Below are 72089 nucleotides of genomic sequence, written 5' to 3'. Positions count from 1 at the left end.
AAACAAATTCCTTATGATTATACAGTGGAAGTGAGAAATAGATTTATGGGACTAGATCTGATAGACAGAGTGCCTGATGAACTATGGACAGAGGTTCATGACATTGTACAGGATACAGGTATCAAGATCATCCCCATGAAAAGAAATGCAAAAAAGCAAAATGGCTGTCTGGGGTGGCCTTACAAATAGCTGTGAAAAGAAGAGAAGTGAAAAACAAAGGAGAAAAGGAAAGATATACTCATTGAATGCAGAGTTCCAAAGAAGAGCAAGGAGAGATAAGAAAGCCTTCCTCAGTGATCAGTGCAAAGAAATAGAAGAAAACAATAGAATGGGGAAAACTAGAAATCTCTTCAAGAAAATTAGGGATACCAAGGGGCCACTTCATGCAAAGATGGGCTTAATAAATGACAGAAATGGTATGGCCCTAACAGAAGCAGGAGCTATTAAGAAGAGGTGGAAAGAATACACGGAAGAACTGTACAAAAAAAATCTTTACAACCCAGATAATCATGATGGTGTGATCACTCACACTCACCTACAGCCAGACATCCTGGAATGTGAAGTCAAGTGGGCCTTAGGAAGCATCACTATGAACGAGTTAGTGGAGTTGATGGAATTCCAGGTGAGCTATTTCAAATCCTAAGAGATGATGCTGTGAAAGTGCTGCACTCAATATGTCAGCAAATTTGGAGCACTCAGCAGTGGCCACAGGACTGGAAAAGGTCAGTTTTCATTCCAATCCCAAAGAAAGGCAATGCCAAAGAATGCTCAAACTACCACACCATTGCACTTATCTCACATGCTAGTAAAGTAATGCTCAAAATTCTCCAAGCCAGGCTTTAGCAATACATGAACTGTGAACTTCCAGATGTTCAAGCTGGTTATAGAAAACGCAGAGGAACCAGAGATCAAATTGCCAACATCCACTGGATCATTGATAAAGCAAGAGAGTTCCAGAAAAACATCTCTTTCTGCTTTATTGACTATGCCAAAGCCTTGGACTGTGTGGATCACAATAAACTGTGGAAAATTCTGAAAGAGATAGGAATACCAGATCACCTGACCTGCCTCTTGAGAAACCTGTATGCAGGTTAAGAAGCAACATTTAGAACTGGACATGGAACAACAGACTGGTACCAAATAGGAAAAGGAGTATATCAAGGCTGTATATTGTCACCCTGCTTATTTAACTTATATACAGAGTATATCATGAGAAATGCTGGGCTGAAGGAAGCACAAACTGGAATCAAGATTGCTGGGAGAAATATCAATAACCTCAGAAATGCAGATGGCACCACCCTTATGGCAGAAAGTGAAGAGGAACTAAAGAGCCTCTTGATGAGAGTGAAAGAGGAGAGTGGAAAAGCTGGCTTAAAGCTCAACATTCAGAAAACGAAGATCATGGCATCTTGTCCCATCACTTCATGGCAAATAGATGGGGAAACAGTGGATGACTGTCTTTTTGGGCTCAAAAATCACTGCAGATGGTGATCGCAGCCATGAAATTAAAAGACGCTTACTCCTTGGAAGGAAAGTTATGACCAACCTAGACAGCATATGAAAAAGCAGAGACATTATTTTTCAACAAAGGTCCATCTAGTCAAGGCTATGGTTTTTCCAGTAGTCATGGATGGATGTGAGTTGGACTATAAAGAAAGCTGAGCACCGAAGAATTGATGCTTTTGAAGTGTGGTGTTGGAGAAGACTCTTGAGAGTCCCTTGTATTGCAAGGAGATCCAACCAGTCCATCCTAAAGCAGATCAGTCCTGGGTGTTCATTGGATGGACTGATGTTGAAGCTGAAACTCCAATACTTTGGCCACCTGATGTGAAGAGCTGACTCAATTGAAAAGACCCTGATGCTGGGAAAGATTGAAGGCAGGAGGAGACGGGGATGGCAGGATGAGATGGTTGGATGGCATCACCGATTCAGTGAACGTGAGTTTGGGCAGACTCCTGGAGTTGGTAATGGACAGGGAGGCCTGGCATGCTGCAGTTCATGGGGCCAGAAAGAGTTGGACACTACTGAGTGACTGAACTGAATTGAACTGAATCTACAACAAAGAAGGCAAGAATATACAGTAAAGACAGCTTCAGTAACTGGTGCTCGGAAAACTGGACAGCTACGTGTAACAGGATGAAATGAGAATATACTCTAACACTCCATACCAAAATGAACTCAAAATGAACTGAATATATAAACATAAGACCAGATATTATAAAACTCCTAGTTGAAAATATAGGAATGATACTCTTTGACATAAATTGTAGAAATGTTTTTTTTTTTTGGAGCTGTCTCCTAGAGTAATGGATATAAACACACAAAAAAGGAAATGTAAACTTAAAAGCCTTGTACAGCAAAGAGACTGTAGACAAAATAAAAAGACAACTGACAGATTGGGAGGAAACCAATGGTGTCCTCCTTCCCCCACCAAGTTATAGAAGCTAGATGATGGTGCTTAACTGCCAGAAGCAGGAAGCCACAATTATCATAATGACAAGGAAGGTCAAAGAGCAGCCAAAGGGGTGTTTTTGAGAATTGCATAGTTAGTTAACAGATGAGCAGTCAATGCTGCTTAACACCTAGTACAAAAGAAATAAGAATGGAGGAACAGGAGGCTGAGGGTACATAGCCCTGTTAAAAATTATTCTTTGCTTGGTTCCCTAACCTGAACCAAGGTTTTGGTCTAGAACCTGCCAGCTGAAAATACACAGGTCCCTAGGGGGAAGAACGCTTCAACAACCCCACTTCTAGGTTTCTCCTGAGGAAGAAACGTCCACAGGAAGCATGGAGAACCGGCTGCCTGAACTCCTATGGAGAACAGGCACATGTAGCATATGGACGGGACTGTTGTGGCCATGAAAATGCACCTTTCAGATCTCCAGCTTCAGGGAATATAACTGACTCAGTGTTGTCACGACCGTGTTTATGCTGAGGCCATGATTCCCAGGAGCTGCTCCTAGCCACTGACTGAACTTGGCAGGGATACTAAGGCAGATTTGTTCCTGGGAGTTGCAGAATTTGGTTGATGGGCAACTTTGGCCCAACTTTGCTGACTTTTTTCTTATAAATGTGTCACAGACTGACTTCTCCTGCTCAGCACACCTTTCTTCCTTCTCTTCTTCACAGAGGTTAGACCTGTAACAGCTAACCCAGTCCCCCCAACCCCCTCCCCAGTTCCCTCCCTATCTACCCTCACAAGTGTTTTCCTATACAAGTCTCTTGAATGTCTAATTCTATCTAGGCATCAGCTTCTCAGAGAACCCAAAGAAATTACAAAACTCTTTTCTAAAGTAGTTGTGTAATTTTATAGTCCCACTGGTAATGTATTAAAATTCTAATTGCTCCACATCCTCACCAACAGTTGGTATTGAAGTTTTGAGTCCATGGGGTCGCAAAGAGTTGGACATGACTGAGCACCTGAACAGCAACAGAAGCTGCAATGTGGTATCTCATTGTAGCTTTACTTTGCATTTCTCTACTACCCTGATTATGTTGGATATGTTTTCATGTGTTTATTCTCATCTATATGTAATATTTTTGCCCAACATATTTTGTCCATTTTTTCACTGGGTTGTTTGACTTATTATTACTGAATTCAGTTCTTTATAGATTTTTGAACACAAGTCCTTTATCAGTTATTCATTTGTAAGTATTATTTGCTGGTCTGTAGTCTATCTTTTCATTTTCTTAAGTGTTGAATGACAGAAGTTAATAATTTTTGATGTTCAATTTAGAATTTTTCCTTTATTTTTTGTGCTTTTTGTTTCTTTGTAAGAAACTGTGGCTAACTCAGGGTCACAAAGATTATCTGCTGTGCTTTCTTCTAGCTGTTTTATAGATGTAGGTTTACAATCAGACCTATCATTCAAGTTAATTTTTGCATATGGCGTGCATCTAGGCACTTTAAGAAACTTTTTAATACCTTTATGAAACCAGTTAACTCTCAACATAAGTTCATGAGACCTACTTTGCTGAAGGAAGAATATTTCATTTGTGTAATTATATTCAATATGAGTATGTGAATATCAAAGCTAACTTACATTTTATATTAATTTTATAATAATATTAACACTGTCACATTAGATAATGTTCAGTTCAAACTCCATGAGTCCAATTTATAAGTGTAATTTATATCACATAAACATATATAAAGGAACAAAACCTAAATTCAAATGTGTTCAAAGAATGTATTCAAAGAATACTGGTAATTACTGAAAAAATTAAATATGCATGTAAGTTGTTTCGTGGTATAATTCAGTAAATTAAAAATAAAAAAATTACCTTTTTTTTCTGCAAAAAAACCCAAATTAAATATATAAATATAAGACCAGATACTATAAAACTCCCAGATGAAAATATAGGAATAATACTCTTTGACACAAATCGTAGCAATGTTTTCTTGGATCTGTCTCATAGAGTAATGGATATAAAAACAAAAACAAGCAAATATAAACTTAAAAGCCTTTGTACAGCAAAGAAACTGTAGACAAAATAAAAAGACAACTGACAGACTGGGAGGAAACATTTGCAAATGAAGTGACCAACAACGGATTAATTTCCAAAATGTACAAACAGCTCATACAGCTTAAGTATCAGAAAACAAACAACTCAGTCTAAAGATTGCCAGAAGACCTCAAAGTATATTTCTCCAAAGATGACATATGGCCAACAGGCACATGAAAATATTCTCAATATTGCTAATTATTAGAGAAATGCAAATCAAAACTACAATGAGGTATCACTCACACCAGTCAGATTAGCCATCATTAAAAATTCTACCAGTAATAAATGCTTCAAAGGGTGTGGAGAATAAGGAACCCCCCCTACACTGTTGGTGCGACTGTAATTTGGTGCAACCAACATGGAAAACAGTACGGATGTTCCTTAAAAAAACTGAAAATACAATCCTACTTCTGGGCACATTAAAAAAATGTGTGCATCCCAATGTTCATAGAAGCACTATTTCCAATAGCCAAGACATGAAAGGAATCTAAATATCCATTGACAGATGAATGGATGAAGTTGTTGTACATATATACAATGGAATATTACTCAGCCATGAAAAGAATGGAATATTGCCCATTTGCAGCAGCATGGTTGGACCTAGAGAGTATCATTTTGAGTGAAGTAAGTCAGAGAAAGACAAATATCGTATATCACTTGTATGTGTAATCTAAAATATGAACGAAGTGAACTTATTTACAAAACAAATCTAAAGATATAGAAAACAATCTTAATGGTTACCAAAGGTAATAGTGGGAATGGGGGGCACAGAGTGAAAAATCAGGACTTTGGGGTTGACATACACTTCTATATCAAAAATAGGTGAACAATAAAGACTCCATAACCAATATAGGTAAATAACACCGACTGCATAAAATAACCTCATGTACACAGTTAAATATATGTACATAGTTATATACTAATATACATACAAAAGTTTCATGTATATATATAGTTGAGTTATATAATCTCCTTTAGAATGGACTGGTTGGATCTCCTTGCAGTCCAAGGGACTCTCAAGAGTCTTCTCCAACACCACAGTTCAAAAGCATCAATTCTTCGGTGCTCAGCCTTCTTCACAGTCCAACTCTCACATCCATACATGACTACTGGGAAAACCATAGCCTTGACTAGACGGACCTTAGTTGGCAAAGTAATATCTCTGCTTTTCAATATGCTAGTTAGGTTGGCTTTATATTAGTATATAAATATGAGTTGAGATGAGTTGAGGGTTGGGATGCCAGCCTTCTATGGAGTGGAAAATTCTCATATAACTTATAGTTATCCCTATTTATATGCAGTTGGTTTCCTCCATATCTGCTGTCCCACCTCTCTGTATCAACCAACTACAGATCACTTAGGACTGTAGAATTTCCTACTGAAAAAAATCCTCATGTAAGTGAACACACACAGTTCAAACCCTTATTGTTCAAGGTTCAACTGTAATTAAATTAAATAATCAAAATATGCATGGCCTAAATCAAATCCCTTATGATTATACAGTGGAAGTGACAGGTAGATTCAAGGGATTATATCTGATAGAGTGCCTGAAGTCCTGTGGACAGAGCTTCATAACATTGTACGGGAGGCAGTGACCAAAACCATCCCAAAGGAAAAGAAATGCAAGAAGGCAAAATGGTTGTCTGAGGAGGGCTTACAAATAGCTGAGAAAATAAGAGAAGCAAAAGGCAAAGGAGAAAAAGATATTACCTACTGAATGTAGAGTTCCAAAGAGTAGCAAGGAGAGCTAAGAAAGACTTCTTAAGGGAACAGTGCAGAGAAATAAAGGAAAACAACAGAATGGGAAAGACTAGAGATCTCTTCAAGAAAATTGTAGATACCAGGGGAACATTTCATGCAAAGATGGTCACAATAAAGAACAGAAACAGCAAGGACTTAACAGAAGCAGAAGAGATTAAGAAGAGGTGGAAGGAATACATAGGTGAACTGTCCAAAAAAGGTCTTAATGAGCTGGATAACCATGACATCCTGGCCCTAGGTGTGAAATCAAATGTGAAATCAAGTGGGCCTTAGGAAGCATTACTATGAACAAAGCCAGTGGAGGTGACGGAATTTCAGCTGAGCTATTTCAAATCCTAAGAGATGATGCTGTTAAAGTGCTGCACTCAGTATGCCAGCAAATTTGGAAAACTCAGTAGTGGCCACAGGAATGGAAAAGGGCAGGTTTCATCCTAATCCCAAAGAAAGGCAATAAGGAGATCAAACCAGTCAATTCTAAAGGAACTCAATCCTGAATATTCATTGGAAGGACTGATGCTACAGCCAAAGCTTCAGTGTTTTGGCCAACTGATGCAAAGAGCCAGCATTGGAAAAGACCCTGATGCTCGGAAAAGTTGAGGGCAGGAGGAGAAGGGGGCAGGAGGAGAAGGGGGCAACAGAGGATGAGGAGGTTGGATGGTGTCACTGACTCAATGGGCATGAGTTTGAGCAAAATGCATACTCTGGGAGACGGTGAAGGATGGGGAAGGCTGGCATTCTTTAGTGCGTGTGGTTGCAAAGAGTTAGACATGACTTAGCAGACAACAAAGCCATAGAATAGGAGGCAAAAAAACAAAAAAAGAAAGTTAAAAGGCTGTAGGGTCCTTGTGCTATTTAGACAATAGCAAAATACTACTTTACATTAGACTTTAATAAAACAAGAATATGTTATTTCTAAGGCCGCTCCTAAAAACAGTGAAAAAGTTATAACAAGTTAGTAAAGGGGAAAAATAGACTAATAAAAATTCTTAGTAAATTGAAAGGAAGGCAATAATAGTAAAAGGAATGTAGAACATATGGGACTTACAGAAAATAGTCTGATAGATTTAAACCAGAATGTATGAATAATTATATTAAGTGTAAATCAACTGAACAGTCCAATTAAGCGATAAAGATGATCGTATTAGATTAAAAAACAAACTCCAGTATATAATACTTATAAAGAACATGTTTTAAATATAAAGACACTTAGGATGATATTAAGAGGATGGAAAATGATATATCAAGCAACTCTTACTAAAGGAATTTGGTGAATCTATGTTAAAATCAAAGTAGTAGTTGTTGTTCAGTTGTCCAGTCGAGTCCAACACAGTGACCCCATAGACTGCAGCATGTCAGGCCTCCTTGTCCCTCACCATCTCATGGAGTTTGCCCAAGTTCATGTTCATTGCATCAGTGATGTCCAGCCATCTTATCCTCTGACACCCTCTTCTTCTGCCCTCAATCTTTCCTAATATCAGGGACTTCTCCCATGAGTCATCTGTTCACATCAGATGACCAAAATACTGGAGTTTCAGCTTCAGCATCAGTCCTTCCAGTGAATAGTCCGGGTTGATTTCCCTTTAGATTGACTGGCTTGATCTTCTTACTGTCCAAGGGACTTTCAGGAGTCTTCTCCAGCACCTCAGTTTGAAGGCATGAATTCTTTGGCCTTCTGCCTTCTTTTTGGTTCGTCCCTCACAAAGTAGAATTGAATCAAAGAAATTACTGGCAATAATAAGACATTTTAAAATGATAGAAGAGTCAATCCAACAAGATCATATAAATTATTTAATTGTAAGCATATATAGGTTAGCTCTATTAGATCAGCAAATATCTACTTAACCCTTCCCAACCACCTCCATAGAGAAATACATTTCTATATCCCACTAAAGATGCACTAGCCCATGGGGGTGAGTTGCCTGGCCAACAGAATGTAAACAGAAGTGCCAGACTGCCAGCTCTGAGCACACACTTTAAGAGGTAATCCATGTTTCCATTTGTATTTCGGAAAGTTTCTAACCTCCATGATGAAAATAATAGCCCCAGGTAGACACTGCCCCTTCAGACTAAGCCCCAGAATGAGACATTCAGAATAGACTATAGCTAGGAACCAAGTCCAGCCAATCTGCAGCTGTGCGACCTCAGCTGACCTGCAAACCCATGACTGAGAAGTTAGTAGAACTGACATTTCTATGTGCCACTAAAATTCTGTGAAAGCTTATTGTGCAACAAGATATGACTAATAGATCGCCTAATAACAAAACTTCAATATATATCTATAAAGTAAAAAATGTAACTAAAAGAAGAAATAGACCAATCCCACCCTTAATTGCCATCTGATAGAAAAGTAGCCAAAACCCAGTATGTGAAAGATTGGAAAGGAGAGTAGCATCCTGATCTCACCGACATACATAAATCATTGTGGCTCACAACTGCAGAATGCTCACTGTTTTCATTTTCCCAGGAAACATTTTGTAACGTTCACCGTATGCCAGGGCACAGCTATATTTAAAACAGATAACCAACAAGAGCCTACTGTATAGCACTGTCAACTCTGCTCAGCACTCTGTAATAACCTAAATGAGAAAAGACTTTGAAAAAGAACAGACACATGTAAATGTATAACTGACTCACTCTTCTGGACACCTGCAACTAATAGAACATTGTTAATCAACTATACTCCAATATAAAATTTAAAAATTAAAATACATTTCTAAAGGATTGAAATCATACAGAGCTTGATGTTCTCTAAGTAGAAATCAATAAAATATAGCTAGAAAACTCTTAAATGTTTTGGGGAAAAGCAACATAATTTCATTTAGCCCACAGATCAGAGATGAAGTAACAATGGAAGTTAATTTGATTTGTTAAGCAGTCTGGCAGCCGTTAGGTTTGCCTATTCAATGTAGAAAACCCTACAATTATCCTCTTCCTATTGTTTTATTCATGATTAATTATTTTCCTAATTACTAGTTAGAAACTGTTTCTCTGCTGCAGTGATAATTTACATTTAAAAGACTTTACCACAGTGAAGGGATAGTTAAATTGTTATAGACAAATGAGAGAAAATACTGGTGACTAATCATTTCTTGGGTAAAGTGAAGGGTGAAAGATATTAAAGTGCCGTGAAAAATAAAGGTAATTAGCAGTAAATGCATTATTAAATATGAATGAAAGACTTTTAATTAAACAATGTTGTTTTTCACTATTTCACTGAAATAACATTAAATTGACTATTTCATCAAAATAGCATATTGGAGACAAAAAAGTCACTTGTTAAAAAGAAAAATAAATAATGATAATTACAGTGACTCAAATGATAATCCATTATGCTCAGAACCAAATGAATAAAACTAGCCAAATAGAAAGCAAGCAAATATAGCAAATGATAGCATCCATCCCATTAATGTAGTTAATTGGAGTTTGAGTTTTATAATATTGTGCATGTTTAGTTTGGTTTCACAGTGTATTATATGTTACAAAGATAAAGGAGTTATATTTTCTGTTGTTTGAATATATTTTAAAATGTCATAATAAAATAATGTAGAAAATATTGATAATATTAAAAGTTTTAAATTTAAATGGATATGTACATTTTGAGTTAGAGAAGCAACACTGAAAATGGCTGTGTGTGTGTGATAAGTACTTTTGAAATAACAAATACATATGTATTGGTCTGACTCTGCCCTTTATACAAAGTTTTATCTTTGACACCCAATTACTGACATAAAGCTATTAAACTTTTATTCATGGGGAATAAATTCCAGTACTTCCAGTGGATGCCTGCAAACCCAGATAGTAGCAAATCCTAAACAGTAGCAAATCCTTGAACAATATGGGTCTGAACTGTGCTGGTCCACTTATACAAAAATTATTTTTAAATAAATACATACTATAGTACTACAAAATCTGCAGTTGGTTGGTTGAATTCATGGATGTGGTACTGCAGATATGGAAAGTTGTTGCAGACTTTTTGTTGTGTGGAGTCCATGTCCTGAGCTTCTGGACCATTCAAGGGTCAGCTGTACTATGATTTTTCCTATACTAGTGAGTCTGAGTGAATGGTGATGGACAGGGAGGCCTGGTGTGCTGCGATTCATGGGGTCGCAAAGAGTCGAACACGACTGAGCGACTAAACTGAACTGAATGGACTGGTAGCATATACAGCATGGACAAGCTTGACAAAGGCATGCTTCATGCCAGGACAGAGCAGAATGGCATGAGATTTCATAATGTTACTCAGAAAGGCATGCAGTTAAAAACTTTTGAGTCGTTTATTTCTAGAACTTTCCATGCAGTATTTTTGGACCACAATTTAACATGGGTCACTGAAACCGTGGATAAAGGAGGACTACTGTAATTTCTTTTTTTTTAAATTTAATTTATTTTTTAATAGCATTCTTTTTTTAAAAAATTTTTTATTTTTACTTTATTTTACTTTACAATACTGTATTGGTTTTGCCATACATTGACATGAATCCACCACGGGTGTACATGTGTTCCCAAACATGAACCCCCTTGAGCAATAAGAGTCTCTGGTACAGAGCTTCTAAATCCTTTAATATTTCCTGACTCATAGAAGCAAGAGGTGGGCTCCTGGATGAGGGTTGGTCATTAGACCAAACTATGATTAGAAGCTTTTAACTTTCAGCCTTACCTACCCCATCCTCTGGAGAAGATGGAGTATCTGGAAAATGAGTTAACTGGTCATGCTTACATGTTGCAACCTCCATAAAAATCCCTAAAGTATGGGGTTTAGAGAGTTTACAGCTAAGTAAACTTGTGCAGATGCCTGGAGGGTGGCAGGGAGCTCAGTGCCACTTCCCACATACTTTGCTCAATGCATCTATTTCGTCTGCTTGTTTCTGAGTTGTATTCTTTTATAAAAAAATGAATAATCTAGTAAACAAAATGTTTTCCTGACTGCTGTGAACTGCTCTAGCAAATTATCAGATCCAAACTGGGGGGGGGGGGGTCATACGAATCTCTAATTTATAGCTGGTTGGTCACAAGCACAGGCGAGGACCTGGATTGTGACTGACACCTGAAACTGGGGTGAAGGGCAGTCTTGTAGGACTGAGTTCTTAAACTTTGGGGTCTGTGCTAACCTCAGGTAGATAGTATCAGAACTGAAGTGAATTGTATGTAGGTCAGCCAGCTTGTGTCAGAGAATTGGTCAGTGGGGTGTCCTCTCCACTGGCAGGTGGGTTCTTACCACTAGCACCACCTAGGAAGCCCAAACACCACTGAGGTTTCTTGTAAGTGAAGGCAGGTCATAAGGGAGGGAATACATATCTAATAGTAGCCGATGAAGGCAAGCATTATTCTGCCAAATCCTTTCAAATAGTTATGTGACTCGATCTTTCATGCCCTGGTATGGCCAGGAGCAAATGGATGCCATGTTAAACAATTTGAACTAGTGATTCTACTTCTGGAACTCTTTTTAATGCAAAGAACCTGAAATACAGACCAGTATTTAGGCAGAAAGATGTCAAGAACAATATTAGCTGTAACAGAAAAACCTGACAAAAAGTCTAATTGTTCCATAATTGCAGAAGAGTTCATATTAAATCAAATTAAATCATGCCAGATGCTTGCTTTTCCCTCATTCATTAGATCTAATGTGTTACCATGTTGTCGTTATTCTACTTTCTAAATATTTCTCAGATTTTGACTTCTTAAAAATAAAATTCTAGAGAAATTAGATATTCTAAATGAGATATGAGGTGGGTTATATTCTTTACCAAGACACTGGATCTCTGAAGAAGTCCGTTTGTTACCTCTAAAATAAATAAGGACCTGACAACAAAGGATACTTTTCTGGTTTTGAAAAAAATTGGTATGAGTATCATAACTCAATATAATGCAGTTATTGACTCCTATGCTTTATTAAATTGTTTTATTGAAAACAAGGTTCTGATACCTATAAATAAAGTATAAAATACTAAAAGTGATGGTGACAAATTTGGAAGGCAGAAGACTCTTGTGCCAGAAACTGGGTTGGTAGGCATAGAAAGTATCAAGAATTCTTGACTGAGGAGATGACTTTCACTTCTGATAATGCAGTATGTTAACTGTCTCAAACAATGTTTTTACTTTCAATAACTAATCAGCTGAATTTTAAAAATTAATGGATTTCTGAGATGATCTTTTTAGCTCTTCAGAGCTCACAAATGAAGTGAAAGTAGAAATCTTGAAAATTAAGGAAATACTCAAACCAGCTAGATTCTGGTTTATGGAAATTGCATTACAGGGGGATGCAGGGCCAGGAGATAGAACCTAGGGATCATCTAGGCTAGTTGAGTCTAATAGGAGAATTCTAATAGAAATGATCCTAATAGAAGACCACCAACAGTGAGAATGATACATATTCACTGGAATGAATCCCAGAAGCGTTATAGCCTAGCATTTATGAGCATGTATAGTGGGTCCAAACTGCCTGGGATTAAATCTCATCTCTTCCAATGACCTTGGGAAAGAAACTATCAGCTTCTTCACCCACAAAATAAAGATAATAATATAACTATCTCATAGGGTTGTTCAGAGCATTACATTAGTTAATACATATAAAGATCTTAGAGACAGTAAGGTGGAGACAAGATGGTGCAGTAGAAGCACATATGAAAACACCAGTCACAACTAACTGCTGAACAACAATCAACAAAAGATACTGGAACTTCACAAAAAAGACATTCTGCATCCAAAGACAACAAAGAAACCACAATGAGATGGTAGGAGGGGCACGACTGCAAAAATATAAAACCCTATACCTGTTAGGTGGGCAGCCCACAAACTGGAAAATAATTCTATCACAGATGCTTTCCCATAGGAGTGAAAGTCTTAAGCCCCACATCAGGCTTCCCAGCCTGGGGATCTGGCATTGGAAGGAGGAGCCTCCAGAGCATTTGGTCAGTGGGATTTGATCACAGAAATTTCACAGGAATGGGGGAAATAAAACTCCACTCTTGGAGGGTGCATGTAAGGTCTCCTGAGAGCAGGACAAAGGGGAAAAAACTAGTGATCTCATAGGAGCATGGGCCAGACCTACCTGCTGGTACTGGACAGTCTTCTCAGAGGTTGGGGGAGCTTATGGTTCACTGCAAGACATACACACTGTGGCAGTAGTTCTAGGGAGTACTCGCTGGTGTCAGCCCTCTTGGAGGCTGCCGTTTTCTTACCAAGTTCTGGCTACTTTGAACAACTTGTAGGCTCCAGTTCTGGGACACCTCAGGCCAAACAACTAACAAGGTGAGAACATAGCACCAGCCATCAGCAGACAGGCTGCCTGAAGTCTTCCTAAGCCCACAGCTTCACACTAAATGCACTCCTTGACGTAGCTCTGCCCTGCCACGGGGATAAGATGCAGCTCCATCCAACAGTGGTCAGGAACCAGTCCCCTCTACCAGGAAGCCGGTATAAACTGACATCATCCATCAAGGGGGAGACAGCAGAAACAAGAAGAACTATAACCCTGTAGCCTGCAAAATAGAAACTACAATCACAGAAAGGTAGGCAAGAAAGGAAACCACAAACAAAATGAAAAGACAACCCACAGTATGGGAGAAAATATTGTCAAATGATGTGATTGATAAGCAATTAGTCTCCAAAATTTATAAACAGCTGATGAAGCTCAATATCCCCAAAATAGAAAACCTAATCAAAAATGAGCAGGAGACCTAAATAGACATTTCTCCAAAGAAGATATACAGTTACACAACAGGTACACAAAAAGATGCTCAACGTTGCTGATTACTACAGATGCAAGTCAAAAATATAATGTGATACCATCTAACATCAGTCAGGATGTCCATCATCAAACAATCTAAAAACAATATATGTTGGAGAGTATGTTGAGAAAAATGAACCCTCCTACATTATTGGTGGTAATGTAAATTGGTACAGCTTCTATGCAGAACAGTATGGAGGTTTCTTGAAAAATTAAAAATAGAATTACCATATGATCCAGTATATATGATCATATCTATGACCCAAGTCTTGGCATATATATGGAGAAAACCATGGTTAAAAAAATACCTGCAGCTCAATGTCATTGCCATGCTGTTTACAATAGACAAGACATGGAGGCAACTTAACTGTCCATCGGCAGATGAGTGGAGAGAGAAGATGTGGTACACACATACAATGGAATATTACTCAGCCGTCCAAAAGAATGAAATAATGCCTTTTGCAGCAACATGAATGGACCTGGATATTATCATACCTAGTGAAGCAGGCTAGACAGAGAAAGACAAATATCATATTATATTGCTTATTTGTGAAATCTAAAAAAATGATGCAAATGAACTTATTTACAAAATAGAAATAGACTCACAGACTTATAAAACAAAGCTAAGGTTACCGAAGGGGAAAGCAGAAAAGAAGGATAAATTGGGAGTTTGGGATTAACACATACACACTGCTTTATAAAAAATAGATAATCAACATGGACCTGCTCTATAGCACAGGAAACTCTACTTAATATTCTGTAATAACCTAAATGGGGAAAGAATTTGCAGAAGAACAGATACATGGTATGTATAGCTGTACTACTTTGCTGTACTTTCCAATATTTGGCCACCTGATGCGAAGAACTGACTCATTAGAAAATACCCTGATGCTGGGAAAGATTGAAGGCAGGAGGAGAAGGGGACAACCGAGGATGAGATGGTTGGGTGGCATCATTGACTCGATAGACATGAGTCTGAACAGGCTCCGAGAGTTGGTGATGGACAGGGAAGCCTCACACGCTGCCATTCACATTGCTGCAAAGAGTTGGACATGACTGAGTGACTGAACTGAACTGACCTGGGGCTTAGACATGTTTGAGGTATGCATTGATGCCATGCTTTTTTTTTTTTTGTCTGAAATACCTCAAGCAATATATGTGGAATCTAAAAATCATACAAACAAATGTAAAACAGAAACAAGTCACAGATACAGAAAACAAACTAGTGGTCTGGTCTTGCATAAAATAGAAAAACAAAAAGGATATATTGCATAGCACAGGAAATTGTAAATATTATCTTCTGAACACTTTTAATGGAGTATAGTCTGTGAAAACATTGAATCACTATGTGGTGGTTTAGCTGCTAAGTTGTGTCTGACTCTAGCAACTCCATGGACTGTAGTCCACCAAACTCTCTCTCCATGGGATTTTCCAGGCTAGAATACTGGAGTGGTTTGCCATTTCCTTCTGCAAGGGATTTTTCTAACCCAGAGATTGAACCCGGGTCTCCTGCACTGCAGGCAGATTCTTTACCAACTGAGCTACCAGGGAAGCCCTGGATCATTATGCTATACAAATGAATTAATATAATATTGCAAATCAACTATACTCCAGTTTTCAAAAGTGGGGCTGACTCCCAGGTAACAGGTAGAGTGAAATAAATATCTTTTCTGTGAAAATAGAAACTTCAACTCTGGCCTCAACATGGAATTTAATGACCAGAAAAATTATCTTTCAGAAAATATAATTAGTTTTAGGCAAAGAAAAACATTTCTTTAGTGACTGACACTTAAAGAGAATTCTAAAGGATCAAAGTTAGACATGAGAAGATGATTCCTAATGAAAAATTTGAGATGCAAAAAGACATTGTGAGTTCAAGGAGCCTGTCTATATTTCATGAGGCCTCATGTGGAAGTGGGCTAGTGTGTACTGTCATAGTGATCAATTATTAATGTGGCACTTGTCACTTGTACCCAAAATGATATTAAATATTTGTGAAGTTTTTTGAGTGCCTTCTATAAAAGATACATATAGATTCAAAGTGCGTGGTTTAGTAAAACAATGCCAAAATTACTGATAAATATTATCAGAAAAGTCAATATTTGTAGTTTATAATTCTGTGTTAACATTTCATTTTGTTTGTATGTGTAGACAATAGTGATATAAGTAAGTTTTAACTATATTCTATATTAAATAGCTGTTTTTTAATAAGTTATATGATCTATAGTATATTTGAAAGGTGAAAGTGAAGTCGCTCAGTCGGGTCTGACTCTTTGCCACCCCATAGACTGTAGCCTACCAGGCTCCTCTGTCCATGGGATTTTCCATGCAATAGTACTGGAGTGGGTTGCCATTTCCTTCTCCAGGGGATCTTCCCAACCCAGGGCTCAAACCTGGGTCTCCCTCATTGTAGACAGATGCTTTACCATCTGAGTCACCAGGAAAGTCCAATATTTAGGGAAAATCAAATCATAATGTGTCCTGTATTTTTCTATATGTTGTAAAACATAATTATGATGCTATCATAATTTTGTTTTGTCTGTAATTGTACCTTTGTAAATATAATTTTCACAAATTGTTTTTTTCAGCATACTGTAAACACCATATAAACAACAGCCATATTACAGTATTTTTTAAAAAGGCAGGCAATGGTATGATAAATATGTAAGCGCATCTAAACAAAAACTTATTGGATAAATAAAGTAGTAATAATATCTAATTTGAGGGGGATAGAGAAAGAACTAAATTCCTGGATTGAAAGGACATATACATTGGAGGTAGTGTTGTTTGGAGTTAAAATGTTACATGGCCTTCACATTATCTTGAAAGAAGATAAAGATCCTAACTTTAGAGAGGAAACAAAGACGAGAGAATAGAACAATAAGCTCACCTCTTCCCACAAAGACATCAAAAATACGTCTACACATAGAAGAGTTCTCACAGAATACTGACTGAATGCTGAAGTCTGTGTATTTGTTTATACCACTGCCAGCAGCTTTGTAAACTCGGACCTATGGATACCCAAGAGGACTAATGGTACTCCAGTGGCTGGGGTGGGTCCAGTGTTGGCGGCTACAGGCTTTGCAGGTACATGCATGTGGAGGTGGGGCTGGGGTCTGGGCTGATTCCATAGCTCCCGCAGGTGGGCCTGATGCCTGACTTCCAAAGATCTGTATTGGCGACTGCACTGGCAGCTTGGTGAACACAGTGCCTAAGGGACACCCAGTCCTATTACCTGCATTCCTGTGGTGGAGGCAGGGCTGAGGGAAGTAAAAACAAGTGTACTTTGTGAGCCTGCACAACAGGTGACAGGTGACACCATAAGGCAATGCGCTTCCCGGGGAATAGCTCTTGCAGTGGAATACTCCACGACTCTTCTCCCTGTAGACGTGCTCCTGTCAGTTCTACCTCACACTGCAGCTCTCAGAAGTGAATCTGGGGGCTGCTATTCCAACTGGCAAGCAGATCCTGCCACTGGCCGGGTTATGAAAACCACAGAGCAAAGAGGAGGCACTGTTTAACATCCCGTGCAGGCTCTGGTCACAGCAACACTAATCACACCCCCTATCAAGGGGATAATAGCCAGTACACCTTGAGGAAAGATGTGGCAGGCATCCATACTAAAAGCAGCCCTCACACCAAAAATATTAGACTCATGGAGTCTACACAGAGATGCTCCCACCAAAATGACAGCCCCTTCAAGACAACAGTAGATAACTGTTTCTCCTAAATTCATCAAGTCAGAGAAATATAAATAAAATGAAGAAGCAGAGGAACCACTCCCAATTAAAAGAATAAGATAATTCTCCTGAAAGAAGAGTGGAAAAAAGGGAAAATCCACACAAATTAGAGGACTTTAACACTGCACTTACACCAATGGCCAGATCATCAAAACAAAAAATTAAAAAATTAATAAAGAAACACAAGTGACACATTAGACCAGATAGACCTAATTGATATCTTCATGACATTCCATCCAAATGCAGAAGACTACACTTCTCAAGTGCAGAAGGAACATTCTCCAGGATAGATCGCATCTTGGGTCACAAATCAAGGGTGAGTAAATTAAAGAAAATTAAAATCATGTTAAGCATCTTTTCTGTCCACAATGCTATGAGACTAGATATCTATTACAGGAAAAACCTGTAAAAAACAAAAATACACAGAGATTAAACAATACATTTCTAAATAAACAACAGTTTATTGAAGAAATAAAAGAGGAAGTCAAAAATACCTAGAGAGAGATAACAAAACACAGCAACTCAAAATCTATGGGATAGAGCAAAAGCAGTTCTAAGAGGGAAGCTTATAGAAACGCAATCCTACCTCAAGAAACAAAAAGAGCATCAAATAGACAACCTAATCCTACCCCTAAAGCAACTGGAGAAACAAGAACCAAAAAAACTTTGGAAGTTAGTAAAAAGAAAGAAAGCATAAAGATCTGAGCAGAAATAAATGAAAAAGAAATGAAGCAAACAATAGCAAAGAGCAATAAAACTAAAAGCTGGTTCTTTGAGAAGATAAACAACATTGACAGACCATTAGCCAGACTCATCAAGAGAAAAAGACTCAAATCAACAAAATTAGAAATGAAACAGGAGAGATTACAACAGCTTAGAAACACAAAAGATCATAAGAGAGTATTTTGAGCAACTATATGCCAATAAAATGGACAACCTGAAAGAAATGGACAGATTATTGGAAAAGTTCAACCTTATAAGACTGAACCAGGAAGCAATAGAAATTATGAACAGGCCGATAACAAGCCCTGAAAAAGAAACTGTGATAAAAATTTCCCCTGGAAACAAAATCCCAGGGCCAGATGGCTTCACAGGTGAATTCTATCAAACATTTAGAGACAAGCTAATGCCTATCCTTTTCAAACTCTTCCAAAAAATTGCAGAGGAAAGAACACTTCCAAACTCATTCTACAAAGCCATCATTACTTTGATGCCAAAACCAGACAAAGACATCACAAGAAAAGAAAATTACAGGCCAATATCACTGATGAACATAGGTGCAAAAATCCTCAACAAAATTCCAGCAAACAGAATCCAGCAACACATTAAAAGGATCACACACCATGATCAAGTAGGGTTTATACAAGAGATGAAAGGATTCTTCAATATACACAAATCAGTGTGATATACCACAAAGTAAAAGATAAAAAATCTCAATCAGTGCCGAAAACTCTTTTGACAAAATTCAGCACCCACTCATGATAAAAACTTCAGAAAATGGGCATACTAGGAAATTACTTCCGGAGAAGGAAATGGCAACCCACTCCAGTGTTCTTGCCTGGAGAATCCCAGGGACGGTGGAGCCTTGGGGGCTGCCGTCTATGGGGTCGCACAGAGTCAGACACGACTGAAGCGATTTAGCAGTAGCAGCAGGAAACTACTTCAACATAATAAAGGCCATATGTGACAAATCCACAGCAAACATCCTTCTCAATGGTGAAAAGCTGAAAGCATTTCCTCAGGAACAAGACAAGTGTGCGCACTCTTACCACTAGTATTCAACATAGTTTTCGAAGTCCTAGCCATGACAATCAGAGAAGGGAAAAAATAAAAGGACTCTAGATATGAAAAGAAGTAAAACTCTCACTGTTTGCAGATGACATGATACTGTACATAGAAAACCCTAAATATACTATCTCATAATTTATGTTGATAGAATATCAAGCCCATGGAATTCTGCAGACAAGAATACCAGAGTGGGTAGCCATTCCCTCTCCAGGGGATCCTCCTGACCCAGGGACTGAATCTGGATCTCCTGCATTGCTGGCGGATTCTTTACTGTCTGTGCCATCAGGGAAGCCCATCAGAAAATTACTAGGGCTAACTGTGGTGTTGGAGAAGACTCTTGAGGGTCCCTTGGACTGCAAGGAGATCCAACCAGTCCATTCTGAAGGAGATCAACCCTGGGATTTCTTTGGCAGGAATGATGTAAAGCTGAAACTCCAGTACTTTGGCCACCTCATGAGAAGAGTTGACTCATTGGAAAAGACTCTGATGCTGGGAGGGATTGGGGGCAGGAGGAGAAGGGGACGACAGAGGATGAGATGGCTAGATGGCAGCACGGACTCGATGGACGTGAGTCTGAGTGAACTCCGGGAGATGGTGATAGACAGGGAGGCCTGGCGTGCGGCGATTCATGGGGTCACAAAGAGTCGGACACAACTGAGCGACTGAACTGAACTGAACTGAACTGAACTGAACTGAATCAGTGAATTCACTAAAGTCATAGGATACAAAACGAATACATAGAAATTCCTTGCATTCCTATACACTAACAATGAAAAGTCTGACACTGTTTCCATTGTTTCCCCATCTATTTGCCATGAAGTGATGGGACCAGATGCCATGATCTTCGTTTTCTGAATGTTGAGCTTTCAGCCAACTCTTTCACTCTCCTCTTTCACTTTCATCAAGAGGCTTTTTAGTTCCTCTTCACTTTCTGCCATAAGGGTGGTGTTATCTGCGTATAGTTTATAAAGACTGAGAGAGGTCACTAGTCCTCCAGGAAGAATGAGACAAAAGTAGTCTTGTGGCCAAAAGTACAGAAGCAAAAAGAACTCAGTGCTCAGAGATCCTGATAGTGTGGCCCAGACAACCAGGTCAGGAAGTTTCTCAGTGAAAGTGCTGACACACGAAGGGCTGTCTCACGTGGAGTACTGCTTCCACCATAACCTCAGGCTGCCCTTGCTCTCTGGGACAAGCACATGGCCTCTAATCTGGTGAACTGGCTGTCAAATGCCCTCAGCTGCTCTCAGGCGAGGTGAAGGAAGTGCTTGCTCCTTGTTGCTCTGCAGCATCTGTCCATTGGCCTCATGCTGTACTGAAGAATCTGTTATAACGGCAGCTACCCAGCAGAGGCAGAAGGAACAGGCTGCATCTGCCTTTGTGGACAGTCTAGCTCTTCCCCTCCTTATAACACCCTAAAATAACATAGGGAATTTTCATTTTTTACAGTTTTGTAGAGGGAAAAAGATCATAAGATCACATAGTCAAAAGTTCTCTTCTTGACTGCTTTACCAACTTTCTCATTTAAGTGGGATTCTTCACCTTGATGTCAGTATCCCACCTTTTCATTCATTGGGCTAAACACTGTTTCTCAAACTCAAGCATGCACCATTGTCATAATTAAGAAACAGACTGTTGACTAGAGTTTCTGATTCAGTAGATCAGGGTTGGGTCTGAGACGTTCTAGCAAGCTTGCAGATGATGTGCGTTCTGATGCTGCTGGTATGTAGATGACACTTTGAGAACCACTATATAACTTTTAAAATATACTTATATTGACCTCTGATATCTTTTTTTACTCTCCAGGTGTTTCCAAATATCCCTCCTCCCCATTCTCTGACTAAAACCACACAGAGAATCCCTCCTCTGGGGATCACGTTCACTTCCTCAGCATCCTTTGCAGAGCGCCCTTCACCTCCTGGTTCTTGAGGCTGTAGATGAGAGGGTTCAGCAAGGATGTGATGACACTGTACTGAATAGAGACCACTCATTCCAACACTGAGCCTGAGGCGGGGCTGATGTACCTGAATAGAGCTGTCACATAGAACAGGAGCACCACAGTGAGGTGGGAAGAGCAGGTGGAGAAGGCCTTGCCTTGGCCCTCAGAGGAATGGATGTTCAGAATGGCAGAAATGATTCTGGAGTAAGAGAACAGGATCAAGGGAAGTGTCAGAAGTCCCAGCAATGCGCTGGAGCCCGACAGAAGGAACTCATTGGCAGTGGGATCAGAACAGGACAGGGGGAAGAGTGACGGTAGTTCACAGAAGAAATGGGAGACAGTGTTAGACCCCCAGAAACGTAACTTGTGGATGAAAAGATGATTCACTAGTGAGTTCAGAAGCCCCACCAGCCATGCTGCACACACCATTGCAGTGCAGAGAGGCCTGTCCATGACCACAGTGTAGAGCAGAGGGTGGCAGACAGCGGCATAGCGGTCGTAGGCCATGGCAGAGAGAAGACTGGCTTCAGCACACCCATACAGGAGAAGAAAGAAACTCTGGGTGATGCAGCTCCACGCAGAGATGCTTTTCTTCTGCGACAAGAAGTTCTGTAGCATTTTGGGCACAGTGACTGAGGAGAAACCGAGATCTAGGAAAGACAGGTGTCCGAGGAAGAAGTACATGGGTGTGTGGAGCCGAGAATCAGCCTTGATGGTCAAGATCATCACTGTGTTCCCCACTAATGTCAGGAGGTAAATCCCCAGGAACAGCACAAAGAGCAGAGCCTGGATAGAGGGGCCAGCAGACAGCCCGAGGAGGGTGAACTCAGTGAAGAAAGTGAAGTTGTGCATGGTTGTTTGTAAATGTCATTCCTAGAAGGAAATCAACTATATTACAGAATCTGAGTAATTTCTAGTGGTCAGAATATCATCCCTCCACCCTAAAACTTCTCAGGAAATATTTCTTTCAGCTTAACAATAGAAAAGAAGTTGAGTAATTCCAACTGTGACCTTTATGAGTTGAATTGTGTCTAACTCCAGAAAATATGTTGAAGTCTTAATCCCTTGTACCTCACAATGTAATCTTATTTGGAAATAGGGTCACTGAAGGTGCAATCAATTAAGATGAGGTAACACTGGAATAGGGTAGGCTCTTAATCTAAAATGACTGATGTTCCTATCGGAGATGAGAGAGCCTTATAAAGAGTACACACAAAGTGGGGACAGCCATGTGACAACAGAGCACAGTGGCGTGAGGCACCTGCAAGTCTAGGCAGCCAAGGGTTAACAGCCATAACCAGGATCTAGGAAGAGACAAGGAAGGATTCTTCCCTACCAGTTTTGGGATGGCCATGGCCCTGCTGACACCTTGATGTCAGTCTTAGAGTCCCTAGAACTGTGAGACAATAAATTCTATTGTTTTAAGCCACCTGGTTTCCAGTAGTTTGTTACAACAGCCCTAAGAAATTATTACAGTGACTTTAAGGGTTTCTCCTCCTTGACTCTCCCCAACAGGTCTCATTAATTCTGTCAGTGAATATAACACACATCTTTGTGTGCTAAATCAGATTACATAATTTAACTGTTAAGAGTATACCTATGAGAATAAACAGGCTACTTCAAATGAAATTGTTTCAGAGAATAGATATTTATTTATTTATTTATTTATTTATTTTAGTTTTTTATTTTTTTAATTTTAAAATCTTTAATTCTTACATGCATTCCCAAACACGAACCCCCCTCCCACCTCCCTCCCCATAACATCTACACAATGGAGTATTACTCAGCCGTTAAAAAGAATTCATTTGAATCAGTTCTGATGAGATGGATGAAACTGGAGCCGATTATACAGAGTGAAGTAAGCCAGAAAGAAAAACACCAATACAGTATACTAACACATATATATGGAATTTAGGAAGATGGCAATGAGAATAGATATTTAGTTGTAAGTCTTATATTTAGACATCCATCTTAAAGCCAAGAACTACAGAACTCACCATCTTATCACAGACATTCTGGGTATTAGATGAAGATGTAGAAAAGGGATTTAAACAAGAAATTTTGCTACTAGAAAAGGGGCTTGTATGATGCTACTAGAGGTTGCAAGAGGCTTTCCAAACATTCCAGGAGCAATTCAAAAGTACCCTATATCTCCAAAGACATACTAACAAAGCTGGAAAAGTATCTATGGGAAGTGTTTGTGCCTCAGTGCCTTGCTCCATTCTCAGGCCAGTAAGACTAGGCTCTCAGCATCTCAGAGCGGGGAAGACGGAGGCTCACAGAGTTGAGCTGACTTCTTCCACATCACATAGCTCATCAGCAGAACAGTCAGGAATTAAACTGAATGCTCTGCTCTCAATCCAGTGCTCTTTCTACCACATCACACCCAACAGATTGACAACATATATTTTGAGTCATTTAAAGTATCTGTATCTTAAACATAGCACTTTCCCTAAAATTAAAAACAAAAGCTAGACCTGAAAAATGAAAGCTATGTATGTGAACTTGAGCAAGGTACTTGAGCAAGGTACATTTTCACATCAACAAAATGGAACATGGTTGACATCAACTTAGTCAACCTTGGTTTTAGTCACAACCTGATAACTGGCTACTTTTTTAGTATTTAATTTCTTTCCTTTCACTTTGCTGCTATTGTTATTGTCTTTCACTGATGCAAAAATGTCTAGACCAGGACTTTGTTAACAGTGTTCACAAGTTTCACTGGAGCCCTGCTGTTGTTCAGTTGTTGTTCCAGTTATCACTGGGACCTGAACTGGAATATTATAGCTCCTCCCCAGCAGTCTTGTCAGAACTAGTCTTTAACACCTGCAGCCTTTCTTCCTCCTCAGTTCATTTTACCCTGGCTCTTATAAAGCTTGATTCTGATGACATAAACCGAAAAGTTATGTTAGAGGAAATTCAAGAGAAAAGAAACATTTGTGAAAACATTTAACTTATTATTTTTTAAGTACAATAAAAAACATGAATCCAATTCTATGATTTTTCAAAAAAGTGTACAGATAGTCCTAGGAAGAATCTGGTGACAGTGATATCTATACATTGCTGAAGAAAGTGAAAGTGAAAGTTGCTCAGTTGTGTCCGACTCTTTGTAACCCCTTGGACTATACAGTCTATGGAATTCTCCAGGCCAGAATACTGGAGTGGGTAGCCTTTCCCTTCTCCAGGGGATCTTCCCAACCCAGAAATCGAACCCACGTCACCCACATTGCAGGCAGATTCTTACGAGCTGAGTCACAAGAGAAGCCCATTGCTGAACGCATTGCTGAACGCATCGCAAATTGCACACTTTGAGTCAGAGTCTTATAAGTCCTTGGATTTATGCTAAAACTATAACTCAAAAGGCTAAAATGTGACCTTTATAATGATGCACACTGCACTGTTATATGTTCAATAAAAATGGAAATGTTACAATATTTTCATATTTTGGAATATCTAAATACCGACTAGATAACGTAGATGATAAAATTAAAATCATAAAGTTTATGTGGCAACAAAGGAACATATCAATAATAGCTGCAAAACTAAGAAATTTCTCTTTGGTATGATTAGAACTGGTCTTCAAGACTCTTTTTACCATTATCTTCCTCAAACCTCCAGCTTCCTTTTCTCCACGAACACCCCAGTCAAATCCCTCAGTTAACAATAGACTTCCTTCCTTTTCTTTGATGATGCACCCAAACCATGTACTTGCTCCTAAAACATTTCACTTAATTTTAAGAAGATTGATTTATTAAGTAAGGAGATAAAGAAACCCCACCATTCATGAGATCCCCTAGATTAGACTCATCTTTCTGGCTACCAGGTCACACTTTCCTGTGGGAGGTTCAGACAGCTTGGTGGGAAGGAGAAGAGTAAGGTGACCAGGATCACTAGGAGGAATTCCAGGGAAAAGAACAATGGAGAAACTAACTGTTCTAAGGAGGAAGAGGAACTGTGATAGAAAGAAAATGACTACCTAAAAGAGAGAAAGGAAGAAAATAAGAAGGTGCAGGTTATGCCTTTGGAGCTCTAAGCACATGAAGATTCCTCAGTATCCTTTGGGACTATTTGTAGACACTGGCATTGGCATTTCAGATGAAGAAAACTGTTTTCATTCCCAATTCGGACAATCACAGCAAAAGTGTTAATTAGGGGACAGTTCCACCTCTGACACTTTCTAAGAGACTGCACTACCTGTCTGTCCTCTCTGCAGATTTACTCAATACGATTCAATACAACTTCATGATCTCTTGCTCTCCCCGAAACCAGAAGACCTTAGAACTCTTAGTGAAAGTTATACAAGAGGGAATGGGAAGGTCTCCTTCTACATCCAGTACTCCTGCCATGGTGCACATTTGAAGAAATGATCCTCCAGTCCTCCATCAGGATGCCTCCTGCCAGCTCCCCCATGTCAAAAGATGACCTGTTTTTTTGTCAGGGTCAAGGGACAGGAAGGGAAGAGACAGAGGGATCCCAGATGGACAGAAATGCATCGTAGATCAACATCTAAGGAAAAAAATCTTTGTCTACTTATTTCTTTGGCCATGATATTTTCCTTATGACTATTTCTATTTCTTTTTCATTGCCGTGAGGAATTTGGGTTAGAGTAGGATTCTTCTGAGTTGTTCAAACTGACGAAAGTTTCCTTCTTTGCCCCTTTTACTGAGCTGGACTGTTCTAAATCTGGCTCCTGTTTGGGGTTCTTTGAGGCAAATTGCCTATGCCCCCATAGCTGGGCCCACAGAATTAGGTCTCCAGCTAAACCTTGGGAAAAGTCAGTTTTATTTCCTGGCAGTTTCTAGCATCAAACTCCTATGGTCAGTTCTAGCTAAAGCCTAAAGGGCCAGCATTCTCTGCACTGGGACTTTCTGGGCCTTGCTAACAGTCATTAATTCTTGTCAGTCTTTCTGAGGTCACCTACCTCAGTACTGAGAAGAGCTCCTGGCTAGTCTGTAGGAGCCTGATATTCCTCCAGTGCTCTTCTCTTTGGCCATCTCTTTGATCTCTTTGCCAAGCTATAGCTCTTGGAGAGGAGCATGAGTAAGGAGCCCAGGGAGCCTGGGACTGCTCACAGCTCATGGGGGAGGCTGCAGTAGTCAGAGTCGCTTGGGGCCTGATTTGGAAGTGGGGATGCAGAAAAATTTCCAGGAATAGCACAAGGAACAATGCAAACTCTGACAAATAAAGCTCAATCTAGGGTTTCTCAACCTCAGACATATAAGTGTGTGCACAGTGAGGCACTAATGTTCATGTGTGTGCACACATGCATCACCCTCATACTCTCTCTATAAAGTCTAACATTCCCTTGCCCTTTGGAGTTATTCCAGAATCTATGCACTTGAGGTATGCTATATTTTTTCTGCATGCATTTATCACATGGCCCTAAAGAGAAATTTCTAAAGAGAAATTAGAGCCATAAGGCAGGACCTCTTTAATTTTCTTGAGTCCCCACTTAGAAATGTATTTCTTTGTCCCTTCTTTAGATTTAATGGTAGAGGTAATGCTTTTAATCCAAGACTAACACCGTACTTGGACTTTAACTCCGATCCCCTTCTGAGCCTCTGGGTCCTTCTCCTTCAGGTATGCTAATTACCCATTTTTGATCATCAGTTTCCTTCTTTTACTCATTTGTACCAAGAATATAAATATATTAAAATAGTTCCCATATTTAAAAATATCTAACTGACCCCATGTTTCAGTGCAGCTACTGATTCTACATTGCCTTACTCTACTTGTCTCACAGCCACTTCTGAAAGTCTGACTTAACTATACTACCTCCCAAGGTTTTTTTACTTCTTATCCCTCAACATGCTGGTTTCTGCACCCACCATTCCTTTCCCTTTCTGTTTCTAGTGACTTCTAAAACCAGTATTAATTTTCCTCCTGATACTGTGATGCAAGAAACTCCCATTTCAGTCCTCATATTCTGCATAATTGGACTCTGGATTCTACATAGCTAAGAAAAAGTTGGGAAGAGGAATTTATTATTCTTCTTGAGCCATCAGGAAAATAGTCCCTATATAAGTATGTCTTTGGAAGGAGTCTGAGATTCTTCCTCCATAGGACCAGATCAGAAGGACTGGTGGTTTTTCTTAGTGATAGACTTTACTTCTGCATAGGGTGTAGGACAATAACTGTAAATAGATGATTAGAAGTATTTATGTTTTATATAAGTAACATAAAGGCATAAATAATCAATTCACATTGATCAAACATCAGGCTTAGCAGCATTACATATAGCATTAGTGTTTACTTACATATTAATACATATACCACCCTTTCCATTTTTTTGGAAACACTGGCAGATTTTATTTTCTTGGGCTCCAAAATCACTGCAGACAGTGACTGCAGCCATGAAATTAAAAGGTGCTTGCTCCTTGGAAGAAAAGCTTTGACAAACCTAGACAATGTGTTAAAAAGCAGAGACAATACTTTGCCAACAAAGGTCTATATAGTCAAAGCTATAGTTTTTCCCTAGTCATGTGTGGATGTGAGAGTTGGACCATAAGAAAGGCTGAGCGCCAAAGAATTGATGCTTTTGAATTGTGGTGTTGGAGAAGACTCTTGAGAGTCCACTGGACAGCAAGGAGATCAAACCCATTAATCCTAAAGGAAATCAATCCTGAATATTCATTGGAAGGACTGATGCTGAAGCTGAAACTCATATTTTGGCCACCTGATGAGAAGAGCCATTGGAAAAGACCCTGATGCTGGGAAAGATTGAAGGCAGGAGGAGAAAGGGATGACAGAGGATGAGATAGTTGGATGGCATCACCGACTTAATGGACATGAGTTTGAGCAAGCTCTGGGACATAGTGAAGGGCAGGTGTGCTGCAGTCCATGGGGTTGCAAAGAGTTGTATGCAACTTAGCAATGGAACAACAAGATACCACCTTTTTCACAAAACTATGGCTATATTCTTTTTAGCACTATTGAGTAAAAGTACAAAGACATGAAGGGAAGTGACGGCAATTAGTTTATAGCAGATTTAAGAAGGATCTTATATAAGCAAGGGGTTGATAAATTATGGTTTGCAGGCCAAGTGTAGCTTACCTGCCTATTTTTAAGAAAACGAAGTTTCATTAGAACACAGCTATGCTAACCTACGTACAATCTGTGGATGCTTTCATACATGGCAGAGTTGAGTAGTTACAACAGAGACTGTACATACGACCTACTAAACCTAAAACCTTTGCTATCTGGCACTTTAAAGAAAAAAATTCTCTTACCTTTACTGTATGCCACACTTAGGAGCTGAACGAAATTTACACTGAGTCTTTATAGAACCATTCAGTGTTCAGATATTGAGTCTGAGAACATACACACCAGTAAAACGACTACTGCAGAGAGAGACAGAGGATCCTGCTCCTGAATAAGGGGAAAATCGTCCTACCATATTTTAAGTGTTCACCTAATAATCTAGCTTATCTGCTTTGTTATAGTTTCCTAAAATTTAATACACTCTAAAACACTGGAGATTGCTATTTTGATGATTAATAATTTAATCATAAATGTGTTACTTTCACTACCATTTTTTTCTTAAGTTCCAGTCCTTCCCTCTGGTATCACTTTATTTCTTATAGAAATTTTCTTTAGTAAATAAATTCTTTGAGTAAGAAATCATGGGTGATATATTCCCTGAGCTTTTTTACTTGTTTGAAAATATTCTTAGCTTTCCCATATTTAAAAATGTATTTTAATACATGTCTGTAGTATATAGAGTAAGTTTTCTCCAATTCCTATTCCCCAGTTACTTACTTATCACTTTCTTAGATGCAAGAACTTAAATGTTTTACTTAAATGAACTTTCAGAGATAGTCTGTGAGTATGCTGCTGCTGCTGCTAAGTCGCTTCAGTCGTGTCCGACTCTATGTGACCTCACAGACGGCAGCCCACCAGGCTCCCCCCCCCCCCCACCCCGCCCCATCCCTGGGATTCTCCAGGCAAGAACACTGGAGTGGGTTGCCATTTTCTTCTCCAATGCATGAAAGTAAAAAGTGAAAGTGAAGTCACTTAGTCGTGTCCCACTCCTCCCGATCCCACGGACTGCAGCCTACCAGGCTCCTCCATCCGTGAGATTTTCCAGGCAAGAGTACTGGAGTGAGTTGCCATTGCCTTCTCCGAGTCTTTGAGTATCAGTTCAGTTCAGTCGCTCAGTCGTCTCCGACTCTTTGCGACCCCATGAATTGCAGCACGCCAGGCCTCCCTGTCCATCACCAACTCCCGGAGTTCACTCAAACTCATGTGAATCAAGTCGGTGATACCATCCAGCCATCTCATCCTCTCGCGTCCCCTTCTTCTCCTGCCCCCAATCCCTCAGAGCATCAGAGTCTTTTCCAATGAGTCAACTCTTCGCATGAGGTGGCCAAAGTACTGGAGTTTCAGCTTTAGCATCATTCCTTCCAAAGAACACCCAGGACTGATCTCCTTTAGAATGGACTGGTTGGACCTCCTTGCAGTCCAAGGGACTCTCAAGAATCTTCTCCAACACCACAGTTCAAAAGCATCAATTCTTCGGGGCTCAGCTTTCTTCACAGTCCAACTCTCACATCCATACATGACCACTGGAAAAACCATAGCCTTGACTAGACGGACCTTTGTTGGCAAAGTAATGTCTCTGCTTCTGAATATGCTATTGAGGTTGGTCATAGCCTCATGTATATATGTAAGATTTTCATAAAAAATATAGTAGAGTCTACACCCCATTTTGCAACTTATTTTCAATATTATTTATTATTTATTTTGAAGATCACTCAATATTGGTATATACAGAGCTGCCTCATTTTTTCTTCTTTTTCTTTTTGGCCATGTAGTTTATGAGATCTTAGTTCCCTGACCAGGGACTGAACCCATGTCCCCACAGTGAAAACACAGAATCATAACCACTGGACTGCCAAGGAATTCCCCAGAGCTGCCTCAATTTTAAATGGCAGTCTAGTCATCGTCATATGAAAATACAACAACTCATTTAACACGTACTTTACAGATGGCAATAGTCAACATCCATTCATTCATTCTCTAAGTATCCATTGAGCATCTATTATGGCCAAAGTGCTTCTAGGTGCTTGGGAAGACATTAATGAAAAAACAGAGTTCCCTGTCTGTATACAGAAATGTTTTGATGGTTATGCTTATAATTTTCTTTGCATGCTTGTGAGGATATTTGTAAGATTAATTCTCTAAATGTCCATTGACAGATAAATGGATAAAGAAGATATGGTGTGTGTGTATTATATATATACATATAGATAGATAGATAGATAGATATAATGGAATATTACTCAGCCACAAAAATAATGCCATTTGTAGCTGCCATGGATGTATCATGCTGAGTGAAGTATTAATAAGTCAGTAAGAGAAAGACAAAGACATTATATAATATCACTTCTATGTAGAATCTAAAATATGACACAAATTAATTTATCTAGAAAACAGACTCACAGACACAGAAAACAAACCTGTGGTTGCCAAGGGGAAGGGGGCATGGGGGACAATTCGACTGGGAGTTTTGTACTGGCAGATTCAATATATAGAATGGATAAGCAACAAAGTGCTATTGTATAGCACAGGGAACAAATATATATATATATGTATATATAGTGTGTGACAAATATATATATATATACACACATGGGTGACTGTTTTTGTTCAGTCACCCAGTCATGTCTGACTCTTTGTGACCCCGTGGACTACAGCACATCAGGCCTCCCTGTCCCTCACCATCTCCTGGAGTTTGCCCAAGTTCATGTTCATTGCATCAGTGATGCCATCCAGCTATCTCATCCTCTGATGCCCTCTTCTCCTTCTACCCTCAATCTTTTCCAGCATCAGGGACTTTTCCAGTGAGTCAGCTGTTTGCATCAGATGACCAAAATACTGAAGCTTTAGCTTCAGCATCAATCCTTCCAATGAGTATTCAGGGTTGATTTCCCTTAAGATTGACTGTTTTGATACCCTTGCTGACAGGAGTCTTCTCCAGCACCACAGTTCAAAGGCATCAACTCTTTGGTGTTCTGCCTTCTTTATGGTCCAGCTCTCACAACCACTCATGACCACCAGGAAGACCACAGCCTTGACACACACACATATATTCTCACCCCTGATGGCTCAGACAGTAAAGAATCTGCCTTCAATGTGGGAGACCCAGGTTCAATCCTTGGTCAGGAAGATCTTTCTGGAGAAGGAAGTGGCAAGCTACTCCAGTATTCCTGCCTGGAGAATTCTATGGATAGAGGAGCCTGGTGGGCTACAATCCATAGGGTTGCAAAGAATTGGATATGACTGGGCAATTAACACACACACACACACACACACATATATAACTGAATCATTTTGTTATACATCAGAAGCTAACAACATTGTAAATCAACTATCAGTTCAGTTCAGTTCAGTTCAGTCGCTCAGTTGTGTCCGACTCTTTGCAACCCCATAAATCGCAGCACGCCAGGCCTCCCTGTCCATCACCAACTCCCAGAGTTCACTCAGACTCACGTCCATCGAGTCAGTGATGCCATCCAGCCATCTCATCCTCTGTCGTCCCCTTCTTCTCCTGCCCCCAATCCCTCCCAGCATCAGAGTCTTTTCCAATGAGTCAACACTTCGCATCAGGTGGCCAAAGTACTGGAGTTTCAGCTTTAGCATCATTCCTGCCAAAGAAATCCCAGGGCTAATCTCCTTCAGAATGGACTGGTTGGATCTCCTTGCAGTCCAAGGGACTCTCAAGAGTCTTCTCCAACACCACAGTTCAAAAGCATCAACTATTCGGCGCCCAGCCTTCTTCACAGTCCAACTCTCACATCCATACATGACTACTGGAAAAACCATAGCTTGACTAGATGGACCTTAGTCGGCAAAGTAATGTCTCTGCTTTTGAATATGCTATCTAGGTTGGTCATAACTTTCCTTCCAAGGAGTAAGCGTCTTTTAATTTCATGGTTGCAATCACCATCTGCAGTGATTTGGGAGCCCCCCAAAATAAAGTCTGACACTGTTTCCACTGTTTCCCCATCTATTTCCCATGGAATGATGGGACCAGATGCCATGATCTTCGTTTTCTAAATGTTGAGCTTTAAGCCAACTTTTTCACTCTCCTCTTTTATTTTCATCAAGAGCCTCTTCACTTTCTGCCATAAGGGTGGTGTCATCTGCATATCTGAGGTGATTGATATCTCTCCCAGCAATCTTGATTCCAGCTTGTGTTTCTTCCAGTCCAGCGTTTCTCATGATGTACTCTGCATAGAAGTTAAATAAGCAGGATGACAATATACAGCCTTGAAGTACTCCTTTTCCTATTTGGAACCAGTCTGTTGTTCCATGTCCAGTTCTAACTGTTGCTTCCTGGCCTGCATACAGATTTCTCAAGAGGCAGGTCAGGTGGTCTGGTATTCCCATCTCTTTCAAAATTTTCCACAGTTTATTGTGATCCACACAGTCAAAGGCTTTGGCATAGTCAATAAAGCAGAAATAGATGTTTCTCTGGAACTCTTTTGCTGTTTCCATGATCCAGCAGATGTTGGCAATTTGATCTCTGGTTCCTCTGCCTTTTCTAAAACCAGCTTGAACATCTGGAAGTTCATATTTCACGTATTGCTGAAGCCTAGCTTGGAGAATTTTGAGCATTACTTTACTAGCGTGTGAGATGAGTGCAATTGTGCGGTAGTTTGAGCATTCTTTGGCATTGCCTTTCTTTGGGATTGGAATGAAAACTGACCTTTTCCAGTCCTGTGGCCACAGCTGAGTTTTCCAAATTTGCTGGCATATTGAGTGCAGCACTTTCACAGCATCATCTTTCAGGATTTGAAATAGCTCAACTGGAATTCCATCACCTCCACTAGCTTTGTTTGTAGTGATGTTTTCTAAGGCCCACTTGACTTCACATTCCAAGATATCTGGTTCTAGATGAGTGATCTAGATCGTGATGAAGTGATCATTGAGTGAAGTCAACTATACTTCAATTAAAATTTTTTTAATTAAAATTCATCCACATTTTAATAGTTTCATTATTTGTCTTTTGTTCATGTGGAATTTATTTGGGTGTAAGACAGGAAGCCAGGTTCATTTTTAACAGAAAGCTATCAGTTATTCTATATCATATCATGAATAATCCATCTTTAACCTATTGATCTGAATTAGCATCTTTCCAATATTCTAAATTGTCTGTATATCTTTGGGTATGTTTGTGGGCTATCTATTCAATATATTCATTCACTAGTGCTACACTATTGGAATTATTGGATCCTTTCTTTTTTATATTCTGGAGAACTTTTCCCTTTTATTACACTTAGAGTTTTTTACTCTTGCTTTTTTTTTTTTTTTTACTTTTCCTTTGAATTCTAGAAACAAATAATCTAATTATAAAAGAAGCTTGTTTCTATTTTTAGTGACACCATGCTCCATCTATAAGCTTTTAAGAGAGTTATTAGATCTTCATTATATTGAGTTCTACCACTCAATAATATGATATGCTTGTTCATTTGTTTTAATCTTCTTTGAGTCCCTTGATAGAATCTTAAACTTTTCTTCCAATAGTTTTGAACACTTTAAATTTATTCCTGGGTGTTTTATCTTTTTTTGTTCCTACTGTGATGTTAATTTCTTCCATTATGTTTTCTAATTAGTTGTTTAGAGATAAGCAAGGATATTGATTTCTGTTTATTGATTTTATATCTAGTTACTTTGCAAATTCTCTTATCATTCTCTTAACAGTTTTCTGTATAAATCTCCAAGATTTTCAAGGTAAACAATCACATCCTTTGCAAAACCCTAAAATTATCCTCTTCTTTCAAGTTTTTATTCTTAATTTCTTGTCAAATTGCATTCTCTTAGTACCTCCTGGAGTATTCCATGAATATTTAATATTCTATGCATTTTCATAATAGTGGCTATAAAGGGCTCCTTTTCCTATTTTAGGGAAATGTTCTTAGTGTTATCTCAATAAGTGTGATATCAGCTTTAGAGAGAAATACATAAAACATATATTTTTAATTCATTTGCCATTGCCTTCTCCATATATATATTCATATACATAGATTTTAAAGAACTTTACTCATATTAAGGAGACTTTATTCTTGGGCTCCAAAATCACTGCAGATGGTGACTGCAGCCATGAAATTAAAATACACTTGCTCCTTGGAAGAAAAGCTATGACCAACTTAGACAGCTTATTCAAAAGCAGAGACATTACTTTGTCGATAAAGGTCCGTCTAGTCAAAGCTATGGTTTTTCCAGTAGTCATGTATGGATGTGAGAGTTGGACTATAAAGAAAGTTGAGTGTGGAAGAATTGATGCTTTTGAACTATGGTGTTGGAGAAGACTTTTGAGAGTCTCTTAGACTGCAAGGAGATCAAACCAGTTAATCCTAAAGGAAATCAGTCCTGGGTATTCATTGGAAGGACTGATGTTGAAGCTGAAGCTCCAATACTTTGGCCACCTGATGTGAAGATCTGACTAATTAGAAAAGACCCTGATGCTGGGAAAGATTGAAGGCAGGAGGAGAAGGGGATGACAGAGGATGAGATGGATGGCATCACTGACTCGATAGACATAAATTTGAGCAAGCTCCAGGAGATGGTGAAGGACAGGGAAGGCTGGCATGCTGCAGTCCATGGGGTTGCAAAGAGTTAGACCTGACTGAGCAACTGAGCAACAACACGAGAGCAAATAGAATTGAGAAGATATGTTGGGAAAATTTAGGTAGCATTAGCTATTGGTATTAGGCAGATGAGTCTGTTTCTCAGATGTCAAATTGTGAATCAAATTATAGTTTGGGGGAATCTTAATATCATAGGTGGTAATTTAAGACCTAGGAGTAAATGAGAATATCCTTCACAATTTCCTCCATATTCTTACATAAATCAGGGGAATAACTCAGAAGGTTTGCTTCAGATCTTATTTACACAACCTCTTCCTAACTCTAGTTGCAAACTTGCTATTGAGAAATCATACAAATAGGTTCTTGACATTGGTTTACCTTGGATGTCTCTTCTTTGTCCCTCATTTATTTTTGTATCTGGCCCTATCTCCCTGAGCCAAACGAGGGTCAGACTCTTATAATATGCTTGCTTGGAAGGGACAACAGAAATTCTACATGATTTAAATGAAATGTAAAAAAGCACACAAGAAAACTAGAAGAAAAATTCAGGACACTGATGATAAGGATTTCTTAACCTTAAAAGCAGAGAAAATTACACAAAAGGAAAGTTATTTGACTATATAACACAATTAAAAATAAAAACATAACAGTAAAACAATATACTTTGAAAGGGTTTGAAGTGAGTTATTGCAAAAATTAACATCCTTCTTATTTAAACACATCATTCAAATAAAGGTAATACTGTGAATGCAGTAAGAAACTAGGAAAATGGCATGCTAATAATAAAAGAGGAAATACTGATGTTTAATGTTTGAGAAATGTTGAATATTATTTGCGATGAAAAATAAATGCAAACACAAGAAAGCATTAGCATCTTATACCTATCAAATTGGTAAATATTAAAATGATTTTAAAATGATTGTCAAGTCTGACAGATACATATTGCTAAACCCTCTAATATATTGCTGGCTGGACTATAAATTAGTATAAATATTTATGCAAGCAAATTGGTAATATAAATCAAGATCATACTTATAGCAAAAGGACAGGAAAGGGAATGAGAGTGACAAGATAAGGGATGACAGTTTGAGTATAAAACTTTTTTTAACTAACACAATTCATAATGTATATATGGGAGGCTGGTAGGGCAGTCTGCCAGAGATTTTACTGTGTGAGAGTCTGTAGTAGGAATTGAAAATAAAGAAGTAAGTAGCAAGCACACCTGGAAGCTTGTGCCAATGACTGCTTCAGTCTCCTAAGGGTGGGAGATTGACAGTCAGTCCTTGAACCCATCTCTCCAAGATGCAAACGAGGAAGGGAGTGGTTGCAAGATGCAGATGCTATACCGTTGATGTCCATTTAAATGAATGCATATCCTTTACTAGGGTTTGGTCTGGGGAAGGATACTCTTCTCATTATACCCATAACCTACATATAAATAGGTCCATTTTGGGGATTCGTGTTGATATATGGCAAAACCAATACACTATTGCAAAGTAATAACCTCCAATTAAAATAAATAAATGTATATTTGAGAAAAAGAAAATAAGTACAAAAAAAGAGAATATATAAGGGGCGGGGCACAATGATGTTATTACTAATTCTTCCTTTATTTGAAGAGTCACTAAAACTATCTTGAAATTAGACCACTTAAGGGATAACTGTATGTTCTACATGAGGTGCAGAACTGGCTGTACTTTGTGCAAAAACCCCTTTTTCTTGACAAAATCTGATGACGTCAATTTGTAGAACTGATCCAAAAGGTAATTACTATGGATATATAACCACTATAGTTTAGAAGTATACTTCAAAATTAATTTTTCCTGAAAATATGATTTTTAAAATATTTACATCTTTAAAAGTATTTTTCTTATTTACTCACTACACACTCCCCTACTAATTTTGTAGAATTTATTATATATTTAAGGTTAAAAGTTCAAATCCAAGCCACAATGAGGTACCATTTCACACCAATCAGAATGGCTGCTATCCAAAAGTCTACAAGCAATAAATGCTGGAGAGGGTGTGGAGAAAAGGGAACCCTCTTACACTGTTGGTGGGAATGCAAACTAGTACAGCCACTATGGAGAACACTGTGGAGATTCCTTAAAAAACTGGAAATAGAATTGCCTTATGACTCAGCAATCCCACTGCTGGGCATACACACTGCAGAAACCAGAATTGAAAGAGACACGTGTACCCCAATGTTCATTGCAGCACTGTTTATAATAGCCAGGACATGGTAACAACCTAGATGTCCATCAGCAGATGAATGGATAAGAAAGCTGTGGTACGTATACACAATGGAGTATTACTCAGCCATTAAAAAGAATACATTTAAATCAGATCTAATGAGGTGGATAAAACTTGAGCCTATTATACAGAGTGAAGTAAGCCGGAAAGAAAAACACCAATACAGTATACTAACGCATATATATGGAATTTAGAAAGATGGTAACGATAACCCCATATGCGAGACAGCAAAAGAGACACAGATGTATAGAACAGTCTTCTGGACTCTGTGGGAGAGGGAGAGGGTGGGATGATTTGGGAGAATGGCATTGAAACATGTATAATATATAGGAAATGAATCGCCAGTCCAGGTTCGACGCAGGATACAGGATGCTTGGGGCTGGTGTACTGGGATGACCCAGAGGGATGGTACAGGGAGGGAGGTGGGAGGGGGGTTCAGGATGGGGAACATGTGTACACCCATGGCAGATTCATGTGGATGTATGGCAAAACCAATACAATATTGTAAAGTAATTAGCCTCCAATTAAAACAAATACATTTAAATTTTTTAAAAATGAAGGAAAAAAAACAAAAACAAACAAAAAAGTTCGTGGTAAAAATAAAAAACAAACCAACAATATTTTTTCAATTTTAAGAACTTAAGAAAATGCCAAAGGGGGGCAGAAAATCTTACTTTTGTTTAATGCTTATGAGGGTAAATACAATGATGCATGTTTAGTATTTCATTTAAGGAGTCACACAAGTCAGTCCATCCACTGGGTTGTGAGCTTACTGTCTCCTCACCCACGAAACTTTTGTGACAAGAAATTAATTTATTTGCCTGAATATGTGTCAAAGAAACAATGGACAGTGAGTTCAGGAGGGCTTGGCTGATTGGGACTGTCAGACACCAAGTGAATCCACTGACTTGATGTTCTCAGGGTTGAATGAAAATGTTGTTTTGAGACAGCATAGACATTCACTAGGTTATGTCCAAGGAGATCTCTAGTCTAGTTGCCAGACTGTCAGATTCCATTCCAGATATTCAAAATGTTACCACCAGCACACTTGAAACAGTTATTTTCCCTTTGACTGGATTAGGGCAGATTCCTGTCCTAATTTGTGTTTTTGCTTTTTGGCAACTTGAAAGTTAGTAACTCAAACCAGGCACATCAATTTTTTTTTGGTTCCCTCAGGTAAGGTGGATGAAGCAACCCTCATTCAGTACAATCTTCAATCAGTAGCTAGTTTTCTCTCACTCTGAAATGACTTTCACCCTCCCATCTTTTTTTTTTTTCTTTTTTAATGCTTAGAATGCCATACTATTAACACTTTGAAAACAAGGCAAACAGATTTGGACTCTTATCTACATTATTCCATCACAGTTCTTATTTCTCAGGCTTCACTTTATTTTCCTATCAAATACAATAAAATAAGCAATCACACACTTAGAGCTCTATTACCCACACCCAAGAGGTTATATTCATCAAATGGCAAATTTCTAAAGTGACCAAATTAGCCATTAATGCTCTACAGTCCCTGACTATGCTTTTTCATTGTCTTCAGACCAAATATAATATGAATCCCCCGCATACAGAGGGGCACATTTATTGCTTCAACACTCTATGCAGAATCACCTCCTGATTCTTGAGGCTGTAGATGAGGGGGTTTAACAAGGACGTGATCACACTGTACTGAATGGAGGCTGCTTGCTCCAACATGGAGTCCAAGAGAGGGGTCGTGCCCCTAAATAAGGCTGTCCCATAGAACAAAAGCACCCCAGTGAGGTGGGAGGAACATGTAGAGAAGACTTTGCCTTGACCCCCAGCAGAAGGGATGCTTATGATGGCAGAGATTATTCTAGAATAAGAGAAAAGAATCAGGGGAAATGTCACAAATCCTAAAAATGCACATGGCCCAGCAAGAAGGGCCTCATTGGCAGTAGGATCAGTGCAAGACAGAGGGAAGAATGAAGGCAGCTCACAGCAGAAGTGAGGGATGACACTGGGGCCACAGAAACTAAGTTGTAAGTGAAAAGACTGTTTGGCATTGACTTTAGGAACCCCACTGCCCAAGCTGCGTCACCATCCCAACACACAGAGGCCTGTTCACAATCACACTGTATAGCAGAGGGTGGCAGACGGCAGCATAGCAGTCATAGGCCATGGAAGAGAGCAGGCAGGCCTCTGTGCTCCCAGAGGGTATGAGAAAGAAACTCAGGGCCATGCAGCCCCACACAGAGATAGTTTTCTCTGAGTTAACGAGTTCTCCAGCATCTTGGGCATGGTTATTGAAGAAAGGGAGAGATCCAGAAATGACAGGTGACCTAGGAAGAAGTACATGGGTGTCTTAAGGTGAGAATCAGTTCTGATCGCCAGGATCACCAGGTTCCCCATCAGGGTCAGGAGGTATATCACCAGGAACAATGTAAAAAGCATGTTCACAATCTGGGGATTTCTGGAAAATCCCATGAGGACAAACTCAGTAATGATGATGAGATTTTTCATGATTCAGTTCAGTTCAGTTCAGTCGCTCAGCCATGTCCAGCTCTTTGCGACCCCATGAATCGCAGCACGCCAGGCCTCCCTGTCCATCACCAACTCCCAGAGTTCACTCAGACTCATGTCCGTCGAGTCAATGATGCCATCCAGCCATCTCATCCTCTGTCGTCCCCTTCTCCTGCCCCCAATCCCTCCCAGCATCAGAGTCTTTTCCAATGAGTCAACTCTTCGCATGAGGTGGCCAAAGTACTGGAGTTTCAGCTTCAGCGTCATTCCCTCCAAAGAAATCCCAGGGCTGACTTCCTTCAGAATGGACTGGTTGGATCTCCTTGCAGTCCAAGGGACTCTCAAGAGTCTTCTCCAACACCACAGTTCAAAAGCATCAATTCTTTGGTGCTCAGGTTTCTTTATAGTCCAACTCTCACATCCATACATGACCACTGGAAAAACCAGAGCCTTGACTAGATGGACCTTAGTCGGCAAAGTAATGTCTCTGCTTTTCAATATGCTATCTAGGTTGGTCATAACTTTCCTTCCAAGGAGTAAGCGTCTTTTAATTTCATGGTTGCAATCACCATCTGCTGTGATTTTGGAGCCCAAAAAGATAAAGTCTGACACTGTTTCCACTGTTTCCCCATCTATTTCCCATGAAGTGATGAGACCAGATGCCATGATCTTCGTTTTCTGAATGTTGAGCTTTAAGCCAACTTTTTCACTCTCCTCTTTTCACTTTCATCAAGAGGCTCTTTAGTTCTTCTTCACTTTCTGCCATAAGAGTGGTGTCATCTGCCTATCTGAGGTGATTGATATTTCTCCTGGCAATCTTGTTTCCAGCTTGTGCTTCTTCCAGCCCAGCGTTTTCATGATTAGAGATGCCCTAAAAAGAAACTTAATGCAGTTGATTCATTCCAGGTGGATAGGACTGCCTCCCCTGTGAAAAATGTATCTTAACAACTTAAAGGTATAAATAAAAACCATGAAGTCAAGGAGTTTCCCTCTTTGTCACACTTGGCACCCCCATCACTACTTCAACTCTGGAGGCATGCAGCCTTCCAAAGTCTGTCCCCCACAATTGCCTCTTTAATCTTTAATACTCATTTACTCAGTTAATATTTAATAAGCATCCAAGTACTGGGCACTATACCAGATCCCAAGGATGGAAAGTTGCATGTGGCATGATTGCTGCCCTTAAAGAAATATAATTTAACAGGGGCAGACAGACACGTAAAGAAGCAACATAAAGGCTGTAATAACATAATGAACAGGATTCAGTGGTGGTACAAATGTGAATCAATCATCTCTAGATAACATGGCAAACCTTCAAAGAGGTGAAAATGCTTAAGCCTGACTGAAATTTACTCCACTATGGAGACAAAATGGAAGATGGCATTCCAGGCAGAGGAAATGATGTGATCAAACACAAGAAGACATGTGACAATAGTACATCTCTGAGGAACTTCATCAGCTTGGTTTGGGTAGGTACAGGGTGATGTAAGGAAGCATGTAATACCAAGCATGTGGGTCATGTGATCAGATGGGTAGTTTAGAAATATTCACCCAGTGGACATGTGGAAGATGAGCAATGGAGCATAAATCAGGGCAGTTAACTCATCCGTTCAATACACACGTACTGAGTAACTTCTATGTGCCAGGCATGCTTCTAGACTCCTAGGGTGCACCATTAAACACATCAGAGTTTACTTTCCAGTCAGAAAAAACAGATAAGAAATAATAAGTGTAATAATAAATAAGTATAATATGTTAGAAGATGCGGAAGCAGAAGATATTAGAAAGAGGTGGCAAGAATACACAGAAGAACTGTACAAAAAAGATCTTCATGACCAAGATAATCATGATGGTGTGATCACTCACCTAGAGCCAGACATCCTGGAATGTGAAGTCAAGTGGGCCTTAGCAAGCATCACTATGAACAAAGCTAGTGGAGGTGATGGAATTCCAGTTGAGCTATTTCAAATCCTGAAAGATGATGCTGTGAAAGTGCTGCACTCAAAATGCCAGCAAATTTGGAAAACTCAGCAGTGGCCACAGGACTGGAAAAGGTCAGTTTTCATTCCCATCCCAAAGAAAGGCAATGCCAAAGAATGCTCAAACTACAGCACAATTGCACTCATCTCACAAGCTAGTAAAGTAATGCTTAAAATTCTCCAAGCCAGGGGCAGGGGAGCCTTGTGGGCTGCTGTCTACAGGGTCACACAGAGTCAGACACGACTGAAGTGATTTAGCAACTTAGCAACAACAGGCTTCAGCAATATGTGAACCGTGAACTTCCAGATGTTCAAGCTGGTTTTAGAAAAGGCAGAGGAACCAGAGATAAAATTGCCAACATCTGCTGGATCATTGAAAAAGCACAGTTCCAGAAAAACACCTATTTTTGCTTTATTGACTATGCCAAAGCCTTTGACTATGTGGATCACAATAAACTGTGGAAAATTTTGAAAGAGATGGAATACCAGACCACCTGACCTGCCTCTTGAGAAACCTATATGCAGGTCAGGAAGCAGCAGTTAGAACTGGACATGGAACAACAGACTGGTTCCAAATAGGAAAAGGAGTACGTCGAGGCTGTATATTGTCACCCTGCTTATTTAACTTCTATGCAGAGTACATCATGAGGAATGCTGGGCTGGAGGAAGCACAAACTGGAATCAAGATTGCCAGGAGAAATATCAATCACCTCAGATATGCAGGTGACACCACCCTTATGGCAGAAAGTGAAGAGGAACTAAAAGCCTCTTGATGAAACTGAAAGAGGAGAGTTGAAAGTGAAAAAGTTGGCTTAAAACTCAACATTCAGAAAACGAAGATCATGGCATCCGGTCCCATTGTTTCATGGGAAATAGATAGGGAAACAGTGGAAACAGTGTCAGACTTTATCTTTTTGGGGCTCCAAAATCACTGCAGATTGTGACTGCAGCCATGAAATTAAAAGACACTTACTCCTTGGAAGAAAAGTTATGACCAGCCTAGATACTATATTGAAAAGCAGAGATATTACTTTGCCAACAAAGGTCCATTTAGTCAAGGCTATGGTTTTTCCAGTGGTCATGTATGGATGTGAGAGTTGGACTGTGAAGAAGGCTGAGTGCCGAAGAATTGATGCTTTTGAACTGTGGTGTTGGAGAAGACTCTTGAGAGTCCCTTGGACTGCAAGGAGATCCAACCAGTCCATTCTGAAGGAGATCAGCCCTGGGTGTTCTTGGAAGGAATGATGCTAAAGCTGAGACTCCAGTACTTCGGCCACCTCATGCGAAAAGTTGACTCATTGGAAAAGACTCTGATGCTGGGAGGGATTGGGGGCAGGAGGAGAAGGGGATGACAGAGGATGAGATGGCTGAGGGCATCACTGACTCGATGGACATGACTTTGAGAGAACTCCGGGAGATGGTGATGGACAGAGGCCTGGCGTGCTGCGATTCATGGGGTCGGAAAGAGTCGGACATGACTGAGTGACTGAACTGAACTGAAAAGTTATAAAAATGTAAAAAGCAGAGCACAAGGAAGATAGTCCAGAGATACTCCAGACATGCTGCTGTGGGAAGGCACCTGTCTCAATGGGTCACGATTGTTTCTTCCCCTCTTGTTGATCAGTCCCTAAGTCATGTCTGACCCTTTGTGATCTCTTGGATTGTAGCCAGCCAGACTCCTCTGTCCATGGAATTCTCCAGGCAAGAATACTGGAGTGGGTAGCCATTCCCTTTCTCAGGGGATCTTCCTGACCCAGGGATTGAACCCAGGTCTCCCATGTTGCAGACAGATTCTTTACCGTCTGAGCCACAAGGGATGATGATTACTTTCCCCCCTCTACAAGTATGTAATTAAGCTCTGTTTAAGAGTGCTGTATTCAGACCTTGTTACTTTCAGTGTTCTCAGCTTGCTAACTTATGCTAACCTAGAAAATGCCCAAGTTCACTTGCTCTGACTTGACACTGAGACACAAACTCAGCGTCAATATCACTATTCAAAGTTGCTAGCTCAGTCAGCTAGTTCATTCTGGCCTTCCTGTCTTGTGGCTGATGAAATTAATTACTTAAGCAAGATTGAGACTTTCTTCCTATTATTTCCTTACTTAGCAATCGAGCCTTTGTTAGATACCATGCATAATCAAATGAAGCAGTAAGTAGACAAGTTGGCAGAATTCATTCGGATTCAGTGACAAAGATGTTTAATTGGCTTGTAAAATATGCACTGAGAACTGCCAGGAAGGAGTTGGCACAGTGTACTGTTTATATTTTTTATTTTCTGTATAATGTGATGTTTTGACATCTTAAACTTTCTGGCAGGGGAGAGTCTGCCTCTCACCAGGGGTAGCTAATTCTTAAAGATAGCAAAGGAATTAGTAGGAAGAAGGCCTTTAAAATACACACTAACCAATTTGGAGCCATATCTCCTCTATATAGCCCTTATACGCCAGGAAACAATATTTCTCTGCCTTAATCATTCCAGAGCCAAGCGCCAGCCTATTAGGGACCATCCCTATAAGCACTTCCCTGGTGGCTCAGATGATAAAGCATCTGCCTACAATGTGAGAGACCTGGGTTCTGTCCCTGGGTGGGGAAGATCTCCTGGAGAAGGAAATGACAACCCACTCCAGTATTCTTGCCTGGAAAATCTCATAGACGCAGGAGCCTGGTAGGCTACAGTCCATGGGGTCGCAAAGAGTCGGACATGACTGAGCGACTTCACTTTCCCTTTTCCAGTGAGAACCCAGTAAAGACTCTAGTCCATGCTCTCTCTCTGTCCCCTTCTGCTCCTCACCAGTGCTGGTGCTTCCCCACATGGTCCTATGTGGTGTGCCATGCCTACTGTTTCTAGTACCTGTCAGTAAAGTAGATTTTGTTTTCTTGAAACTCTCCTGTGATTCTTCCTACTGCCTGAGACATACGTGGGGTCAAGTCATCAAGTTTCTTATTAGCTCTGTTTCTCATTAGCCATTAGATTTTTGGAAAGTCTTTACATCTTCTTTATCTCTATTTTCTGATCCATAAAATGCCCTGTACTAATATCTCTCTTACATGGTTTTAAGAAGTTATTTATATAACTTATGTGCAGTGCGCAGCATACATTGGTTATAATTAAGCTTCTTTGTTATTCATCGCCTTAGGTTTAATCTCTCAATATTCTCAAGGACAGAAGAGTTCATTTTAAAGGCAGATCCGAACATGTTAGTAAACAGAGAAATAAAAACCAGATCGAAGAGGGAGAGATGGAGATGGATGATCTCACTGTAAGAAATGAGCTGCAGGAAAGCTCAAAGGCAAAGCACAGGGCAGGGAGGACATGAAGAGGAAGAGTAGTGATAAGTGACTTGAGGGAAACCTAGCTCTCCTCTTCCCCAGGGAAGAAGGCCCTTTACATGCTCTCACCTGTTCACAGAATGTGTCAAAAACCATGCAAGAAGAAAAGATCAACAGTTGTTTTCTCTGAAGAAAAGCTTTTGTCTGTCTACATGCCAGTATTAGAGGGGGAGGGGGAAAAAAAAGGTACATTAGTGCATGTGCTGGGAGTCTTCCTGGCCAAGATTTCAAAATTCTTTAGGCTCTTATTAATATAAACTTGGGCTGCTCTGAATTCCAAGAAAAGTACATAGAAATACAATTTTGAAAAGTTCTGATTCTCAGCATATAAATATTTGAGTGACTACTCAGACCATTTTAAAGCTAGTTACACAGTTGCTTTTCACTATTTTCTCTTATTGTTCTACTTTCCCAAGGGTATTATTCAAATAAAGCCCTGTCAGATTTAAACATTGAGAAGGCAATGGCACCCCACTCCAGTACTCTTGCCTGGAAAACCCCATGGATGAAGGAGCCTGGTGGGCTGCAGTCCATGGGGTCGCTAAGAGTCAGACACGACTGAGTGACTTCACTTTCACTTTTCACTTTCATGCATTGGAGAAGGAAATGACAACCCACTCTAGTGTTCTTGCCTGGAGAATCCCAGGGACAGGGGAGCCTGGTGGGCTGCCGTCTATGGGGTCGCACAGAGTCGGACACGACTGAAGTAATTTAGCAGCAGCAGCAGCAGCAGGATCACCAGAGTAAACAAATTGTAAGATTTGGAGATAATTATTAGAGGGATGCTTGAAATTCAGATTTTGTAGGTATAAGTACTTCTGATGAAAAGCGATGGGTGTTATTGTGAGAGTTGGTAGCTAAGATGAGGTAGAAGGTTCAGTCTCTGGCACAGTAGAGGACAAAGTCTAGGGTGCTGAGCTAGTGGGAAGGACTGTTTTATTATTTTTTGATTTATCTTTTAATTCAACTCCATTTTCTTTAATGATTACTTTTAAATTTAAATAAAATTTACTGAAAAAATGTTTCCGTTTAAGGTAACCAGATGAATTATAAACCCAGTTGACTGTTGGAAGAAACAGCCATATATTTGAAAAAAGAAGCTGTTCCCTGCTACAGAGTGATACCTGGTTGGATATTCTACGCCCAGCTTAAACTCCTTTTAATAGTTTTTTTTAATTTTTAAAATTTATTTATTTTACTTTACAATATTGTATTGGTTTTGCCATACATTGACTTGAATCTGCCATGAGTGTCCTTTTAATAGTTTTATAACCTGGCTCTGCATTGTCAATGTCTCAGCCCGCATGGAAAGTCTACCTGGCAACCCAACCTCATGTCACATTCCAAGACCTGCCCATGTTCTGCTTTGTTCTGACATCCCTGACTTGTAACCTCAGGCTCTGGGTAATTATTCTATAATGCTGTGCAAGTCTAGCCCACGCTGGCCTTTCCTTCTAACTCAAGACAATCATATTCGGCTGACTGAGGGAATTAGGGTTTCGCTTCCCTTGACTGCTAACCAAGCACTAGATGACTATGTTCAATTACCTGTCTAAATAACCAGGAGCAGCAGGTGGTGGCATCAATCTCAATCAATTTGAGATCCAGTGACAAATTATTCACATCTGGGGAAAATTACTCAACTTGTACAGTGTTGAGAATCCTAAATTAGAGCAAAATGGGATAGCTCAGTTTTCTACTGAAAATTAATATTTGTATTGAAATATGCTGGCAATAAGGAATGATGAATTACGTATATTATTCTTCCAATATATGCTTATTTATTTCAGGTTATTTGAGAAATATGTTATAAAAATAATGGCTGAAATTATTATATTTTGCTCATTAATTTAGATCTGGTCACAGTGTCCACTTGGGCTCCTGGTATGTAGATCATCACACTATGTCCAGAGGATACAGGCAAAGCAGCCAGTATATAACTGAAATATGAAATCCTTTATGTCCGGTAAAAAGCTCACATTACTGAGAGTGTGAATGGGTTGGGGGCGCTGTGCCTCTTTGACATGATTTCAGGGCAATATAAAGAAAAAACCCTTTTATATCCCCAACCTCCACATATATCCTTACTTATTGGCTACAAAAGATTCTATGAATTATGGAGAAAAATTTACCCCTACAACAAGGCGAAAGATGGGCTAAGCTTGCATAGTGTATTTGCATATATGAGGCACACTGACAGGAGGAAGTGTTCTGTCCAGTGGGCTTGACTTCTGCAGAAGTAGAATATTGGATTTCTTTTTAGAAGAATATTTGTAGATACTCTCAAAATAAATATGTAAAATAATAAAAACAAACCATATTATTGCGGCTGATGTTTAAGATATCACCATTAGTGATTTCTTTCTTCTGTTGTTTCTAAACATAGAATGTCAACACTTTGGAAAGCATGACATAGCAGTTTTGCCTGGAAAACCCCATGGACAGAGGAGCCTGGTAGGCTACAGTCCATGGGGTTGCAAAGAGTCGGACACGACTGAGCGACTTCACTTTCTTTCACCATAGCTCACTGGATCCTATCCAAAGGAAAAACAGCTAAGGACTGATCATTACAGAATGAAATATAACTTGATCTCATGTTTATCAGAAGATATTATCAGAGAACATTAATAAGTGTATGAATGAGTAAGGAGGAAAAGGAGAAAGTGGTTCAGTGTATTATCAATGTGGGAAGATAAGCCTGATCCATAAAGAGCTTAAAGTCCTAGGTTTATGAAGAGGCACCTGATATAAGGAAAAAACCTAAAACCAGAGCTAAACAGGTATTAGAAACAGGCATAACCTATTTTATAATTATACTCAGACTGTGCCTTGATTTTGCCCTACTGGTCTCAGGGCTAGGTCATCTGAAGGTTATTTGAATTGCGGATAAAGCAACACCTCAAAGCTCGTAAGACTACAATTGATGAGGAGACAGTTGAAGGCATGAGGAATGGGAAATGTACTCCTAATGGTCTACCATATCCCTATGTAAGTTGCTCGCAGCTTCTTCAAGATAAAACATAGACTTTATGCCTGAAGTTCACTAAGTGGACTGGAATGTTGCCAACATCCTGCAGTTTAGAGACAGACACATCTGGCATAACCCAATTGTGTCATTTACTATCTATTTAACTTTTGTGATATTGCTTGGTATTTTAAATCATAATTTTTTTCACATGTGAATTGAATAAACGTGGGGGAAGTAATGTATATCTTACATTTGGAAGGATAGAGTTAGTTTATACATAAAGAACTGGAAACAAGATTTCTGACATACTATAATTATTAATGCATACCAGAAAGAGGAGGAAGAAGGGTACTGCAGAGGGGGAGATCAAAGCATCTTAGGGAAGAGATAATACAAAGTTGTTTGCAGAAGACCTGTCCCTAGACCTGAAACAGTGTTTTGACAGGAGAACAGTGAGGAGCTGAGAGGCTTCAAAGGGAAGCTAAGTCTCTTAGGAAGCAAGAAGATAGGAAGGGAGTGAAGGGAAGAAGGAAGTACCTTAAAGAGTAGGTTAGGAGGGGAAAGAGCACCAAAGGATTCAGTAGAACATTTTCATGCTCTTGGGTTCTCCTGGTGGAAATTATCCTGGAACGTTGAGTCAATAGGTGAAGAGATCAGAGAACATATGATATTCTTTAGGAAAAGATATACTGTACCTTCCCAATTCTGGGAGTAGATATAGTTTTCTTTTTAGGCAGCTGAATGAAAGGGAGAGAAAAAAGAAATACATTAGCACAGTCTTCAAAAAGCACATCATTAGTAGAGAAAGTGTTCAGAATCTTACTTGTGCTCTTAGCCTATCCTGACTTTGAAGAAAAGACAGGGAAAATATCTTGAAAATTCCAAGTTCTTGACAGGTTGTATTAATCTCTCTCATAGTGTCTCAAGCTTGATGTGGGTAGTAAGTACAAGATCATTAGTTCACACTTTTTCCTCAATGACTATAAATATGTTGCTGATAGCATTACCTGAACAAAGGATTCTGATGTCTAGCCAATCAAAAGAGCAGTTGGTTTAGGATGAACTAAGGAACCTAGAGGTTCCTTAGTTCCTTGACTCAATAATGTACATTCATAGGAATACGGATTATTGAGCTTGAAGCAAAAGTCTAGACTCATTTGCTAAGAAGCTTGAACTTTTAAAAAGTCATATGGGATTTTCTCATGTGTGACTTTTCAACTTGTGGGCTAAAGCAATCAACTTGAACTCTTAGATGAGCTTTCCTGCTAGTCTGCTGGGAACTGAAGAGAGGCATGGTAAGAGAAGTGAATTTGGAACCTGTGAAGAAAGCCAGAATTTCCCCTCAGGACATAGAAGCCATGTGGACCCAGAGAATTAACTTGGGATCTGAAACTAGACTCACAGCTAACCTCCAGATTATCTTCTCATGTGTATGAGAAAGTCAACTGGATTTATTGTTAATCAGCATTAATATTAATCAAGTGAGGTAACTTTTTAAAATTAGTATCTTATTATGCAAGAAATAGATTATTGTGGTATAGTGTACAAGCAAAACATAAGCTTCAGTATCTTTCCTGTGACAGCTCCTATTCTCACCTAACCTCATAGACTGGGGAACCAGTAGGGGAGAAGTTTCCAGTTGTTAAAGATACGTGGTCAAATTGCACCCAGAAACTGGAAAGATATCCATAGGAATCAGGATTGTGCTGGCCTTATGAAATACAATGGGGTTCCCTTGTGACTCAGCTGGTAAAGAATCTGCCTGCAATGCGGGAGACCTGGGTTCGATCCCTGGGTTGGGAAGATCCCCTGGAGAAGGGAAAGGCTACCCACTCCAGTATTCTGGCCTGGAGAATTCCATGGACCATATAATCCATGGAGTCACAAAGAGTTGGACCCTTCTGAGTGACTTTCACACACTTTATCAAACCACAGAGGGGAAAAAAAAAAACCACAAATAAATCTTAAATACATATTGGTGAGTGAATAAAGCCAGTGTGAACTCTATTTTCTATTTTTATAATCTTTTAGAAAAGGCAAAACTATACAGGCAGTAGATATTAGTAGTCGCTAGTTTAGGGGAAAGTGGTAGGGGGCTGAATAAGTGAGGCATAGGACCTTTAGGGCAGTGAAACTATTCTGTGTGGTAGTATAATTGTGGATACATCACACTAGGCATCTGACAAGGCCCACTGAACTTTACAGCAAAAAAAAGAGTAAACTAATGTATACAAATTTAAAAATATATCATTAGCAGGATGGAAAGCAGAATATAATCAAGCAATTTAACCCAGGAGTGGATTGCCATTGCCTTCTCAGTATTCTGGCCTGGAGAATTCCATGGACAGTATAGTCCATGGGGTCACAAAGAGTAGGACATGACTGAGTGACTTTCACTTCGCTATGAAGTACAAGAACAGCAATGATATTTTCTGATGCCAAGGAATTATTACTATCTAAAGGACCAATATTAAATAGATATCAAGAGGTTTTCATAATTTACTGCATATGATTACCTGCATAAATGGCTCCATGTCACTTTAGTAAAGTGGGAAGAAAGGCTCATATGTACTATGTACATCTGTGTAAAAGTATTCACTGTGACATCATTTATAATAGCACAAATACCCATGAGTAGAGACTGGACACTCACAGGATGAAGTACTTTTAAGCTGCAAAAAGGAATGGGAAAGATCTCTGTGTGTTGCTGTGGAGTGATATCCAGGATATATATATATTGTTAAGTCAAAGCAAAACACAGGGTGGTCTAAATAGTGTGCTAACTTCTGAGCAGCAAGCACACAACCATGTGCATACAATACACATCATTTGTTTAACTTTCAAAAAACATTAGAAGTATCAGATAAAACTAATTATGTATAGGAAGATGGAGAAAACAAACAGGGTGGGGGAAACAAAGATAAGAGTTATATGCATTAAATGTACTTTGTTATACAGTATTGATTTCTGAGTAAAACTTCTGAGTTCTACAAAATAAAAGATTAAAAATCCTGAAGTTAAAAACAATCTAAAACAAATGATTAGTGCTATATATCAAAGTAGTGATATGACCACAATAGAAAATAATTATTTCAACTGACCTGAGACTATGGGGATTTTGACCGGGCTGCCTCAGTGAGAGAGATTTCATTCAGAGTCTTATTTTAGTAATAATACTGGTGCTGCTTTTTGAAACTATTAGATTTATGTTTGAAAGATGAAATAAATATCATGCTAATATTGTTAGGAATACATATTTCAGCACAAGAGCAAATGAGACAGTATAAAATTAGAGTTTCTGCAATCTTGAATTTGGGTTTGAAATATTTATGATTTTTTTTTTTTTGGCTTTAAAAGGCTCTGTCCATTGAAAAAGCCTACAAGTAAAGAACAGTAGTAGTGATCACTTATGGTACTCTGAGTTTGGTTTCCAAATATGATAAAAAGAATCAGGATTCCTTAGAAAAATAACTGATTACAGGTTCAGGACAGGGAGCACACATGAAAAATCTGGGATTTCTTTGTGCCAGAATGTGAAAAAAGCATCAAAGCCTATTATGTCATCAGAAGGTCACATCAACCAGCCCACTGTCCAAGAATGGAGTAGTCTAATGAAAAGTAATGGCTGAAATTGATTAAGACACATTGAATATATTAAAATACATAATTTAATGACAATGCACAATCATTCAATTAATGAACTGATAAAAGGATAGAAAGAGAAAGCCCACTGGACAGCAATGGAAGTTGCACTGAAAATTTATAATTAAAAGGAAAGAAATAAAGTAGTTGTCATGACTTCTGCTATGACTTACATTTCAGGGTAGTCAAAGAAACCCCAGTGGATATAAGAACTTACTTTATTTTTAGATGAAGTCCAGCTAATAAATGCAGAAAAGTAATAAAATTAGAAAATTACCATTTTGGAACTTCTAATAAAATAACTGCTCAGGCGGTGGTCATAAATATGTAAATATATAAATATGTAAGTAAATATCTAAGCAAAAGAAGATTTACAATTAAGAGATGTGATTATAATCACCCGAACCAACTGATGAAGCCTGTCATTAAAATAAGTAGAATAACCAACATCATTTTTCCCTTGATATAATGCAACATGAAGTTCATAAATCCACTTATGAAGATTTTAAGAAAGGACTGAAGTCTTAAGACAAAGTATGGGACAGGACAAGGTAAATAACAACAATAAATAAAATTGGCTAAATCTACACAGGGAAACAGTATGGATTTCTCCAACAAATAGCAGCAGTCACAGTTTTCAAAACTGCTCAGAAGCTGTGAAAACTCCTGCCTTGCCAGTGAGATAAGTTGTTTGTAGCACGCATGATGGTCCTTGTCCTCTTCTTCAGTAGGATCTCCTGAATCCACCACCTGCAGCTCTGGCTCTGCTCTCAGGAATATTCCCTGTCCAATATCCTGAACAGCCACATCTGAGATGCCCACTGGAGAGAATATCTTTCTGAGCAGCTGTGTAGCTTTCACTACCTACTTTTTATTGGTACCTGTTGCTTCAACACATGACATTTTCTTTAGGGACTGATCTAACACTGGATTTTGTAAGGGATGCTAGTCCCTGTGTACGTAGGTAATCATAGCTCTAAATCTTCAATAGGCTTGATCTTAAGTCTGAAGACCCTGTTATCTTAATTTTACATAGCAAGCATGCTCTGCATCATCTCCTTGCACTCTTATTAGTTGGGCTCCCTTGGAGCTGTCTGAATCAATGGGCTTAAGTGAGAAAGTAACATTCAAACCTTGCTTTGCCACTAGGTCTTTGTCTTTTTGTGTGGAAGGAATTTAGTCCTATCTCCTATTACGGCTTTTGCATCAAAACCAATGCTTATCACTGTATCAGTTTCAGCTGCAATATTTCACTCCTGCAAGACTCTAAATTATAGAACTCTCAATTAATATAGATTAACTATAGGCAGAAACTAACTTGATAAACTATATTTCCTTTCACTTCTGCTTGGAGGCAGGAGTTTCTGCCAGAACTCATTTCTCACGGGGCTTTTCAGAAATGGGCAATCAGCATCCACCAATATCTTATATTTTTACTATCTTTTCCCTTAATGTTATGTCATCAGCTGGCATGCGGACTGCCTTTCAAGCGGTCATGGATGAAACTGTGATCAGATAATTTACTATAGCTTAACTAGGGTGCTGTACTTTCTACTCTGCAGTCTCTAAATCTTTACTGCCTGTTGCTTGACTGCTTGCGCCAAACCTATGACACATAAGTTTTGTCTGAGCACTCCACTTTCTGGAGTCAAATTCTATATTCCTTAGGATAAAATTTATTCACAAGTGTCTGAGACTGAAATGATAATAGCTTAAACAATACAGAATTTTATTTTAGTCATATAAAAGCCCAGAGGTAGCAATTCAGGGTGGGTATGATGACTTTATTGCCCCAAATCTTTAGCTTCCAAGAAGTTTGTATTTGCACTTATATGAAAGACCTCCATTCCCAAAGTCATGGCCCAACAACATGTTGTGGACAACACAGGTATTCCCATGTTGTGGACAACGTGGGTATTCCAGCTCCTGCATTATAAATGCAGTCTAGCAACAAAAGGAGAAAGATGCAAGATATGGAAATTGGCAAGAAACAAACAGCACTCTTTGAAGGATGGCTCCTTGAAACTTTCACAGTATACCTTATTGGTCTGATTTCAATCACATTTTTATACATAGCTGCAAGAAAGACTTGCTAAAGAATTATTCTATATATATATAAGCCTGGATAAGGAAGTGTAATAATTCTGTGATGAGGCAAAAAAACACAACAAGCCTTTGGTGACAACAAGCAATTTCTACCACACACGGGACATATGATTAATATAAAATGCTAAATAATAACTAGAAAATAAGGCTATAGAATAATATCAATTATAAATATTGACACAAAATTTCTGAATAAACCAAAAGCAAAAGGAACATAGCAATGGATGGATTCCAAAATAGGATGTTTTGAGGTTGAATAAAATAATTAAAAAAATAATAGTGGTTGTGGGGTAATGTTGCTGAAGGAGCCTTATTTTGCCAAATATTAACACTTTAATAAAAATATAAATAGAACTTTGATTTAAAAATTTAAAAACCACAAACTTACTTCAGATTTAATGTGTGACTCAATTGCTATTTTAGTTCAAGGGAGGGAGGTGGGAGGGGGGTTCATGTTTGGGAATGCATGTAAGAATTAAAGTTTTTAAAATTTAAAAAATAAAAAACTAAAAAAAAAAAAAAAAAAAAGAAAATATCTTATCGAACCTGGACTGGCAATTCATTTCTTATATGATATACATGTTTCCATGCCATTCCCCCAAATCATCCCACCCTCTCCCTCTCCCACAGAGTCCAAAAGACTGTTCTATATATCATCAATTGTAACCAGAGTACCACTCTGGTAGAGGGGGTGGGTGTTGATAACAGGGAAGGCTGCATACATGGGAACAGGAGGTACATGGAAAATCTCTATATATTCCTCTCAAATTCTGTCAATCTAAAACTGCTAAAAAATAAAGTATCTTTAAAAATGAAAAAAAGAAAATATCTTATTTATTAATGTTGCTGTCCTAGTTGTTATCCATCATACCCTAATATAGTTAGACACCTATTTCACACCAAGTACAAACATGAATTCCAATGATTATAGATACAAATGTAAAAAAATTAAATTTAAAACTAAGTGTAAGAAAGCTTATCTAGGGAACTATTTTTAAATTCAAAGGTGAAGTAGACCTTTATCTCAATGGGTAAAGAGATTTATTGTTTGAAGAAAATAAATTATGTATGAACATGTAAAAACTAAAACTTTTACATGGCAAAAGATACCATAAAGACAAGAAAAACAACAACAACAAAAACAGAAAAAACACCTACTACATAGAATATGAATGTCAATATACATGAAATGTGAAATGCTCTAAAACTGAGTAAAGGCCACAAAAAACAAGCTGAAAGAAAAAATTGGCTGAGGACATGACCTTTGCAAAAGATCAAATGCAAAGAACAATCTAATATGTGAAAAGAAGTGAAAAGATGTTAACATTGCCTAGTGGCAGTGGGATGCAAATTGAAATGAAAATGAAATAGCACTATGTAGTAACCTATAACATTGCAGGCTCGGTGCAATGGACACTCTTGGCTGGTAGAGTTGTGAAGTGTTAGTGCATATCCAGAAAACAATTTGGTGACATCAATTAAAATTGGAAAAATACAAACACTTTACAATGCTACTTCTGGGAATCAGAAAGAAATGTCAAAGAAATAAAAACATTTCAATTTCACAGTATGTACTCAAAAATATTTACTATAGCATTTTTGTACTGGTTAAAAAATGGAAGCAAAGAGAGCCTAAATGTAAGAGAATGGTTTGAGAAACTGTGGCACATTTATAAGAGAATTTTTTGCTGATACACACAAAAGTAATGAATTAGAGCTGGCCATTTGAGGTGTAGTATGTTTTATATAAATTATTCATGAATGAAAAGCAAACAGAAGTATATAATATATACAGTTTTTACACAAAGATGGAAAACTTTTATTTACCATATATATATATGTATATGCATATGTGTACATAAGTTTGAATGTGAATCTATAAACCCAGAGAAAGCTAAGAAAGATACACTCTGTGGTTAACATGGATTATCTTGAGTAGGAGAATAAGCAGGAGAAGACGTGGAAAGGCTGGCAAGCCAAAAAATCCCCAGGAAATAGACTGTAATATGATGTGCTACCATTCAAGTGTTTGTATAAAATGATGTCTGAATAAAAGAACATAGATATGTGAAAATAGTTCAAAAAACACTACTACACAGAAATTAAATTGACTCTCCTTGGTTAAGAAAAAAATTTTTCTCAGAAGTATTCTCTAGATTATTAGAGATAAAAAGTCATCTATTAATTTTTTTTATCAACATGTAATTCTTTCCTTTCCTGATTCTGATCTCGTCTTTCAAGCCATGTTGGTTTTGAATCCTGGATCTCAACAGAGCAACATGGAAGAATAATATGAGTGGTAACTAACTTTCTTCCATTTGGGAGTCACAGTATGCTGGGGCAAGAGAAAACATGCTGGTTTTAGAGAGGTAGGAGGTTCATGATTCTCCAGGCCTTTCAAATTCTTCATCATGACATTATTCTGCTATTCCATGATGTTGAGATGATGTAACTCCCAGGTCAACATCCATTTCTCCCATAAGCAACCTGCTGTGGTAGTGAAGTCACTGAATCAGTCTCTGAAGTTAGTTTTGAATAGTCTCTGTTCAACATCTATAAAAGGTCATGTATTTGTTCAGCATAGGGAAAGTCCCTGAACTTAATTCTGTACCTGAAGGTCCAAAATCAAGAAATGTTTTTTTTTTGATGTTGAGTTGTACAAGGTGTTTATATATGCTGGATACTAATCCCTTGTCAGTCATACCATTTGCAAATATTTTCTCCCAACAACCTGATTTTAAAAATGTACAGATAGGCTAGACATTTTTCAAAGAGGAAATGTAGATGGCCAAAAGGTACATGAAAAGATGTCCAACATCACTAATTATTAGAGAAGTGCAAATCAAAACCATGAGGAGATATTACCTCACACCTGTCAGGATGGCTATCATCAAAAAGTCTACAAATGAAAAACCTTAGCGAGGATGTGGAGAAAAGGGATACCCTGTACACTGTTTTTAGAAATGTGAATTGGTTTAGCCACCATGATAAACAGTACAGAGATTTCTCCAAAAAACTAATAGAACTACCATATGACTCAGAAATTTCTACTCCTGAGTATATAGCCAAAAAACCCCTAAAACACAAATTTAACAAGATACATGCACCCAAGTGTTCAGAGCAGCATTATTTACAATTGCCAAGACATGGAAATAACCTAAAAGTCCATCAACAGATGAATGGATATAGAAGATGTGTGTGTATGTATAAATATATATACATACATATATATACACACACACACATATATACATACAATGGAATACTACTCAGCCATGAAAAAAACAAAATTTTGCCATTTGTAGCAACATGTATTCACTTGGAAGGCATAATACTAAGTGAAATAACTCAGAAAAATAGAAATACTGTATGAGATCACTTATATGAGGGGTATAAAAAATACAACAAAGTACTGAACATAACAAAAAAGAAGCAGACTCGGAGACATAGAGAAAAATCTAGTGGTTACTAGGGTGGAGGAGGAGCAACATAAGGGTTGGGGAGTGAAAGGTACAAACTATTAGATGTGTAAGATAGGCTCAAGGATATATTGTAAAAAACAGGGAATATATCCAACATTTTGTGATAACTATAAATGGAAAGTAACCTTAATAACTGTATAAAAATTTAAAAATCAATAAATGAAATAATTGTCTTAACAATAGACGTTCCTGTGGCCTTGGCATTCCATTTTCTCTTGTACTAGCTTAATGTTAGCAAATTTCCCTTACTACAGGGCTTAGTACAGTGTCCATGATCTCAGGCGATAGGTCTTAAAATACAAGTGGCAGTTACATATTATGAGTAGTAACGATGGACAGATGACTGACTTCATTGTACCTGACTTAGCACAATTGTAAATACTAAATATCCTCATTTCCCTGAGAGTTGTTGTCTACAGATCAATTTCCTGGCTCTGATTTTAAAACTAATTAGTTTTCTTTGAAAGAAACAGAAACTGACTGAAGATAGCTTAATTAAAGGGAGAAAAATATATTTTTGGAAAAAAGGACAGTTCACAAAATAGAAGAGGAAGCATGGCAATTACTGTCTTTTCCAAAATCTTAACCAAATATCTATATCCAAATACTTTCACTATTTATCTGTTGCATTTCACCCAAATTTCTGTTGCTTGAACCTCACTTTTTATACCTGTATCAACTACCATTCTTTGTTTGTAAGCAACTAATCCAATAGAAAATATAATTACAGAAAGTACTTGTGAGCCTCATAGACTTAGTGGAAGCAGCACTTCAGTGATTGAGAGTATGGACGCAACTCAAACTGCATGGGTTAAGACTCCAGCTCCGCCATTTCCTTGCTCTGAATTTCTGGACCGTATATAAGCATCCTGAGTCTCATTTCCTCACCAGTAAAGGAAAGCTAACAATAAATGCATCTCCTTAGGTATGATAATAAAAGTTAGATAACAGATAATAAAAGTTAGGTGTCCGACTCTTTGCAACCCTATGGACTGCGACCCACCAGGCTCCTCTGTCCATAGGATTTTCCTGGCAAGGATACTTGAGTGGATTGCCATTTCCTCCTCCAGGAAATCTTCCTGACCCGGGAATAGAACCGATGTTTCCTGTGTATCCTGCATTGCAGGCTGATTCTTTACTGCTGAGCCACCAGGGAAGCTCCACTGAGCAAGAATATTATTAATAGCTTTCTATTGCTGCCATAAAACACATGACCACAAACTCAAATGACACAAATAAATTTTCTGATAAGCTTTTAGGTCAGAAATATGGGTGGGCTCAACTGATTTTTTGGTGTGGGTCACACAAGGTCAAAAGCAATTCAGCAGGCCTTATCTGGAGCGTTGGAAGAGACACCAGATTGTCAGCAGAATTCAGTTCATGAGTTCCATGGACTGAAGTTCCTATTTCTTTCCTGGTTTTGGCTGGGAGTTGTTTTCAGCTTTAGGAAAACCCACAGTCTCTTCACCCACAGTCTCTGGCTCACAGACCCATGCCAGCAATGGTGGTTTGAGTCTTTGTGATGTCTATATTACCTTAAAAGACCTTTCTTTTTTGCCTCATCATAACTGCCTACAGCTGGAGAAGTTTCTATGTGTTCAAGGATTCGTGTGGTTAGGTTGAGCCCACCTGGATAATCTACAATACCCAAGCCCTTTTAAGGTCTATAACCTTGTTCATCTGTCCAGTCCTTCTTGCCACATAATGCATTCACAAGTTCCAGGGATTATGAGATCATCTTTGAGGGGCCAATCTGTCTATCCCAGGTACTTAGTGCACTTTGTGACATGAGTTAAGAAATGTAACAAATTGGCTAACATTACCATATCTATTAAAAACATGACCTCAGGAAAGATAAGTGCCAGGGGAACAGGGTTTCAGTCTCTTTAGGCACTATAGTCAGATTTTCTTCTGAATGATGGGTGTGTTGTTGTTGTTTGTTCCTGCTCAATATTTGAATTTTCTACAGAAAGATTCTAAGTAACATCACTTGGGTTTTTCTTTCACTCCTTGCCTGAATGCACTGTCAGAAGAAAAGGGCAGAATAGTTGGTCTATCCTGGGTTATAGGATCATCTCACTCTATGGCTGTATAAATTTGAGAAATCAGTTTTCCAAAGGATTTGGAGTGTAATTATTCAAAGACACATGAAGGAGAAATAACATGAGCAACAAATGTTTACAAAATATGAATATTAAATCAACATTTTAACAAAATAATCCTGTAAAAAAGAGAACTATCTGATTCATTTCTCCTTTGCCAAATAAGACTAAACCTGAATCATCCCAAGAGTTTTCTATCCTTTTCAGAAGCATTTCCAAGGAAATAATTGCTCTATGTTCCCTGTAACATCTGGCAGCCTGGACAATCAAGAAACTCTCCTTAAAGTCCATTGTTTGATCATGTTGCACAGTAGTTCAACTTCTCTTTCATAATCATTTTGTGTATACTACAAAAGAGAATGAAAGTATTTTCTAAACACTCTTCCCATAGCTGCCTTCACCTCCTTGTTCTGCAGGCTATAGATGAGAGGATTCAGCATGGGAGTGATCACGCTGTATTGCAAGGAGAAGATCATCTCCAGGGCAGAACCTGAGGTTGGCAACAGATAGCTGAGGAAACCTGAGCCATAAAACAAGATCACAGTAGTGAGGTGGGAGGAGCAGGTAGAGAAGGCCTTACTTCTGCCCGAAGTGGAGCTGATGCTTAGGACAGTGGAGACAATACGGGCATAGGAAGAAGCAATCATCACAAAGGTTCCAAAAAAATGCAAGACAGAAGAACAAAGCAGGAGCGTGTAATTGGTGGAGGTATCAGAGCAAGACAGAGGGAAGAGAGAAGACAGCTCACAGCTGAAGTGGGGAATAGTTTGGTCCTCACAGTAGTCTAAATGGACAGCCAGGAGGATGTTGATGAGAGCATCCACAAAGGCCAGGCCCCAGGAGCCCCACACCAGCCCAACACAGAGCTGGTTGTTCATCACCTGGCCGTAAAGCAGAGGGGAGCTGATGGCTACATAGCGGTCGTAGGCCATCACAGCCAGCAGACAGGCTTCAGTGCCCCCGGTGGTAAACACAAAGAAGGCCTGAGCCAGGCAGCTCTCTACAAAGATGGTTTTACTTTCAGAAAGTAGATTTTCCAGCATCTTGGGGACTGTGACGGATGAATGGCAGAGATCCAGAAAGGAGAGCTGTCTCAAAAAGAAGTACATGGGTGTGTGGAGGTGAAAATCAGCCCATATCATCAGCAGCATCAAGAAATTTCCCATCAGAGTGAGGAGGTAAATCAGAAGGAACATCACAAAAAGTACAGCCTGAATATGTGGGTCAATAGATAGTCCAAGGAGAACAAACTCATTGACAGCACTATGGTTTTTCATGGTCATATACAGAAGTGTTCTTTCTGGAAAACAAAAAAGGAATATCCACATCAAAAGTCCTTTAATGCTTCTCCGTTACCCCAGCACCTAGATCTTACTCTGCATAAATGTTTTCTTCATTATTGTCCCACAATCCATATTCAGATACTTAAAAGCTCACTTCCTGGTCATTATTATGCCATAAATGTTTTAAATCAACCACATTACTATTTTTTATTAAAATCTTTTTTGAACTAGATTACTTTTATATGGCTTATGGTGATACATTTGAAAAGGAAAGTCTACTGACATTAGAGGAGGATGAAGAAAAATTTCAAGAGTGAATTACTTGAGAAACAGAGCGTTAAATCTAGGTGAAAAGGACTTAGGTAGAAGCAGGGGCACCTTGTCTATTCTATATCTAGGAGGGAAGGTCATAAGTGAAGGAAGTTAAGGGAATTTCCATTCAATTGCTTCCATTTGTTTTCAATAAAGTATAAGTGAATTCATTGGTTATACATATGAATGTTTGTGAGCATGCCCATAGGCACACAAGAAATTATAAAGACATGATAATAATGAAATTAACTGTTCAGTCATGAAGTATAGGTGAAAGCGAAGTTTAAGAAACCATTAGAGGGTAGGAGGACAATGTGATAGGGGAATTTAGAGACTGAATATGAAATTATATTGCTTTGGATTTTTCTTGTCTTAAATCTCTCATTTTACTTAGTGGCATCATTTATCATTTAGTTTTAAAATATATTAATACAATTACAGAAAATTTTTTTAAAAAAACAGTAGCCCAGATTATCATGCCCAGTGATATTTTAGGTGGGTTTTTGTAGGCAATGTTGTGACTACAAGGAGTCATGAGAAGCTGTTTCCCAGTAACAGAACAATGCTCTGGATAGATACACCATTCTCATTCTAAAACCAACATATCCAAAAATATATATAGTCACCACATGTATCTAAGTCATTTTGGCAAGTTTTAAGGTTCCACATGGTTAGTTAAATTCTATTCTCACACTAAATAAGACTTGTGCATGTATCCCTGTGATATTCTATATATGGGGGTCAATATATAGAAGTGCTGAGTCTCAATATAACTATTCAGTACTCTGGACTCAATCTTGAGACCCATCCTGGCCTTTGATGTTCTAATTCAACACTAGTTCACTTAGTTCACCATTTCTGAAGACTCAGAAACCTATCCTTTTGTCCATTCGTTGACTAAATAGCTGAGTTTCCCTGCCCACCTGAGGAACAATACCCACTTACCTGAGTTCTCAGTTAGTTGTACATTGGTGTGTGCCAGATCCAGTAAGTGATAAAACTGTTTAGCTTGTGAAGTCAACATTGAGAATACTGCTGTGGGGAAGAAATAGAAAATCATATTGAAAGTTAACACTTAGGATGGAAATTCAACACTAATAATGTAAAGTGACAAAATGTGGGCCATATCTGGACATCTGTTGACAGTAATTTGGCCTCAGAATAAGGGAGATAATTTCTTAAATTCTTCTTCTTTCACTCTTTGTGTACAGCAACATTGTGCGTGGGGGCTCCCAGTGCTCATTCTGAAATTAACCCAAGGCAAACCAACTTGGAAGGGAACTCAAGTAAGTGTTCCCAGTAGCCAGGGACAAGGCTTCCTCTTCCTCTTGGTTACCAACAAACAGTTCAACTAACTAGATCCAGAGATTCCATGAATTGTAGAGAGAAACTCGACTTTGCCTCAAGGCAATACCTTGCACAGAAATGATCACTGTGATAAAAGTTAATGCTAGGGGTTTGATTTCATAGCAAGTTTTTTCTTTCAGGTTATTTTGAGATTCTCAGAGCAATCTTTTAAAAATATAATTATGGAGTGATGTTAGCAAGATGGCAGGCTAGGAGGTCCCAGCCTTCATCATCATTAGAGAAGCACTAATTTAACAACCATCTATGGATTAAAAATAGCTTTATGAAAGATTTAGAATCCAAGTAAGAGACTATAGCACACTGGTGGAACACAGAAATGAGAAAAGACACAATTGAAAGGATAGGAATGAAGTTTTACTTTACCTATGTCACCCCTTTCACAACTCAGCACAGAAGAGCGTGCAAAAACCCCACCTTTGGCCTGAGTTCTTCTATGGGGGAAAGAGAGAACAAGTACACCAGCAGATGCCAGCACCAGGTGTACTTGCCATGGACCCCAGCACCAAGCCTGCTCACTAATGGTTCCAGAAACCAGGCCCAGCCATAGCCCCCTAGAGTAGGTCTGCCTGTGAACCTTGGCATCAGGCCTACCCGTCTATAGACCTTAGGACTTGGCAAGCCCCTGTGCAAAGCTGGCACCAAGCCTGCCTGCTAGTGAATCCCAGCATAAGGCTGGCACACACACCTCACCAGCTCCTGCTCATGGTCCCCACCAACCAGCCCACACAGATCTCAGGCTAAATTAACTGGTAAAGAACTTTCTTTGCTGAAGCCAGACTATAAAGACTCAAAGAAGTGACTCCTTGAAAGGTACAGACAGTAATGCAAGGTTACAAGGATCAACAGGAATCAGGGAAACATAACACCAACAAAAGAACAAAAATAAAACTCCAGTATCTGACCTTTTGTTAGAATTCAAAATAATTCTAAGAATTCAAAATAATTGTCCTGAAGGAACTCAGTGAACTGTAAGAGAACACAGATAACTGTGAACAAAATCAGGAAAGGAATACATGAGCAAAATAAGAAGTTCAGTAAAGAGACAAAAACTATAAAAAAGGACCAACCAAATATTTTTGAACTGTAGAATACAATGACTGAACTTAAAATTAAATAAAGACCTTCAACAGCAGACTTGACCAAGTAGAAACGAGTAATCTGTGAACTTCAATATAAATCAATTTAAATTATCCAATCAGAGGAATAAAAAGAAAAAAATGAAAAACAGTGAAGAAAGTCTATGGCACATATGAGATTCCATCAAGCAAATCAATATATACATCAATGGTGTCCCAGAAGGAGAAGAGAAAGAAAAACGGGCAGAAATGTTACTTAAAGAAATAAATGTTGAAAACACCCAAATTTGAGGAAGGAAATGGACATCCAGATTCATGATGCACAACAAATTTCAAACAGGTTGAATACAAAGAGGTCTACACAGACACATTATAATCAAATGTCAAAAGTCAAAGAAAGAGAGAATTTTGAAAGCAGCAAGAGAAAATCAACTCATCACATAAAAGGGAATCCTCATAAGACTATCAGTGAGGTTTTTTTTTTTAGCAGAAACTTAGCAGGACAAGAAGACTTACATTCATATTTTAAAGTATTGAAAGAAAAAATTTGTTAACCAATGATACTATACATCTCAAAACTGTCCTTTAAAAATTAGATAAAGACTTTCCCAGACAAATGAAAATAAGAAAAATTCATCTCCACTAGAACTGCCTTACAAGAAGCACTAAAGGGAGTTCTTCAAGTTGAAACAAAGGGATGCTAAACATATAAAAACGTATTAAAGTATAAATCTCACTGATAAGGTAAATATATAGACAAATACATAATACTGTAATATTATAATGGAAAGTGAAATAGAACATGTTACTTGCTCAGTCAAGTCTGACTCTTTGCAGCTCCATGGACCCATCAGGCTCCTCTGTCCATAGAATTCTCCAGGCAAGAATACTGCAGTGGGTTGATAACAACCTTCTTTGGGGGATCAGGGATCGAACCATGGCCTCTTGCATATGAGCCACCAGGGAAGCCCCTAGTGGTACACAAATTATTTTTAACTGCAGTATAAGACTTTTACTTAATTTTATAATTATATATACTTAATCTTATAAGATCTTAACAGTATAAGATCAAAGTATTAGGAGTAATGTACATGATAACCACTAAATTTTTTAAAAGGATACACAATGTAAAAAGTAAATTCTGACATCAATAACATAAGTTTTTGGGTGGAAGAAGTAAAAGTTTTTATATGTGATTGAAATTAAATTGTTATCAGCTTCAAATAAATTTTTATAACTAAGAGAAATTTTATGCAAACTTCAAGGCAACCACAAAGAAAAAGACCTAGCATAGATTCAAAAATGATAAAGAGAAAAGAATCAAAGTATATCATTACCAAAAAAACCCCAGCAAATCTTTGTGGAAGACAGCAGGAAAGAAAGAGGAAAAAAAAGCCACAAAAGTGGCAGAAAACAATTAACACAGCTGCAATAATCAGTCCTTTTGTGTGACTGTATTCAGTTGTGTCTGATACTTTGTGACCCTGTGGACAGTAGCTCTCCAGGCTCCTCTGTCCATGGAATTTTCCAGGCAAGAATACTGGAGCGGACTACCATTTCCTACTCCAGGGGGTCTTCCCAACCCAAGGATCGAACCTACATCTCTTGCATCTCCTGCGCTGGCTTCTTTACCACCAGTGCCACCTGGGAAGCCGTTATCCATCAATAATTACTTTAAATGTAAATGAAGTAAATGTCCTAAGCAAAAGATATGGAATGTCTGAATGAATTTTGTTTTAAAAAGATGAAACTATATGCTATTTACATGAGATTCACTTTAACTTAAAGGGCACACATAGGCTGAAAGTAAAGGGATAGAAAAAAAGGTTTTCTAAGCAAATGGCAATCAAAAGCAAGCAGGAGTGCTATACTTATATTTAAAAAATAGTCTTTAAGGAAAAAAAACTGTCAAAAGAGATAAAAAGGTCATTACATAATGAGAAAATACATTACATAATGTACCAGAGAGTCATTACATATGCACTAAACATCAGAGAGTGTGTGTGTGTGTGCACACGCATGCACACACACATACAAACATATAAAGCAAAAATTGATAGATCTGAAGGGAGTAACAGACAGCAATACAATAACAGTACAAGTCTTCAATAGTCATTTTCAATAAGATGGTAACGATAACTGTGTATGTGAGACAGCAAAAGAGACACAGATGTATAGAATAGTCTTTTGGACTCTGTGGGAGAGGGCGAGGGTGGGATGATTTGGGAGAATGGCATTGAAACATGTATAATATCATATATGAAATGAATCGTCAGTCCAGGTTTGATGCATGATACTAGATGCTTGGGGCTGGTGCACTGAGATGATCCAGAGGGATGGTACAGGGAGGGAGGAGGAGAGAGGTTCAGGATGGGGAATACGTGTATGCCTGTGGCAGATTCATGTTGATGTATGGCAAAACCAATACAATATTGTAAAGTAATTAACCTCCAATTAAAATAAATAAATTTATATTAAAAAGAAAAGAAGGGTATAGACTTAGGAAGCACTACACGCCAAACAAACCTAACAGATATATACATATTTGATACAAAAGTAGTAGTATATGGAACACACATATGGAACATTATGCAAAACAGACCATAAGACAACAAAATATGTCTTAATAAATTTGAGAGGACTGAAAGATTATCAATTACATTTCAGTCACAATGGTATGAAGTAGAAATCAATAACCAAAGTAAAATAGGAAAAAAAAAACATAGAAATTAAAGAATGCACTCTTGACAATCAATTAAAGAAGAAATTAAAGGGAAATTAGAAAACATCAATATAAACAAAAACAAAGACATAACATACCAAAAGTTATAGGACATAACAAATGTGGTATTCAGAAGGAAGTTTATAGTGATAAATAGCAAACCACCTAACTTTACACTTCAAGGAATTAAAATTAAGAACAAACTAAGCCCAAAGTTGGGCTTCCCTGCTGGCTCAGATAGTAAAGAATCTGCCTGGAACACAGGAGACCTGTATATTTGATCCTTGGGTCGAGAAGATCCCCTGGAGAAGGGAATGGCTACCCACTCCAGTGTTCTTGCCTGGAGAATTCCATGGACAGAGGAGCCTGGGGGGGGGGGCGGGGCGCTACAGTCCATGGGGTTGCAAAAAGTCAGATACAACTTAGCAACTGAACAACAGTAAGTCCACTGTTAGCAGAGGAAGGAAATAATAAAAGAGTAGAGCTGAAATAAATGAAATAGAGAATAGAAAACAAGATACAAATCAGCAAAACTAAGAACTGTTTTCTTAAAAATATAAAATTGACAACCCTTAGCTAGACCAGGCAAGAAAGGAAAGAGAAAATTAAAATAAATAAATAAATAAATAGAATCATAAGCAAAACAGGAGAATTACAACTGACACCAGAGAAATACAAAGAGTCTTAAGAAGCTATATCAACAAGTACATGCCAATGAAGCACATTATCTGGAAGAAATATATAAATTTCCAGAAACATACAACAACCCAGCAAGACTGAATCAGGAAGATACAGCAAGTCTGAAGTGGGGCCAATAACAAGTTAGGAGACTGCAATAGCAATTCAAAGCCTCCCAACAAAGAAAAGCCCAGGGTCAGATGGTTTCATTGATAAATTCTACCCAATACCAACTAATTAATTAGAAAAATTAATACTAATTCTTCTTAAACTCTTTCAAATAATAGAAGAGGGGACACTTTAAAATTTATAAGTCCAGTGTTACCCTGATTCCAAAATCAAAAAATGATACTACAAGAGAACTATAGGCCAAGATCCCTGATGAACATGGACATAAATATTCTCAACAAAATATTAGCAAATTGAACTCAACAGTTCACTAAAAGGATTATATGTCACAGTCAAGTGGAATTTATTCCTGAGATGCATGGATGGCTTAATGTATACCAAACAATTAATCTGATATGTTGCATTAATAGAATGAAGGATAAAAACCATATGACACTTTCAAAGGATGCAGAAAAAGCACTTGATAAAATTCAACATCATTTATGATAAAAATTCTCAGCAAAGTATCAAGGAAACATGCCTCAGTATAATAAAGACCATATATGACAAACCCACAGCTAACATCACACTCAGTAGTAAAAAACTGAAAGCTATCCCTCTACAATCCCTAGCAAAGATGCCCACTCTTGCCAGTCTTACTCAACACAGCATTAGAAATACTAACCAGAACAGTTAGGCAAGAAAAAGAAATAAAAGGCATCCAAACCAGAAAGGGAGGATTTACATTGTCTCTGTTGTCATGGTTTAGAAGGTAAAGAATCTGCCTGCAATGCAGGACACCCAGGTTTGATCCCTGGGTTGGATAGATCCCCTGGAGAAGGTGATGGCCACCCCCTCCAGTATTCTTGCCTGGAGAATTCTGTGGCGAGAGGAGACAGAGGAACCTGGCAGCCTACATTCCATGGGGTTGCAGAGTCACACGCAACTGAACAACTAACACTTTTCACTATTGTTAGAAAACATAGTGTTACATAGAGAAAACCCTGAGTACAACAACAACAAAAAATGTTAGAGTTAATAAATGAATTAAATTAGTAAAGTTGTAGGATATGAAATCATTATAGAAAAACATACTGCTATATATTAACAACAAACTAGCTGGAAAAGAAATTGAGAACACAATCCCATTTATAATAGCATTAAAAATAATAAAATACCTAGAAAAAATTTAACCATGGAGATGAATGACCTTTATGGTGAAAACCATGACTTTGGTGAAAAAAAACCGAAGAACACACAAATAAACAGAAAGACATCACATCTTCACAGATTGGAAGAAATGATAAGTTTTAAAAAGTCCAGACTAATCAAAGTGACCTACAGATTCAGTGCAATCCATTTCAAAATACCAATGCCATTTTTCACAGCAATAGAACAAACAATCCAAAAATCCATATAGAATGATAAAAAATACCCTAAATAGCTGAAGCAATTTTGAGCAAGAACAAAGCTGAATGCATCACACTTCCCCATTTCAAAATATATTACAAAGTTATGATAATAAAAACAGTAAGATGCTGGTAGGAAAAAATAAACATATACACCAACAGGACAGAATAGAAAACCCAGAAACAAACTCACGCACTCAAAGTCAATCTCCAAAAAGAGTGCCAAGAGTACACAGCGGGGAAAAGATAGTCTCTTCAATAAATGGTATTGGGAAAACTAGATATCCACATGAAAAACAATGAAATTGAATCCTTACACACAAAAATGAACTCAAAATGGATTAAAAGCTTAAATGTAACACCTGAAACTATAATACTAGTAGGAGAAAGCCTTGGGGAAATCTTCTTCATATTCATCTTGTCAATGTTTTCTTGAATATGGCATTAAAAGCCTAGAAAATTACAACAAAAATAGACTAAGAGGGATCGTGTCAAACTAAAAGGCTCTGCATGAGAAAGGAAACAATCAACAAGATGAAAAGGCAACCTAAGGATTGGGAGAAAATATTTGTTAAAGGGTTAATATCTAAAATGTATAGGGAACTTTTCCAACTCATTAAGAAATCATCATCATCTGATTAAAAAATGACAAAAGCTTTGAAAGACATTTTGCTTAAGAAGACATACAAATGACCAATAAGTACATGAAAAGACGCTCAACACCACTACCCATCAGTGAAATGCAAATCAAAATTACAAAGACATATCACATCACACCAGTCAGGATGGCTATTATAAAATAAATAAATAAATAAATAATAATTGTTTGTGAAGATGTGGGGGAAAAGGGGACTCTGGTTTGTTGTTGGTAGGAATGTAAATTGGTAGTCACTTAGGAAAATAATATAGAAGTTCATCAAAAAAATAAAAATACAACTACCATATAACATAACAACCATTTGGGTATATTTCCAAAGGAACTAACATCTAGATCTTTGAGATATCTGCACTCCCATTTTCACTGCAATGTTATTCACAGTACCCAAAACAATAGCAATCTAATCGTTCATCAACAGATTAATGGATAAAGGAAATGTCATAAATACATAAAAACAATATTATTCATCCTTAAAAAAGGAAATCTTGCCACTTGCAACAACATGGATGAATCTGAAGGACTACATGTTAAGTGAAATAAACCAGGAATAAAAGTAAAAATACTACATAATACCACTTATATGAGGAATCTAAAATAGCTAAACTCATAGCAACAGAGAGTAGAACGTGATTGCCAGGGTCTGGGAGGAAGAACAGGGAGGTATTAGTCAAAGGATCCAAAGTTAATTATACAACATTAATAAGTTCCCAAAATCTCCTGTATAGCATAGTGGCTACAGTTAATAATGCTGTTGTATACTTAAAAACTAGTTAACGAGGTTAGATCTTAAATGTTACTATCACAAACAAAAAAAATCACAATAATAATAAAAAGGGTGGGAGGAAACTCTTGATGGTGATGGATATCCATTTATCTTCCAACTCATCAAGTCATATATGTTAAATACATGGAGCATTTTCTTTATCAATCACATCTCAATAAAGTGCTTTTAAAAGTATTTTAAAACTTCCATTTTTTTTTACCATGGCAGAAATATCACCATTATTGAGTTTAAAAAATCTATTTCAAATTTAAAATAAACATCTTTGGGAACATAATGAAACAGGTTTATTTCTGGATACTAACACCATTATGTGAAGAAATTAGTTGGCTCCTGCCTAAAGAAAAAGTTCCCTAAGAAGAATTCATGTCAGAATTAGACAAAGGGTATCAAGCATAATAAAAATTCCATAAGTGTTGCCTAGAATGTAACAGTGAAGATGAATGAATGACATTGCTTTTGGAAGACAAGTCAGTCTACATAATCAAGACTCAGGTTTTTAAATGGTCTGCATTATCTTGAAGTCCGTTACTTTATGGGGTCTTTCCTAGTGGCTCAGGTGGTAAAGAATCTGCCTGCAATACTGGAGACCTGGGTTCAGTCCCTCAGTTCTGTTCAGTTGCTCAGTCATGTCCGACTCTTTGCAACCCCATGGACTGCAGCACACCAGGCCTCCCTGTTCATCACCAACTTCCAGAGTTTACCCAAACTCATGTCCATTGAGTTGGTGATGCCATCCAACCAGCTCATCCTCTGTCATCCCCTTTTCCTCCGACCTTCAATCTTTCCCATCATCAAGGTCTTTTCCAATGAGTCAACTCTTCGATTAGGTGGCCAAAGTATTGGAGTTTCTGCTTCAACACAAGTCCTTCCAATGAACATTCACATTGATTTCCTTTAGGATAGATTGGTTGGATCTCCTTGCAGTCCAGGGGACTCTCAAGAGTCTTCTCCAACACCACAGTTCAAAAGCATCAATTCTTTGGCACTCAGCTTTCTTTATAGTCCAAATCTCACATCCATACATGACTACTGGGAAAACCATAGCCTTGACTAAATGGACCTTTGTTGGCAAAGTGATGTCTCTGCTTTTGAATTTGCTGTCTAGGGTGGTCATAACTTTCCTTCCAAGGAGTAAGGGTCTTTTAATTTCATGGCTGCAGTCACCATCTGCAGTGATTTTGGAGCCCCCCCAAATGAAGTCTGTCATTTCCCCACTGTTTCCCCATCTATTTCCCATGAAGTGATGGGACCAGATGCCATGATGTTGTTTTTCTAAATGTTGAGCTTTAAGCCAACTTTTTCACTCTCCTCTTTCACTTTCATCAAGAGGCTCTTTAGTTCTTTATTTTCTGCCATAAGGGTGGTGTCATCTGCATATCTGAGGTTATTGATATTTCTCCCAGCAATCTTGATTCCAGCTTGCGATTCATCCAGCCCAGCATTTCTCATGATGTACTCTGCATAGAAGTTAAATAAGCAGGGTGACAATATACAGCCTTGACGTACTCCTTTTCCTATTTGGAACCAGTTTGTTGTTCCATATCTAGTTCCAACTTTGCTTCCTGATACGCATACAAGTTTCTCAAGAGGCAGGTTAGGTGGTCTGGTATTCCCATCTCTTTCAGAATTTTCCACAGTTTATTGTGATCCACACAGTCAAAGGCTTTGGTGTAGTCAATAAAGCAGAAATAGATGTTTTTCTGGAACTCTTTTGCTTTAGGTTGGGACAGTCTCCTGGAGAAGGAGATTGTCTCCCACTCCAATATTCTTGCCTGGAAAACTCTATAGACAGAAGGGCCTGGCAGGCTACATTTCAAGGGATTGCAAAGAATTGGACAAGACTGAGCAAACAACATTTTCACTTTATAAAGGGCACTTGGCATTAGGGGGAAAATGTAAAGTGAGAGGCGCCACAGACAGCAATCACCTACTTTTAGAACGTGTCCTGATTTGGCCTCATGTCCTATTCCTTTGTCAATTAGATACTCATATGTTCTGTGGTGGATAAGGGAAGTGTTTTGTTAGGTTTTATTCTGCAAATTATTATTACACAAACCTGGAAATCCATAGTATTATTACATAAACTAGACTATAATAAAATTACCTAGGATCTATATACAAATCATAATGATTCCCACTGTGCCATCAATTGACAAGATTTTGAACAGTACTCCACATGAGTGAAAATGAGCTGTGTACATCACACAGATACTGAGATTATCTTATAGAGTTTCCAGTTCTAGCTCAATAGGAAGAGCAACAGATGACCAAGCTTACTACCTCATATCCATGG

General features: G+C 38.5%; 1 protein-coding gene and 2 pseudogenes across 1 annotated transcript; all 3 read right to left on the bottom strand.

Moving 5' to 3' along the window:
- Positions 1 to 21397: 21397 nt before the first annotated feature.
- LOC101105237 (olfactory receptor 8S1-like) lies at positions 21398 to 24449 on the bottom strand (annotated as a pseudogene).
- Positions 24450 to 38844: 14395 nt separating this feature from the next.
- On the bottom strand, positions 38845 to 39789 carry LOC101104986 (olfactory receptor 8S1-like; annotated as a pseudogene).
- A 19956-nt stretch (positions 39790 to 59745) lies between these two features.
- On the bottom strand, positions 59746 to 60681 carry LOC101104739 (olfactory receptor 8S1-like). Its single transcript, XM_027965944.1, has one exon. The coding sequence runs from the start codon at positions 60679 to 60681 to the stop codon at positions 59746 to 59748; it is 936 nt and encodes a 311-aa protein (XP_027821745.1).
- Between the last annotated feature and the right edge of the window lie 11408 nt (positions 60682 to 72089).

The sequence above is a fragment of the Ovis aries genome, chromosome 3, assembly GCF_016772045.2.
Source record: "Ovis aries strain OAR_USU_Benz2616 breed Rambouillet chromosome 3, ARS-UI_Ramb_v3.0, whole genome shotgun sequence".
NCBI classification, from domain to species: Eukaryota; Metazoa; Chordata; class Mammalia; order Artiodactyla; family Bovidae; genus Ovis; species Ovis aries.
The sequence above is the reverse complement of the archived record's forward strand: the minus strand, read 5'-3'. Positions and strand labels throughout refer to the sequence as shown.

Coding starts and splice junctions, on each gene's coding strand:
- LOC101104739 (XM_027965944.1), bottom strand. CDS start 60,681: ATGACCATGAAAAACCATAGTGCTGTCAATGAGTTTGTTCTCCTTGGA.